General features: G+C 54.1%; 3 protein-coding genes across 6 annotated transcripts in view; all 3 read right to left on the bottom strand.

The window, feature by feature from the left end:
• Nucleotides 1-3,136, bottom strand: part of HAUS3 (HAUS augmin like complex subunit 3) — an 11,632-nt gene extending 8,496 nt beyond the window's left edge. Inside the window, exons 1-2 of the mRNA XM_049789724.1 lie at nucleotides 2,234-3,136; nucleotides 465-904 (exon numbers count right to left, since the gene is read on the bottom strand). Of these exons, the coding sequence (XP_049645681.1) occupies nucleotides 465-904; nucleotides 2,234-3,136 (1,343 nt within the window). The remainder of the gene's footprint in view (nucleotides 1-464; nucleotides 905-2,233) is intronic.
• Nucleotides 3,137-11,661: 8,525 nt separating this feature from the next.
• Nucleotides 11,662-19,145, bottom strand: MXD4 (MAX dimerization protein 4). The gene is made up of 6 exons (XM_049789745.1): nucleotides 18,961-19,145; nucleotides 18,760-18,859; nucleotides 16,806-16,835; nucleotides 12,826-12,940; nucleotides 12,398-12,557; nucleotides 11,662-11,976 (listed from the first exon to the last, which is right to left on the bottom strand). The coding sequence occupies exons 1-6, from the start codon at nucleotides 19,022-19,024 to the stop codon at nucleotides 11,837-11,839; spliced, it is 609 nt and encodes a 202-aa protein (XP_049645702.1). The 5' UTR covers nucleotides 19,025-19,145; the 3' UTR covers nucleotides 11,662-11,836.
• A 3,396-nt stretch (nucleotides 19,146-22,541) lies between these two features.
• Nucleotides 22,542-53,614, bottom strand: ZFYVE28 (zinc finger FYVE-type containing 28). Of its 4 annotated transcripts, XM_049789706.1 has the most exons (12): nucleotides 53,279-53,614; nucleotides 51,734-51,871; nucleotides 50,626-50,828; nucleotides 50,050-50,139; nucleotides 49,354-49,443; nucleotides 47,869-47,970; nucleotides 45,387-46,604; nucleotides 39,409-39,524; nucleotides 39,039-39,155; nucleotides 23,576-23,680; nucleotides 22,810-22,913; nucleotides 22,542-22,683 (listed from the first exon to the last, which is right to left on the bottom strand). In XM_049789706.1, the coding sequence occupies exons 2-12, from the start codon at nucleotides 51,839-51,841 to the stop codon at nucleotides 22,552-22,554; spliced, it is 2,385 nt and encodes a 794-aa protein (XP_049645663.1). In that variant the 5' UTR covers nucleotides 51,842-51,871; nucleotides 53,279-53,614; the 3' UTR covers nucleotides 22,542-22,551. The 4 variants fall into 4 exon arrangements, with proteins under 4 accessions (XP_049645663.1, XP_049645665.1, XP_049645664.1 ...); XM_049789707.1 differs by lacking the exons at nucleotides 22,542-22,683; nucleotides 22,810-22,913; nucleotides 23,576-23,680 and adding an exon at nucleotides 35,003-35,050; XM_049789708.1 differs by lacking the exons at nucleotides 50,626-50,828; nucleotides 51,734-51,871; nucleotides 53,279-53,614 and having other exon boundaries at nucleotides 47,869-48,055; nucleotides 50,050-50,145.
• Nucleotides 53,615-66,655: the final 13,041 nt, after the last annotated feature.

Genomic DNA, 66,655 nt, shown 5'->3' on the forward strand with positions numbered 1-66,655 from the left:
CTCTCTCCCTCCTCTCTCTCCTTTTGGGTCACACCCGGCAGCGCTCAGGGGTTACTCCTGGCTCTACGCTCAGAAATTGCCATCTCTTAAACACCACTGTGGAAGAGAATAAAAAGGTCCAAATTAGATGGCAATGAATGTTTTTAATTTCCACATTTTCGCTCAAACCCAAGTATCTAAGTAAAAAGAAAAAACTGGCAAAGTATTACAATAGGGGCCACAGCAATAAGGCATCTAACTTGCACACGGCCAACCTGGGACAGACCCTTGTTCAATCCTGGTATCCTATATGGTCCCCCAAGCCTGCCCCAGTGATTTCTGAGCGCAGAGCCAGGAGTGACCTCTAAGTACAGCTGGGTGTGGCCCAACTCCCCAAAGAAAACCACAGGATTAAAACATACCTACGCCCCCAGGGGGGTGGGGGGTAAAACAAAAACAAAACAAAACAAAACAAAAAAACATACCTATGGGTAGAATAATCCTTGGTATCAATGGTATTCCTTGGAGACATCTGCTGAGATACTGATGGGTCTGTTAGCATTTCTAATCGCTGGTGGAGCATCACATTACTTTTAGTAAATTCTTGAACTAAAATTTCAAGTTGATGATATATATCCTGATGCTTTCTCAATTCAAGTTCATAAGACAACTGTAGAAGCTCAAATGATGCCTTCTGCTTTATCAACTGATTTAGAACTAAGTTTTGTCTAGTTGTATAATGATCCTGTTTAGCAATCTGCAGATCAAAATCTCCTTTGACGATTGGGATATTCAAAAACTGAACATTCTCTCTTATAAGAGGAGGTAAACGTTTGTCTTTGATATGAGTGATTTCTTCTTCAAGTTTCAGAACCTCACTGTTCAGACTAGAAATTTTAGCATCCAAATGATCTTTGCCAACAGCCTACAAGGAAAACAATTTAAAAAAACATATCAAACTGCACAAGACATATCAAGACATAAACATCAAAACATATCAAACTGCAAATTTTAAGCTGCAAACTGTAAAATTTTCACTTCCCGTTTTAAGTGATCGGATAGCATGCTCAGAAAGTAAGAATTTTATATTAGCACAAGTTAAAATTACAACATACGGGCCCGGAGAGATAGCACAGCGGCGTTTGCCTTGCAAGCAGCTCATCCAGGACCCAAGGTGGTTGGTTCGAATCCCGGTGTCCCATATGGTCCCCCGAGCCTGCCAGGAGTGATTTCTGAGTGCAGAGCCAGAAGTAACCCCTGAGCACCACCAGGTGTGGCCCAAAAATCAAAAAAAAAAAAAAATAAATAAATAAAAAATTAAAACATAGGGGAGAAAAGGTACATATTGAGTTGAAATTAAGGCAAGCATGAACCTAAATTTTATTTATATATAGATATATGTATGTATATACACACACAGCAGTGGCAACCAAAATAAAACGTTCTTGAAATTATATTAAAAGCTATCTCTCAGACTTACAGCGATTTTAGAACTTCTACCGAAAAACTGGTCTTCTCTTATTATTCTAAAATGTAAGGGCTGGAATTATACAAAGAGTAAGGCGTTTTTGCCTTGCACATGACCAACCAGGTTCAATCCCCTGCATCTCATATGGTCTCTCGCACATCATCAGTATAATTCCTTGCCTCTGAGTGCAGAGGCAAGAGTAAATGCTAAGAATCACTTGGTGTGGTCCCAAAACAATAATGTACAAAAAAAAAAAAAAAATCCTTTATTCTGGGGAAGAGGGGTTGTGGGAGAAGGTAGCTTTGTTCAGAGTGTTCAGAGATCATTCCTGGTGCAGCTCAAGAGACCACATGGGGTGGCTGTCAAGGACTGAACCAAGGACAGTTGCAGCAAGGCAAGTGCCCTACAGACTGTACTATTGCTCAGGCCCGTAAAATTACTGTTTACAACCAGCTAGATGTGACTGGAATTTTAATCGCCATTTCTGCTCTCCAACAATAGAACAATCTATCTGTGTACATGAAACTCTGGCACATCTTTTTTTGGGGGGGGTGCTCAGGGGTCACTCCTGGCTGTCTGCTCAGAAACAGCTCCTGGCAGGCACCATATGGGGGACCCTATGGGACACCGGGATTCGAACCAACCACCTTGGGTCCTGGATCGGCTGCTTGCAAGGCAAACGCCGCTGTGCTAGCTCTCCGGGCTCGGCCCCAAATACTTCAATACCGACATATCAGTGTCGATCCCATTACCCATCAACAGCATACGTGTAGCCGTCAGGTTCACCTTGTCGGTGAGGCCGTGCAGGTTGTCTGCCAGCCATGTGATTCTGGCTCTGAGGCCCCGATGGCTCGTCTGCCAGGAGAGCAACTGATGCTGCGCCGCGACGTGCGCCAGCTGCAGCCTGGACATCTCCAGCCGCTCGTCCTCGTCCTCGGGATCGTCCGGGCTGTTGCAATGAAGTGGACTCTGCAAGTCTAGACGTTGAAACTGTCCACTCGCTCTTTCGATTTCCTCGCGTGCGCCCGGGGCCAGGTGCGCTTTGGCGAAGGCCGCCAGCGCCGCCGTGCTGCGCTCCTCGCGGCCCAGGTACGTGTCCACGGGGCAGCGCGAGAGCCACAGCGGCGTCGGGGCTTCCGAGCTTCCGAGCAGCGCCGTCACGTCCGCCACCACGCGGGCCAGCGCGTCCAGCTCGAGCCGGACCGTCGTCTGGGCGGCGCTCGCGACGCCCTGACTGTGCCTGAGCGCCCGGGCGGCCCGGTCCTCCTCGTCGCGCAGCCTCCGCGCCCGGCGCCCGGCGCCCGCCGTCAGCAGCCGCAGCGCGTCGCGCCGCCCGAGCTTGAGCGCCCGCTCCGCGCGCAGCGCCCGCACCTCGCGCTCCAGCGCCTCCAGGGCGTCGCCGTCGTCGCGGCGGTCGTCCGCGCGGGCCGGCCGCGGCCGCGCGCCCAGGGCCTCGCGCAGGGCGGCGCCGCCCAGCACGGGCCGGCCGCGCTCCCTCAGCGCCTCGAAGGCGCGCAGCTCCGCCTCGCCCAGCGCCAGCCGCGGCCCGGCCGCGCCGCAGAACCAGCGCACGAACGGCGCCTCCTCCGCGCCCTCCAGCAGCCAGTCCAGGTCCGCGCCGCTCAGCGCGCCCGCGCGCGGGTAGCCCACGCGCCGCAGCGCCGCCACCAGCTCCGCCCCGCCGCTCATGGCGCCGCTCGGCCCGCCACACGCGCGGCCGCCCGCCCGCCCGCCCGCCCGCACTCGACTCGCCCGACCGAAGCGCCCCGGCGCCCGCCTCGCCGCCCGCCCACGAGCCCCCCGGACAGCGCACGCGCAGAGCCGCGCGGGCGGCGCGGGAGGCCTTCTGCGCAGGCGCCGCCCGAACGAACGCGCTTCCGCCCGAGTGGGACGGCGGCCGGCACGGAGCGCGCTGATTGGCTGCTCGGCGAGAGGCGGGGCCCAGCGCCCAGGGAGCGGTCGGGGAGTTTGGCCACTTTGGGGCTGAAGCGACACTTGCACGGCCGGGCCGGGCGGAGAGGGAGAGGGTCCCAGCAAGGCCGAGAACGCCAGCCAGCCCTTTGGGTTCCGAGCGGCCGGTGCTCGGGTCGGGGGGTGTCCTTTCTAATGAACCTGATTTTACACAGACGTTCTCTTATTCCCGTGCCTTACGACCCCCTGCATTGACACTTTTCATTTTTAATGTTTTAAAACTGATAGTAAAAATGCTGGAGTCAGGGGCCTAGACAGACAAATACAGCTGAGTCCAGTTTGGTCCATGAGTCCCCGCCACTGTGGCCCCGTTTATTCCCTGCAAATGCAGGAGGGAGGCTGCAAAGTTGGGTGCAAGTCTGGCTGATAATTCCCTTGCCAAGAAACTAGGCCTTTGAGGTTATTGATTTTGTATTGGACACGACTTGGGTCTCTGAAGGACAAAATCCTCTAGACTTGTTTTTATTGATCAACACTTAAACGTGCCAGGTTAGAACTCTGATCATCAGTGCACACAGTCCAATCTCCCCCATCCCCTCAGCGTCAGCCCATGTTGCCCTTATTTGGAGTCTCACTTGTTTATTTGTAGTTTTTGCTTGTTTGTTTTTCGGCCACACCCGGCCCTGCTCAGGGGTTACTCATGGCTATGCGCTCAGAAATCCTTCCTGGCTTGGGGGACCGTATGGAACACCGAGGGATCCAACCGCGATCTGTCCTAGGCTAACGAGTGCAAGGCAGACGCCCTACTGCCGTGCCACCGCTCCAGCCCCACTTGTTAAATGGGGGTCACCTTTATCATTTTTATGATACATGATTCAATAGGCAAGTCTTTTGTAGGTGTTCCCATTTCATATACATACACTCAGGATCATGTGAAAATTTCTCATTCAACGAGCAATTGTAGATGGAATTTTTTCTTTTCTTTTTTCTAATAATGTTTATTGTCACCAATGTGAATTACAAGTCTTTGACAGTTATATTTAAGGTACATAGTGACAGTGGAAAATGCAACTTTTTCATTAAGAAACTCCTTTATCCACATTTGTGCGACCCCGTGATTCCACTTCTTATACCCCAAGTACACAGAACACGCTTTTCCGTTCCTTCCATTTCTCTCCCTCCCCCCATTTTATTATTATTTTTTTCCTTTGCCATTTGGACCACACCTGCAGGTGCTCAGAGTTTACAGCTGCTTGCAAGACTAGAGCCTTGGAGCTGGAGTAATAGCACAGGGATGGGTGTTAGCCTTGAACTCAACTAAGCCCGGATGGATCCCAGTTCGATTCCCAGCATCCCATATGGTCCCCCGAGCCCGCCAGGAGTGATTTCTGAGTGCAGAGCCAGAAGTAACCCTTGAGCACCACCGGGTGTGACCCAAAAACCAAAAAAAATAAATGACTAGAAGCATTGCCTACTAAGTCACTCCAGCCCCCCTTCCTAGTTGTTTCTTTTGGGGTGCACACACAGTGGTATGTAGAAGTTACTCATGGCAGGCACAGGGGACCATATGGGATGGTAGGGATTGAACCTGTGTTGGTCGTGTGCAAGGCAAACACCCTGCCCTTGTCCAAGTTTGTTTTTGTTTTTGCTTTTGTTTGCTTTTTGGACCACACCTTGGGATGCTCAGGGGTTATTCCTACCTATGTGCTCAGATCGATCTGAGCTCCTAGCTCAGGGGGCCATATGGGATGCCGGGGACCAAACCAAGGTCCGTCCTGGATAGGCCACATGCAAAGCAAATGCCCTACCGCTGTTCTATCACTCCTGCCACCCTCTTCCTAGTTTTAAGGACAAATAAGAAAGATAATGGGTATATGTTCCTCTTTTTTCTTTGCCCCCTTCCCTTCCCTGTTCAAACAATGAGAGGGCAGGTCACACACACTTAGTTGTGGGGCTCATTAAGGTAACGCATCAGGGGACTGGAGAGATAGCACGGAGGTAAGGCGTTTACCTTTCATGCAGAAGGTCATCGGTTCGAATCCCGGCGTCCCATATGGTCCCCCGTGCCTGCCAGGGGCAATTTCTGAGCATGGAGCCAGGAAAAACCCCTGAGCATTGCCGGGTGTAACCCAAAAACCACCAAAAAAAAAAAAAAAAAGGTAACGCATCAGTTGTGATTCTCTGCACATCTGGTCATGGTGCTTACTATAGTTGCACGGGCCTCAGGAATTGCACACCTTCACTGCAGACAGCTTTGGTGCTGCACACACTTGGCCACAGTGCTCCAAGATGGCATAGTCTGGTGCTGAACTCAGAACCCAGACAGCAAAGTCACATGTAGGCTGTGCTGGAAAGCCAGCCCACTGCCTCATGGGTGTATGGCAGGTACCACTGATCCACCCCCAGGCCTATGAATTATGCTTCAGTTGGATATACTTCCTTCCCATTTATCATTTGTCTCCAGTTTTATTCTCTTCTGTTTTTTAAATTTTATCCTTCTTTTCTACAAGACTGTGCCCAAAATGATCTGAAACACAAACATGACAGAAAAAACAAAACAAAAAAAAAAAAAACACCGCACAGCACCCAGCCCAGCCCTGGAGTGGAGGACCCAGATCACTTTGCCAAAGGAGGGCAGTTGGACTCAGCAGTTCTAACAGAAGTGGGGGCTGTGTCTGGCCCTAATGAGGAGGCAGAGATGTGGGATAGGGAAAAGGGCAGTGATCCTAGGCAAGGGGGTGGGAATGTGGGCCCAGGGGAGAGAAGGGAGGAGCTCTGCTGGATTCATCTCTCCTCCTCTCCTCGCCTCCCCTCCCTTTCCCCCTTCTCCTCCCCTCCCTCTCCTCTCTTCCCCACCCCTCCCCTCTCCTCTCCTTCCTTTCCCCCTTCCTCCTCCCCACCCTCCTCCTCCCCTCTCCTCTTTTTTTCCCCCCCTTGGCAGCCCTCAGGGGTTACTCCTGGCTCTCTGGTCAGAAATCACTCCTGGGGGGCTCGGGACCATATGGGATGCTGGGGATGAAACCCAGGTCAGCCAAGTGCAAGGCAAACACGCTCTGTGCTGTGCTATTGCTCCATCTTTCTTTTGTTGTGTTTTTTTGTTTGTTTAGTTTTGTTTTTGGGTCACACCTGGCGGCGCTCAGGGGTTACTCCTGGCTCCATGCTCAGAAATTGCTCCTGGCAGGCTCGGGGGACCATATGGGATGCCGGGATTCAAACCAATGACCTTCTGCATGAAAGGCAAACACCTTACTTCCATGTTATCTCTCTGGTCCCCTGCTCCATCTTTTTTTTTTTTTTTGGGGGGGGGGCCACACCCAGTGATGCTCAGGAGTTACTCCTGGCTGTCTGCTCAGAAATAGCTCCTGGCAGGCACGGGGGACCCTATGGGACACCGGGATTCGAACCAACCACCTTTGGTCCTGGATTGGCTGTGCTATCTCTCCGGGCCCTCATCTTTCTTAAGATGAGAGAGAGCCGGGCCCGGAGAGATAGCACAGCGGCGTTTGCCTTGCAAGCAGCCGATCCAGAACCAAAGGTGGTTGGTTCGAATCCCGGTGTCCCATACGGTCCCCCGTGCCTGCCAGGAGCTATTCTGAGCAGACAGCCAGGAATAACCCCTGAGCAACGTCAGGTGTGGCCCAAAAAAAAAAAAAAAAAAAAGATGAGAGAGAGCCTAAGTGATAACACAGTGGGGAGGGCATTTGCCTTACACACAGCCAACCCATGGTCCATCCCTGGCACCACACATATGGCTCCTAAACACCTCCAGGAGTGAGCCCTGAGAGTAGTGACAGGAGCAAGCCCTAAGCATTGCTGATTGTGGCCCAAAAAAAGCAAACAGAAAAAGAAAAAGAGAAATTTGGGGGTATTTATAGAAGCAAGGAGGAACTCAGCAATGAAGATGCCAAAGAGAAAGAGATGGCTTTGCATAAGTGGGGACAGAGGGCAGACCCAGGTACATGACCATTCTCCTACACACTTTATCAGGTAGCTCCTGGGTGGTTGGCCAAATCATTCACTTTCCATGTGATTGTGGACTGCTACTGTTACTGTTTTGTTTGTAAATGTTTATGCGGCAAAATAAGCCATGAAGATATAAAGTAAGAATGTTGAGAGTTGGGGCTGGAAAGATAGTAGTATAATGGTTAGAGGGCTTGTCTTGCAGGTGGCCAACCCAGGCTCCATCCCCAGCACATATATGGAACTTGAAGCACTGCCAGGAGTAATTCCTGAGTGCTGAGCATTGCTGAGTGTGGCTCCCAAATCAAGAAAATATCCACCACCGCCGGAGAGATAGCATGGAGGTAGGGTGTTTGCCTTACATGCAGAAGGACGGTGGTTCGAATCCAAGCATCCCATATGGTCCCCCGAGCCTGCCAGGAGCGATTTCTGAGCGTAGAGCCAGGAGGAACCTCTGAGCACTGCTGGGTGACCCAAAAACCGAAAGAAAAAAAAAAAAAGAAAATATCCACCAATGCTGGGGCTCCAGCATGATAGTACAGTGGTTAGAAAATTTGACTTGCATGTATCCAGGTTTCCATTCCTGGCTTCTCAATTGGTCTCCCAACTACTGCCAGGAGTCATTCCTGAGTGCAGAGCCTAGAATAACCCCTGAGCATCAGTAGATGTGACCCAAAAATCAAGAAAGGAAAAAATAGTGGTGAGGACCTAATCATTCACCAGTGGTGCTCAAAAATGTCTCAGCACTTAAGATTACCTCAGGCTTTTAAGAGAGCAGAGGCCATAGTGATAGCACAGCAGGTAGGGCGCTTGTCTGGCATGCTGTGGTTGACCTGGATTCGATCCCCAGCATCCCATATGGTCTCCCAAGTCTGCCAGGAGTAATTTCTGAGAGCGGAGCAAAGAATACCTGCTGAGTACTGCTGGGTATGGCCACCAAACCAAAAATAAAATAAAAAGAAAGCAGAGAACAGGTTGGAGGGAGCCCAAAGGGCTTCGCATACAGGAGGTACAGGCTCAGTCCCTGGCACTAGCCTGGTCTAGTCTCTGGGACCAACCAAGATCACCCCATAGGGCCCCCAAATAAAAGCAAGCAGAAAAGAAGCAAGCAAGATGTTTTCTATTCTCCAACCAAAGTCCCTAGTTTTCTCATGAGCCACGTGATCATGCTTTCAGGTCAATGGGGGAGGGACACCCTGTCTGGAAAAGGGTCAGGGCTGCCTGGAGGCCAGAGAGAGACTTGGGCTGAGATACTACAGCACTGCTTCCTGTGATGCCTTCACCTAGGGGAGCCCCGCCGTTTGGGGGTTGGCGCAGGAGCAGGGAGGGGGTGTCTTCCAGCTGCTGCCACTTGCACAACAGCAAAGCTCGAGGCAGGAGGCTGGAGTCTTAGGTGGCCCTGTAGGATGGGCTATGGGGGTGTAAGGTCCAGAAGGCTGCGGTAGAAGGATAGGCAGGACCTCATTAAGGGATGCAGAAACAGAGGAACAGAAAGTGATAAGGAGCAGGGCCCAAGAACCACTTCCAAGAAGCAGGACAGCTACAGCCCCACTTTACTAAAAAATCCAGTGAGACTGGCAGGGGGTTCGGCATGGAGGAGAAGAAGCCTTGGGAGGTAATGAAGGGCAGGGGACAGGGGTCCCCCCTCAGAGGCGCCAGAAGCAGCTGCAGCACTTGGGAGAGGATGTCTGGACTAGGAGTAAAAAGGAGGTGCCACCGAGTCCCAGCTGGGAGTTTAGAGGCTCATTCTGGCCTGAAACAAGGTGGGGAAACAGCACAAAGGAGCTTCTCAGGGGACAGGGCAGGTTGACACAAACCCTCCTGCAAATTGCTTCGTGCCTCAGTTTCCTATCCATGACACATTCCAGCCTGAAGCCAGCAAGCTCCAGAGCTCACACACACTCAAAGTGGAGACAAGAAGTGACAGGATGGAGGAGGAATTCAAGTGGGTGTGAATCCTCCCTTGTTTTCCCAGGAGGAATAATGGTATCAGTTTGTGGAGGGTGAGCACAGACTGTGTCCAGGTTGGTAGGCCTGACCCACACATGTGACAGGTGCTCTGCCACTTGAGAATCATTTTGGCCCTGGTAAGATTTCCTAGGGTGTCCCTGGGACACAGTGGTGCTTTCTGCTTGGGTTGGGAGTACCCTGTGAGCGCTACCCCGTCACAGCGGCCCACCCCCATGCCACGGAGCCACCCAGCTCTCTGTGCTCTTCTCGAGTACCCTCTGCCCAGCCCCAGGTGCCCAAAATCGGGGTCCTAAGAACCTGATTGGGCCTCTTGTTGGTGGCAAGGGGGTAACTGGGGCAGTGGTGGCCAGCCTGTGATCTGTCCTGCCACTGCATGTGGACACTCTACACCTGCCATATGGCAGTGGATGGCAGTGAGAAGGCACCAGCAGCAGGGGCAGGAAAGCAGGTGGAGGCCACGGGCATCAGGGGGCAGTATGGGGGCCCCATGAGTCCAGCGAAGGTGCGAGCTCCAGGAGCTCCGGGAGGGGCAGCCAGGGAGGCAGTTGGGGTTTCAGGGGTTGGGGGATTCCAGAAAGCAGGGGGAAGCACAGCTTAAACTGTCAGTGAAATTCCCAGGGCAGGGATGAGCAGTGCACGAGAGCAGAGAGAACCAAGCAAAGCCTGAGAAAGGTCCAAGGGCAGGACGCTGACCCTGCACATGACTGACCCAGTTTCAATCTCCAGCACCCCATAGGATCTCATACGCCTCTCTGGGAGTGATCCCTGAGCACAGAGCCAGGAGTAATCCCTGAGCACCACTGGGTGTGACCCCAAGACACACAGATGAAAATCATAAAAAAAAAATCATGAAGCCACAGGGGTGAGGTATAAAATCTGTATTTATGTTACAAAGACAGAAAATACAGCACAGATACCCCTGGGGACAGGAGGCGTGACCCCTGTAACATGCCCGGGTGGCCAGCACCAGACCTACTGGGGCCCCAGTCTCCAGCATGGAAACTGGCCTGTGCCTGGCAGAAGGGATTGTCCAGGTTAGCAGGCCCAGAGAACAACAGGGCTGCGATACAGCAGCCCAGGGACCAAGTAGCTAGGCCTGTGTGGGGCAGAGAGGAGAGGGGAGGGCACGGCCTCGCCTCAGGAAGGCTGCTTGCCCACTCCAGACCCCTGCAGCAGCAGGGAAGCGATTTCCTGACAAGCCTCCACAGACCCTGGGTAACCAGGGTGCCACCTGCAGCCAGACCAGATGGCAGGGGCTTCAACTTGGCACTGCTAGTGGGAGTACAGGATTGAGGGAGCCCAAAAGGGCACCACAGGGTGAAAGTCTCAGCTGCCATAGGCCACAACAGAGTCTGGAGCTTCCTCTGTGGATAGATAAGAAATGATAGACACACTTGCACTGAATAGACACCAGCACATGGGCTGGTGAAGGGAGGTTGGGTGGACGCAGCCAGCAGGGCCAGATGCTCTCCAACAGCCCCGGCGATGTTCCTACAGATGCCCCAGTTCCTGTTTCCTGTCGCCATAACTTTGGGGCCACACCTGTTTCCAGGCACCCGTTTGTCTGAGGACCTAGCCATCGAATGCTGCTTTCACACATTGGGGACATGCTGTACAGGAAGACCCATTGTGGGGAAAGCCCCTTCCCATATCTCCCAAGAGTACAAGTGAGTGGTCTCAGGAACAGGCCCCCAAGTGCCAGCCACATCCCCAGGGCCAAAGCCTTCCTCTGTGTGGTCCCAAACTCAGAGAAGTCAAGCATAGGCAGGCCTATGGGCTGCTTCCATGGCCCCTGCCGGTCTGTCCATCTCCCAGCCCCAGGCCTCCCAGAGGGCAGTATGGAGGTCCTGTCAGGTGAGGGGAGATGCTGGTGGTGGGCTAGGGGCACAGGCACACGGATGAGTCCCTGAGACACACAAGGACGCAACACAGCTAGGAAAATAGAGTACAAAAGTTGGCCCCTGCGCCAGAGCCCGTCTGCTCTGTGTATAATACAAAACAGCTGCTCTGGTGTTTTGGGAAAAGCACCTCTCCCAAACGGGCCTAAGCAGTGCAGCAATTTTTTTTTTCTGCAGGAGAGGAGAAAGCCCTGAGGAGCCTGGCAGGCACAGAGGAGATGGCAGGAGGCCCAGGCCAGTGGGGCGCCAAGGGGCCTCGCACAGCAAAAGGGCCAGCCTATGGGTAGCTCATAAGCCCCCACCCACCTGCCCACCTGCCTAGTAGAACCAATTCCACCTTGGTAGTTCCCAGAGTCCATGCCTGGCACCCAGCACACAGTACCCGGCTTTCTTCCTCAGTCCATACCTCCTCCAGGGGTCCAGGCTGGGGTCTGAGCTCCCCACAGTGCTCATTAAGCCCCAACACGGCGCCCACCGGGTGCAGCAATGACTTTTAATACTTCCAAAATGCTTAAGAATCTGGGGCAGGCCTCAGGGGGTTCCGCCAGCTGAGGGGTCCCTGGGACAGGGGTGCAGGTGGCACAGTGGTCCTAGAATAGCCCAGCAGTGAGCCCAGGGCTGTTGGCAGGCGACAGGGTTGGTGCCAGGCCTATGACAGATGCCGGCTGGGTGGCCCGTAATTGCTGCTGCAGCCTCCGCCCTGTAGGCTGTCCTGGTCGTCGGCATCGCTGCTGCTGCCAGCACTGTCCAGCTCACCGGGACCGAACTCCATGCCCTCCACATCCACCTCTGCAAGCACGAGGCCGCCGTCAGGCAACCGAGGGCAGCACAGCCCAGAGGTCATGGTCATACTCTCCCTTCCCAGGGGCAAATCCATAGGGGGAATTTTGAGGGGTTCGGGAAGAGTTCCAAAGGGAGGGTCAGGAGACACATCCACTAGGAGGAACATCAGCCCAGAGATGCACCTTGCCCTGCCAGGAGACCTCCACCCTACTCAAAGACCCCACCCATGCTTGAAGCCCTCTCACCCATCCAGAACCCCTGTCCCTACCCAAATCCCCCACTGCGAGCCCTCGGGGTTCAGAGTCTGCCCATTTGGAGGCCCCCTCATCCCCTCAAAGCCTACTCGAGCCATTCACCTACGTACCCAGAGCTCCCATTGGTCTCAGGAGCCCCCACCCAATGACTCCTCCACCCAGACCCTGCCCACCTTGCTCAGAGTCGGTGGATAAGGCGGAGCCGGTGCTATCAGTGCGGATGCGCTCCAGGCTGCCCAGCGACAGCTGCTCCAGGCGTCGTTTCAGGAAACGATGCTCTCGCCGAAGCTGCTCTTTCATGCTCAGCGCCCAGCGGTCCTGCTCCTCCAGTTTCTGGGGCGCAGAGGTCGGAGCAGTGAGCTCAGGGGTGGGGGTGGGCAGCACCCCCCTTTCCTCCGGGAAGTGTGGCCCCTCTTCTAGGTAGGGTTCCTGGGTTGCGACAACAGGCATCCTACCGTAGCCTACAGCCCAGACCACCTCCATTCCCCGGCTTCCACAGGCACCAACACCTCCTGGCCCTCCAGGTGCCCTCCTTCGGGCACTGCCCTTCACAGCCTGGCCCAAAGGAGGTCACCCACCACCACGTAGGGCACCCGCTCACCTTGATGTGGGTCTTGGCGCGTTTCAGGAGGCTCAGTGTGGTGTGGCGGGTGCTGTCCGGCCCGAGTGGCACCAGCTGCTTCAGCTGCTCCAGATAGAGCCTAAGCTTGGCCCGTCTGAAAGAGCCAGAGATGGGTCAGCCGGGCTGTACAAAGTATAGGCGCCAGGTGGGGCAGGGCCACCCTCAACCAACACCCCCACAAGATGGCTGGAGGCGCCCTCAACACCCCTGCAAGAGGGGGCCCTTGGCTTGAGCTTGACAGCCACCTGGGCCCGAACCCCTGGGTGATCCACAGAGCCCAAAGGGACTGTCCTCAGCTCAGGCTTCAGAGGCACCCAGGCACGGTGGCACACTAGACTCATGGTTGGGCTGTGTCCACACATCGGACAGAGCTTGGGGAGGGCGGTGTCGAGTGGAAAGGCCAGCCATAATGCTGGGCTTATCGGCTTATCTCACACCCCAGAGCAGGACCCTAGGCCAGGTCTCAGGAGAGCAGCAGGCGCATTCCTAACACTGTCCCACCCCAGGCACTCCAGGTCCTGGGGGGGGGGGGGGCAGAGCCTGGGCTCCACATCTGCGCAACACACTCCCCCCACCACACCAACACTTCCCATCTCCTCTCTGAGAAAGCCACAGCTGGACCCTGGAAAGAACTGGGCAGAGGGGCCCAGACTGGGCCACAAGGCTGTGGGAGGTGGAGGCATCTTCAAGTGAACCCCTAGCCTCCCACACACACAGGTGGCCCCTGTTCTCAAGTCAGTACTTGGCACCCCAGGCCTGGGGTCTGTCTCCCTCATCCAGCTTGTCACACCCCCAGAGTCACAGACCTCCTAGGCCACCTGCCCCATGCCCCACAGGACCCTGATATCTGCTGTGGATGGCACAAGCGGGAGCTGGTGGTGGACACGGGCGGACATAGACCAACAGGAAGAGAGAAGAAGCAAGAGGCGCCCGCCCCACCCCGAGCTCACTCTCACTCCGGCAGGAGCGGACAGAGCCATAGGCGAGGGCGCGGTCTGTGAAAGGACACAGCAGACGCACACACAGACTGGACGGGTAACAGTGGATGCGGCTCCGGCGGCTGGGCAGCGTTTATCTCGTGGGCTCTGTGCTTTGGGGGACACTGTCCAGGTTTTCTATACTAGAAGAAACCACATATTACAGTCAGGAAAAGACATGTCTGCCCAAGAGAGAGAGACAAATCACAGACCAGAGTATTGGCAAGACACGTGGAAACATGAATGACAGAGGCAGGGGTTAAGGGCTCCCGGATGGAGACAGAGAACACAGAGTCATAGCTAACATGCAAACACACAGATGCGCGCACACACGCAACACATGCACACATACACACACACAGAGCTCAGCTCAGCTCACAGACCCCCCAAGGGAGCTCCCAGAGCACTTGAAATGGGCCATATGCATCACCCCGAGCTCGGGGGTGCTAAGGCCAGTTACCCTGTGACCAACATCTCTACTCCTCAGTGCCAGCAGAGGAAACTATGTACGTCCCAAAGCAAAGACAGCATCTACCCGCAGTGATCCTGGTGCCCAGTGAGATGAGACACATGACTGGGCTCAAGGGTTGCAGGTGAGGCTAGGAGGGCACTCTAGGAGTGGGCTCAGGCACCACATCTCTGCTGCGGGGGATGACACAAACACAGGCCTTGCACCTATGCCCCAGGAGACACCAGGGAGCACCACAGTGCTCAGCCTGGCCATCGGGGCTAGGAGCCAGCCTCGGTGAGCCTGGGGTGACCAGGGCAGCTCCCCTTTTGGCGCAGAAGACAGCCTAGCCTTAGGAACATCTGGAGTTTTTTAATTTTTAGCTATACCCAGTGATGCTTAGGACTTACTCCTAACTGCACTCAGGGATCACTCCTGGTAGTGCCTGGAGACCATTTGGATGCTGGGATTGAACCCAGTTAGGCCACATGCAAGGCAAGCACTCTCTCCCATGGACTCCAGCCTTTCTTTTTCCGGATTGCGGTCAACCCTGGTCGAGCTCAGGAAACACTCCCAGTGGGCTTCAGGGGACCATATAGGGTGCCAAGGATCAAATCTGGTCACCGTGTGAAGGCCAGGGCTAGTCTGTCTCACTGGGTCCTACCCTGGATTTCTGTTTTTTTTTTTTTTTTTTTTTTTGGTTTTTGGGCCACACTGGGTGACACTCAGGGGTCACTCCTGGCTTGGGGGGACCATATGGGACGCCGGGGGATCGAACCACGGTCTGTACAAGGCTAGCGCAGGCAAGGCAGGCACCTTACCTCTAGCGCCACCGCCCGGGCCCCCCCAACCCTGGATTTCTAAGTCCTCATGGGAAAAAGCTTCAGAGCCCCAGTCAGCAGGCATCCATGAGTGTCCCCAGAATTCCTGGCTTTAAACCCACCCCTTCTTGAGAGGCTCTGAATTGTGGGTTTGGGGGACAGAGCTATCTGTGGCCACTGCTGCATCCACTGGGGTGTCTACAGCCCGACCCTACACACGAGCCTCCCCAGTGCTCCCGGAGAAGCTGTTCTCAGGCCTCATCCCCAGCACCAAGATGTGGGGCACGAGTGGACCCCCAAGTGTGGTCCTAGTACCAAAATACAGAGCCTGCATGAACTCCCCAGGTCTGGGTGTCAGGACGAGGTTCTAGGGGCCCAGGGAAGCCACCTGACTAACTTTCCTGAGCCCCTCACTTTTCAGGTCTTCACTTCCCAGGCCAGGGCACACTCAAGACCAAGCCCCACACCCCCAAAGGGTTTTCTAGACCTGCCTGAGAAGAGCCCTACCCCACGCCCAGTCCCGCCTGCCACCACAGCGGGGACCCAAGGCCAGGCATGTGGAGGCACAGGTTGTCAAGCCCAGGCCTTAGTGACCTACTGCGTGTTCTCCTGGGAGGATAGGCCTGCCAGGCAAGCAGCTCAGGACAGGGGGCCCCAGCACCTCCAAGTCCTCCCTCTCCTCCTCTCTTTGCAGGCCTCCCTTACTACTTCCACCTCCTCGTTCCTGGAACTCCCTATCTGCCTCCCTCCACTTTCTCCCCCCTCCTCTTCCTTCCTTCCTTCCTCCCTCTCCTCTCCATCCTCCCTCCACTTAGCACTTCCTGTGACCGTTTCCAGGAGTCCCTGCCCCTGAGCAACTCCCATGTGCCTAGACCCCACAGCCATCCATGATGGCCAGAAGCAGAGATGCTTGTGGGTGGTCTGACTGACCCTGCTGTCCCCGAGCTTTGAGAAGGTAGCTAAGGTCTAGTCATCCCACAGCCCTTCAGGCTGGACCCTGGCTGCCATCTTCAGCCACTTTCGCCCTCCTGGAATCAGGCAGCAGCCTCCCCAGATAACACACCCTCCCCTCCACCCCACCCCCGTTATGGCCCCACAGTAAGCACAGCTCCTCCGGGAGTACTCCAGGATGAGCTGCTGCAGGGCAGAACCCACTGGGCTGACCCAGGGAGGGCTCAGAGCTGCTCACTAGACAGCTGAATGCAGAGATGAGGATGCCAGGGGGGGTGGGGGTGGGGGGGTGGGGGAGGTGGCCTGCAGGGCTGAGTCCGGAGTCTTGGGCCCACCTATAGCCGGGGTGCCAAAAAGTTAGTCCCACAGTCTCATGTCAGGCAGAGGCCTCCTCAGCTCCCCATTAGCCTTCCTGCCTTTCAAAAGTCCAGTGCAGGCCTGATTCACAACTGGTAGCAGGTACTAGGGGACACACAGGCCAGAGTATCCCGCTGGAACATGCTGCCCACAGCCCTGGGCACCACATAGTGGAAATGGCTTGAAAGCATATGCCTGATGCAGGGACCAGGGGCCAGCCCAAGGAGAAATCCTGCCTGGCCGCAGGCACCGTCCAGTAGTAGGGGCACTCAGACATTCTCCCAAACACACAGTGTCCCCCACCAACCCCATGGGGCCACCGGCTCCAAACACAGAAACATGGGGTGGGGGCAGGGCAGTGGCCTCCACAGGACAGGAGAGGCCTGGCCCAGGGCAGTCACTCACCTGTGCTTCTCCAGCTCGTTGTGCGAAGACCTGTGTGGACAGACAGACACAGAGTCCATGCCGGCCCCAGGAACTTAGGGCGCGCGGCAAAGACAGGACAGCCAGAGAACCAGGACAGAGCAGAGTGGAGGGGGCACTCTGCAGGGCCACACAGAGACAGGGCTGGGTCTCGGTGCCACCCACCCTGGACCCACACAATAACACCCAAGGAGATAATGGAGCAGGCCTAGGTCCAGAGACACCATGGAGCAGCCCATGGAGAAGAATGGGGCGCTGTGAAAGAGCTGAGCCTGGCTAGGATGATGGCACCGCTGACAGCTCCCCTGGGGTCCGCTCAGACGGGCATCAGGCAGCTTAGGACACCCTCATGCTCCTGCACGGAGCCCAGCTCCAGAGGGCTGCCCCGTAAACACCAGGGTAGCTCCTGGAGGTCAGGCAGGATGGACCACTGATTCCACCTGGTGACCCAGGTTCAATTCCTCCTCATGGGAGCGACAGGGAAGCACCGCCACCCTCACTGCTCATGTGCTGCTCCCACTCAGGTTGACCGCCCACTTCTCATCTGGGTTGGGAGGTGGCACCTGCCCCCTGCTCAGGCACATCAGCCTGGGGACCAGAGGGTCATGTGGAACCAGGACTCCCACCCGAAGATCAACCAGGAGAAGAACAGAGATATGGGAACTCCCCACCCTTCAGTGGCCGGATGTGTCCCACTGGCCAGGGAACTAACTGGCACTGCCTCAAGGCCAGAGGCCTCTCCTTTGGCCTGCATATGCTGCCAGCTCCTGCTCCATTCCTAGGCTGTGCCTGGCCTAGCAGGACACAGAAGCGTGTGGGAAACCCCAAACGCATGAGGTCTGCCCAGGCCGGTGAATATCACGCTGGGTTAGTGGGCAGAGAGGGCAGTGGCCACGAGGCAATCTTCAGGAGCCCAGAGGAGCAGCAGGGGAAGCTGGAAACCCTCTGTCCATCTCCCAGAGTTCCCAGAGACAGAAAAAGGAGCATCAGAGGTTGCCCTCTTGGCGCGTCAGTCTCATAATCTGAAGAAAAGGAGCACCAGAGACTCCGGTTTCAAAATGAGAAATCTGGGGCTGGAGAGATAGCATGGAGGTAAGGCGTTTGCCTTGTATGCAGAAGGCCGGTGGTTCGAATCCCGGCATCCCATAGGGTCCCCGAACCAGCCAGGAGCGATTTCTGAGCGTAGAGCCAGGAGTAGCGCCTGAGTGCTGTCAGGTGTGACCAAAACAAACAAACAAGCAAACAAAAATACCGAGACATCTACCTGTCTGTTTCCCGGTGGAAAAAGGGGAGCTAAGACAGCAGCTCCTTGGAGGGGCCAGTGAGGCTCACTTGAGCCGTGGCGCCCTGACCCCAAGCTGCCCCCAGCACCTGGGCAGGTGGTGCCTTTGCCAATTCCCTGCCAGCCAGCCGGTGAGCAGTGCATCCTCCTGGCTGCTTCAGCTCTGACCCCTCGAGGGCTCTGCAGCTGGCTCCCTCCGGAGCGTCCTCGGCTCTGTCCACCTGCCCCAACCCTAAGGCCAGGAGCCAAAGTGGCCCACGGCTCATCACTGGACTCCTCGAGTCAGGCTGAACAGGCGGTGGGGCTCTAGGGGGCCGGGCTGGAGTGGTCCTGAGCTGCAAGGTTCGCTAGGGGTTCCCCGACCTTGGAGACGTCGGACACGGCCCAGCCCTGCTCCCCGCAGCCCCGGGCGGGGGCGCGGGCTGTACTCGTGGCACTGTTTACGCGACAGGCCCGGGAGGCGCGGCCGCGGAAAATGGCGACGGCGGGCGGGGCCGGGCGGGGCCGGCCGGGGCGCGCTGCCTCTTCCACGCCGACCGCCTGGGCTGCGAGGGAGGGAGGCGTCGGGGCCAGGCGCGGGCCCGGGCGTGCGGGGCGGCCGGGCCGGGGCTTTGGGAGGGGCCTGCGGGTCGGGCCGGGCGCAGGGGCCGGTACCTGTTGTTCGGGGCCTTGCGCACCAGGCCGGCCGCCTTTGTTTTCTTCCGGGCGTAGTCGCCGTCCAAGGGCAGCACCGAGGCGTAGCCGTGCTCGGCCTCTGCGGAGGACACGGGGCGGCGCGGTCGGTCACTGGGGCCCCGGGCCGGCCCTCGCCCGCCCGCCCGGCGCACAAAGGCGCTCAGCCGCGCGGGGCGCTACCTCGGTCCCTGCGCTCCAGGTACTCGGCGGCCTCCAGCAGCAGCAGCAGCGAGTTCAGCTCCATCGTCCCCGCGCGCCGGGACGGCGGCGGCCGCTGCCTGGCCCGCTCCGGCCGGCTTCGCTCGCCGCACGCCCCGCACGCCCGGCGCCACCGCTGCCCTGCCCGGCCCGGCGGAGTCGCGGCCTCGGGCTGAGTTGACACCTCCGGGCCACACGGGCCGCCAGCCAATGGGGAGCGCGGACCCGGCCTGGAGGCGGGTGCTGCGCGCGGCGCCAGCCAATGAGCGGCGAGCCAGCGCCTCGCGGGCGGGGCCCGAATGTTGACAGCGGCCGAGCGGGTCGCCATTGGCTGGCAGCGCGAGGGGCAAGTCAGTGGCACGAGCTTAGCAACAGCACGTGGCGGCCCGGCCCCCGCGCTCGCTGATTGAAGCATTCCCTGCATGCTAAGTAGGCGCCGCGCGCCCATTGGCTATGTAAAGTAGGGGGTGCTGCCTGGCGGCGCGCAGCCAATGAGCGCGCGACGGCCCGACGGCCGCGCGGAGGGAGGAAGTTCGGGGCGAGCCGGCGGGGCGAGCGCTGGGAATCCAGGCCTGTCCCTGCGCGTCCAGTGCGACCCGGGCGGGACCTGGGAGGTGCGGGGAACCTGCGGCCCCCGAACTACCGTGTGTCTAGGTGTGTCTTCCGAGCGGGGCTGTGGCACGCGTCCCGGGAAGGCGAACCCGCTAAGAGGCTGTTGCGTGGGAGAAAGGAGGCTGAGAGTGGGGCCGGGGCGGTACAGGAGGAGCCCCAACTCTGCTGGGGTGGCCAGTGGGCTCCCAGGGGCGCACTAGACGGGGGTCCTGCGACCCAGACCAGGGTCAGGTGGGCGGGGGAGGGGACCACCGCAAGCACCCCCGGCTTGTGAACCCCAGGCTGCAGCCACGCGGGAACCAGCACTTCCTGGCGCTGCTGGCCCTGTGGTCAGAGCTGGGACAGCCGTTTCCCCACCTCCACGCCCTGAGTGGCCCAGACCCAGGGAGGACACGAAGACACCCCCTTCCTGGCCTGCACCCCAGCCGGAAGGAACTCTTATTACTTTTATTTACTTATTTATTTTTTGGTTTTTGGGCCACCCCCGGCGTTGCTCAGGGGTCACTCCTGGCTGTCTGCTCAGAAACAGCTCCTGGCAGGCACCATATGGGGGACCCTATGGGACACCGGGATTGGAACCAACCACCTTGGGTCCTGGATTGGCTGCTTGCAAGGCAAACGCCGCTGTGCTATCCCTCCGGGCCCCTCTTATTACTTTTAAAATTATTTTTGTTGTTGTTTTTGGGCCACACCGGCAGCGCTTAGGGGTTGGTTACTCCCGGCTCTGTGCTCAGAAATCATTCCTGGCAAGCTCGGGACTACATGCAATGCTGAGAATCAAACCCTGATTGGCCAGTTGCGAGGCAAACGCCCTACCCACTGTACCATCGCTCTGGCACCCCAGAATGGACTCTTTCCTTGCCTCCTGGGTTTACAGCAACCTCACTACAGGCAGGGCCCTGTATCCTGCTGGGAGGAGGCTGCCACCCTCACCTGCTCCTGGCTTTGTGGTGGTGTGAAAGTTGTCCCCTTTGCCAGGAGAGAGGAGAGGCGGGAGTGGCTATCCCCACACACCATGGATGGCTCCAGGACTGGTGGGCCAGGGTGGGTGGTAACTGGAGATGTCCTGAGGAAGGGTACCCCTGAGGCACAGGTACTGAGTGTTCCCTGGTTGTGCTGGGCCTGTGCTGGCAGGTGGGGGCCAGCAGTGCCACCTGCCAAATTATAGGGTGACATCTGATGGCACATCCCAGAACCTTCTGAGAAACTCCTTGCCTGCCTGCACCCCTACTGCATTCCTTTGTCTTTCCTGGCCAATCCCTAGTCCAGGCAGTGTCTGAGCCAAGTACCCACCCCCAGTCATCATGAAGTCATACAAGGGGCCCGGGCCCCGACTTGCCCCAGTTTTCCCCTAGGTCTGTCCCCGTTGAGTCTCCAGCAGAGTTTGTTTTGGGTGGAACTCAGGGTGTGCAGGTGCCTCTGGACAGTCTGGCCTTTCCTTTGCAGCTCTTTGCTCCAGCTAGAAATAGGATGAGAACTGGGATGGGGGGTGGGCACAGCACGGGAGGGTCCGGGTCAGTTTGCTCCCCTCCCCAGGGCCCATGAGGGCATTCCAGGGCCTAAGGACACCCAAATAAGGGAAACATCTAGAAATTTCCCAGTCTTCCTGCCCCAGCCCACAGGCCCCTCAGCCTGCTGGGAAGCTTGTGTCTTAAGTCTAACACTGCCCTCTCCCTTCTCCCTCTCCCTCCCCCTTCCTCTCCTTCCTCCCTTCTCTACCTCCATCCTCCTTCTTTCCCCTTCCCTCCTCTCTCCCCCCTCTCCCTTCATAATCCCTTTCCCCTTCTCCACTTGCCTTTCCCCTCTCAATCCTGTCTTCCCTACTTCGCCTCATTCTTTTCTCTTCCTCCTGCCCTTTTCTGCAGTCTTTCTCACATTGGGCGTGGGGCTGAGTGCAGCCCTCGGTCCAGGCAGAGAGCTAAAGGGACTCCATTGGTTGCTGTCGGTCTTGTTGGGCCCTGGCCTGGGTCATCATTCAGCACTGGAGGGATGCTGCTTAGCCCTGACACAAGGCCCAGTGCCCTCCACTCCCTCATGGGGCTCCCGAAGCTGCCCTGATTCTAGTCTGTGAAACCCTTGTTGGGTCACTTAACCTCACTGAGCCTCACTTTCCCTACCTGGTAGCAGAGGAGGGCATCGGAGCCAGGTGGGCACCATGAAGGACCCACTGTGTGGGAGAATGAGGTGCCCACACACTCCTGTGGGCTTGAGCAGGTCTCTCAGAGCCCCTGGAGGGACGGCTGCTGGCTGGGTCCCCTCCTCAGAGGGCAGCGGGAAGGCATTGGACAGAAAGGCCTCCATGCGGCCCCCCACTCAGCGCAGCCAGGGCAACTTTGGGGGGCATTTGGACTGGGTGCCTTAACAACCTGTTTCCATTTGGGGTCCACAGGATCATCCCTGGCCATGTTCGAGACACCCTATGTGGCGCTGGGGAGAGCACCCAGGTGGGTGTGTTTGAGGCCTCCCCGCAGTACCGCTGCGCCCCGCCTCTGCCTCGAGGTCTGAGCTCAGGAGTCCCCGCAGCCCACCTGAGCTGTGCAGCATGCGGGGTGGGGCTGCTGCCGCGAGGAAGGCCACGGGGTCCCTCTGCTGTAGCTCGGGTGGCCCCAGCCAGCACCGGGACGCCCTGCCCTGAGCGGGTCTGGCTTGTGCTGCGGGCGCTCAGGGCCGGAGATCCGCAGGTGCCGGTGCCCTGTCCCGCAGCGTCTGTCCGGGTCACCGGTCACCTTCCCACCCGCGCCCTCCGGGGTCCCCACCGCGAGATGCCGGCGCCCCCGGCTCTCCAGGAAGCCCCGGCGCAGCCCTGAGCCCGGACCCCACCGTGCGTGGGGCGGCGGCGTGGAGGCGACAGAGGCGGCAGAGGGTCCGAAACAGGTTTATGCCCGGCCCGGCCCGGCCCCGACGAAGCCGCGACCCGGTCGCGCGCGAAGCCCGAGACGGGAGCCCGGTGCCGGTCCCGGGTCAGAGCGCCGCCTTGTCGCGGTAGAAGGGCGTCACGTGGAACACGTAGCAGTGCGTGCAGACCCGCACCGGGCGCACCTGCCCGTAGCGCGGCAGCGGCGCCGAGTGCGACGAGCAGCGCGAGCAGAAGATCTGCGGAGCGGACACAGGGAGGGCAGGGCGAGGGCTCAGGGCGGGCGGGCAGCGCGCCCCGGGCCGCCACCCCACCCCTGGGCCTGCCCCGCCACACCCGTGCCCGCCGCCGCGTCCCCGGCCCACCTTCCCGCAGCTGCGGCAGTGGTGCTTCCTGCGGATGACCGTGAACGGCGCCTTGCAGGCCGTGCAGACGCCGCAGACTTCATCGGGGACCCACTCGGGCGGATCTGTGGCCAGAGCAAGGGACCTGTCACGGGGCGCCAGCAGGGTGGGACGCAGGCTGCGCTCTCCAGCGGGCGGCGTTGGTTGGGGTTCCCGGTGACCCCCAACCAGGGTCCCCCCATCACTATCCAGACACACTGGGCAGGCCAGGACAGCCTGCAGCCCTACCCAGGTCAGCGTGCCTGTGTGCTGCCAGGCAGGGCCCGGGTTCTCCCCTACATCCAGCTCTGCCCCAAACCCACTCCCAGGAATTGGTTCCCTCGCAGGCTGGCGTATCTGTGGGCACCCCTACGGCCGGGCACGTGGCTTCACCCCAAGTCATATCCCAGGATCCAGGACCAGCCTGGGTCATGCCCTTCCTGGGCAAGTGGCACGGTTCTGGGGTACAGTGCTGCAAGCCCCCGTAGAGGGACAGATTATAGTCCCAATCTTGGCGTCTGGAAAGGCACATCTGTAACCACACCCAGACCAGCCCTGGGAGAGGCGACTTAAAGAGTGGCTGGAGTTGAGAGTTGAATCCTACTGGCCCCTGTTCCCCAGGGTCAGGGCTCCTAAAGGCTTTCAGCTGGTTTCTCCAAGCTGACACAATGGCCCAATGCCGCTTCCCGACCAAACCCAGTGCAACCCGCAGCCTGTGTAGGCAGGCTCCAGGCCTGGCTCCACGCACCTTCCAGGGCCCCATCTTGGGTCTTGGCTGCCAGCTCGGACGACGGCGGGCTCTCCTGGCACAGGGCACAGTCCTCCAGCGCTGCACTGCGCAGGCTCTGCGTGACTGGACAGAGGGTGGGCTAGGACGTGTGCCTGATCCCATACCCTGGGTACTACTCACCAAGCCAACCCTCAGTCCCACCCATGGGCCCGCAGTGGGCTGGGCACTGCCAGCTAGAGGTTGTCTGGGCCTGAGGGGTACAGATCCTGCTGAAGAGGTGTTATCACTTCCATTTCTGTCGAGGTCATGGGCAGCACCTACCCTTTCCCCTGGCAGCGGCCAGCAGCTGGATGCAGCACTGGGGGCAGGAGAAATGGCACACCAGCATAGCCTTCTATTGTCCATGCACAGGCCATGGAGTGTGGGCCCAGACATGGTGAGGAGGGGCAGGAGAGCAGGAGTCTGCATGAGACGTTGTGTCCACTCCTGTGGGTACACGTGGTAAATGTGTCTTTTGTGCACACCTACTCCATGTGTACCTGCATTTTCATGTGTGGATGGCTGTCTTCATGTATGTTCGTGTGCATGTGTGCCCTGGGTTCATTCTCCATGTACTCACATGTGCATATATGTGCATGCCGAAGGGCCTCATCTGGACCTGTGTGACTGGGCTGAATCTCTCTTCATGGTTACAGGTCCCAGTTTTTTAAGCTAATCACCTTAGTCCACACCTTACTCTCCTCTAGTAAGAATAGACCTTTCCCACCTACGAAAAGCTGAGTTACTCTTCCAAAGTGGCTGGTGGAGGCTTCTTGGTGAGTTCTCTACTCACCTGAGATCCAACCTCACCAGTGATTTCTACATCCAGCGATTCTGACTTCACCAGTGACATCTTGAGATCTGACCTTACCCACTTCATTTATACCTGGCATCTGGAACAGGGAATCTGTCTATGACTGGTGAGATGTTCTCTGGGGTAGTAGTCCCATGTTCCCAAGTGAATTTTTCCGCCTTGGATTTTTTTTGGGGGGAGGGGGAGCCCACAACCGGTGACACTCGGAGGTTACTTTTGGCTATGTGCTCAGAAATCACTCCTGGCTTGGGGGACCATCTGGGATGCTGGGGCTCGAACCATGGTCCGTCCTAGGCTAGCGCTGGCAGGGCAGATGCCTTTCCTCTCCTGAAGTGCCACCACTCCAGTCCCCGTCTTGGATTTTTAAGTTAGCTTCTATTTGGTTTAAAGTTGTGACAATAGTTTGGTGTTGAGTTGAGGAACCATAGCCTCTTTTCACGCTTTTGCTACCTTCTTTGTTCCAACTGTCAAGTTAAAACAAACTGACATCCCAGAGAGATAGCACAGTGGCGTTCGCCTTGCAAGCAGCCCATCCAGGACCAAAGGTGGTTGGTTCAAATCCAGGTGTCCCATATGGTCCCCCGTGCCTGCCAGGAGCTATTTCTGAGCAGACAGCCAGGAGTAACCCCTGAGCAACGCCGGGTGTGGCCCCCCCAAAAAAAAACCCTGACATTATAATTTATATGCTAGTTACTCTGGTAGTGTTCCTTCTCATTATTATAATTTGTATTGTGAAATACAAAAAATTAGAGCCAAACTTTCAAAAATGTTTCCAACTGCTCCTGAAACTTTCAACTGTTTCTAAAACAGTTTCAACTCTTTCTAAAATGCATCCAACTCTGAAAAACAAAAGCTCATTTCCAGTAATTACACGAGGTCAAGCCAAAAGCCCTGATGCTGGTAATGCAACCACTTTGAACTGGCTTTAGGCCAGAGGAGATGCCAGCCACTTCACCAGTAGATATTGACTTATTTTTTGGTTTTGGGGTTACTCCTGGCGGCACTCAGGGGTTATTCGTGGCTCTTCACTCAGAAATTGCTCCTGGAAGGCTTGGGGGACCATATGGGATGCTGGGAATCGAACTGGGGTCCGTCAACGATTATTGTGTACAAGGCCCTACCACTGTGCTATCGCTCCAGCCTGATAGTAACTTATTAAGTGAAATTAATGCAAAAAAAAAAAAAGTGAGGTAGTGACAGCTCAATTGGATGCTGAATCAGAAAGCAGAACTGTAAGGTTGCCACTCACCCCACTCCCACTGCAGATGCCAATTTTCAGAGAAATTGGACTAACAGGCCTGATACTAACCTCTTCCAATCATAAAAATAGTAAAACTTAAACCCATGTGGGTTTAAATATGGAATATCTCTGTCAATTTAAAAAAAGCATGCTTAGGGAAGAAGGAGGAGGAAAAAAATAAAAATAAAAAAGCATGCTTGGAGAATGGTCCACTTTCTCCATTGTGTTGAATTCCTTGGTACCTGGAGATGTGGTTTTATGAAGGAGCTAAGACTAAGCTTAATAGCCTAGATCACTCTAGTTAGTTACAAGAGTTCCATTGCTCCTGATAGGAGAAGAGGAGTTCTCAGAAATAAATAAGGCAAAATTATCCCATGTGTTTTGGAACTCATCAAAAAGCTCTCATTGAAGCCTTGGGGAAAAATTGATGATGCTGAATGTAAGAGTAGCTCTACAAAGATTTTCCCAGAAGCTCCTAATCCTTATGCGGTATTTGGGGGGGGGTGTCACAGCTGGCAGCGCTCAGGGCTTACTCCTGGCTCTATGCTCAGAAATCGCTCCTGGAAGGCTCAGGGGACCATATGGGATGCCGGGATTTGAACCACCGACCTTCTACATGTAAGGCAAATGCCTTACCTCCATGCTATCTATCTCTCCAGCTCCTTATGCAGAATTTCTAGGGAAACTGACAGAAGCTATCTGGAGGCAAATTAAAGACATGGTAACACAACAGGTCCTAATGAAAAGGATAGCCGGGCCCAGAGAGATAGCACAGCAGTGTTTGCCTTGCAAGCAGCTGATCCAGAACCAAAGGTGGTTGGTTCGAATCCCAGTGTCCCATATGGTCCCTCGTGCCTGTCAGGAGCTATTTCTGAGCAGACAGCCAGGAGTAACCCCTGAGCACTGCCGGGTGTGGCCCCCCCCCCAAAAAAAAGAAAACGATAGCCTCTGGCAATGCCAATGAAAATATCAGGCTATATTATGTCCCATTAGGGAAAGAGAAGATATCATGGGATTTCTATATACTTGTAGGAATGTGGAATATACAGTTCTCCCTCTCCACCTGCCACTGCCCCTTTATCAACCTATCCTATTCTGGTGAACCAGAATAGATACACTTATCCAGTTAGTGGACATAGTGAAAGCAGCCCAAGGAGACCACCTGGACTTTGCCGGAGGTGCAGCAAAGGATTCATTCGGGATAGAGATTGTTTTTCATCTTCTAATCGTTTATCCAGCAACCAGAGGAGTCCAAACACTAGCCCTGAGAATTCAGGTCAGATGTTTTAACTGTGGCAAAATGGGACATTTCTGTAAAGACTGCAGGATGCCACCCTTTTCTGCTCCTTGCCTCCATTCAGGCCAAGACTTAATTATCCTGTTTCAGGAAACTGGTCCAGGGGCCAATTCCATGCCCCCCATTTATCATCAATAATTCATCTTCCCAGCCCAACCAAAGAGAACTCTACAGCATAAGCTCACTAAAGCCTGCCACCTCAGGAAGCTATGTTCTCAATATACCCTGTCCTGAATTAACTAACCATAATACCAGCTCAGTGCCCTTACAAGGTAAGATCATCAGAAAAGAGCCAATTCCTTCCGGAGTTGTGGGACTGATAATGGGGAGAAGCAGTCTGACTCTTAAAGGTATTTCTGCTCATCTAGGAATTATAACTTTTGAACACATTGGAGAAATAATAGTTCTTGTTTCCATGCCCACAATTTGGGCTTTTAAAAAAGGCGAAAACATAGCTCAAATTTTATTACTTTCTTATACCTGGAAAATAATAATACATTTTGGAAGTAAAAACCCTGATGTTTCAGCTAATCCATTAGCTTTTGCTGCTAAGCTTAATGGAGAATATCCAGTGTTGAAGCTTAAAATTCAGGGCTGAGAGTTTGAAGGAATGTTTTACTTTAGCACTAAAGTTTCTGTGATTGCTTTAAAACACTGACCCCACAATTGAACATTGCAGAATATAATTTATAGCCTGGAAGGAATAGGTGGTGTTTGCCCCCAGCATCTCTTCACCAAATCACTAGGTTTTTGAAGTGCTTAGGACCAGAAAATCAACAAGCTGTATTTCTACCATTCATAGATCCAGTTTCCATGAACATCTGGGGGTGTGATTTGCATAGCAATGGAGAATGGAATATCACATCCCTTGCCCAACACCCTCTCATTTCGCCAGCTCAGTTGTTTTGCCTTATTGCCCAGCCCCCTTTCAGCCCAGAAGCTCAGAAGTTTCGCCTTTATAATTGGGGCCACTGGGTTAAAGTGACACTCATTTCAATTAAATGGAAACCGAATGTTCCAATCTGGATTCCCCAATGACTCATAAACAGCACAAAACTAGAGGCTCTGAGAAACTTAGTTGATGAGTAGCTAAGACTGGGACACATTGAAACCTTTTCTTTTTATGACTGAAACCCAACTACAAACATGTTTGTAATCATGTTGCTAAAATAAACATATTATTAAAAAAAGAAATATCCTTTCCTGAATAGAATTACCCTATATTTGTTATACAAAAGAAATCAGGTAGCTGAGACTTTTTTATTTTTTGTTTTTTGTTTTTGAGTCACACCCGGCAGTGCTCAGGGGTTACTCCTGGCTCTATGCTCAGAAATCGCTCCTGACGAGCTTGGGGGACCATATGTAATGCCGGGATTCAAACCACCATTCTTCTGCATGCAAGGCAAATGCCCTACCTCCATGCTATCTCTCTGGCTCAATTTTATCTTATTTAATAACTGTCAATGCATCCATGGTTCCTATGCAGAAACTACAGAAAGGCTTACTGTCACCAATAGCCATTCCAGAAAACTGGCCTTTGATAGTAACTGGTGAAGGTGTGGCTTTTACATTTTGCAATCCTTAATTCCCTATGGTTGCTACTGCTCAGCTGTCAGGGCCTCTAAAATAGGTTTACTTACACAGCAATCAACCTCGAACATTTGTGCCCTATTTGGATTTGATTGCTGCTCTTATCATCAAAGCAAAACTCAGAATGATTTCTGTTATGTTTTGATCCTGAAATAATCAGACAATTCCAAAAAAGAAAGTACAATGCATATTACCGCTCAGTGAGTCCCTTCAACAAGCCCTAGCAATTTTTCAGGAGAAGTTTCCTTTCCTGGAAGGGCCTGGGTTTCTTCAAAAGGACACATTTTGTAATTTCCTCTATTATCCATCCCTACCCCAATGTCCCTGTGTTTTACATTGATGGGTTGTCATCAGGAAAAGGCGGTATCACTGGCCCTTCACTGATCACAACAGTACCTACAAATGACAAGTATTCTCAACAAGTAGAACATGCTACTTTAAATTACTTCTAGCATATATTTCAGAGCCATGTAATATAGTTAGAAATTCAGCTTACATTTTAGAATTGTTCCCAGGCATAATTGCCTCTTTAAATGCTCATAACCAGGTTGTTCAAAAATTTGCTGCAGCAATTACGAGCCCTTCTGCAAAAACTTTAGAGCCATGTTTGCCAGCATGGGAAATGGTGGGCCACTGCCATGCTAAAGGCCTTTTTAACCAGGCCAGGGAAGGGTGCGGGGCTTGGGTCACCCCAGCACCTTTCCACCTCCTTCCTCTGGAGCTCCAGGGCTAACCCTGGGCCACATGCTCAGGGGGACAGCGAGGTGGGACCTGCTGAGGAGTTTAAAGGGTATCCCAGACTCTCCCCATTCTCCACCCAGCTCCGGAGGGAGGGTTTGGGTAGGGGTAGTGACCTTCCAGGCTTCCAACTCTTGAAGGATCTATTTCCTTCCTGGGAGCTGGGAGTGTTTGCCACCATGGGAAATGGCAGCACAAGAGGTATTGGCTTCAAGCAACTTTCCTTCCTGCCCCCTGTCCACCCCTGCGTGGAATGTATAGACAATTTTGGGGGTATCATTGGGTCTACTCTGTCATATACAGAATGTCTATGTTGTATAATTTCCTTCCTGCCTTGGCTCACCACCCAAAGCTCATTTTTAGTCCTTTACTCCCTCCCTCCCTCCCACAGCCGATTATCTCACATTGAACCATTTTCCCTCAGTTCTTGGCTACCCATGAAACCATTATTATCCCCACCCAAGCCAGCTGCCAACCAGCTACCAAAGTGAAAAAAATAGAGTCTCAGGCTGCAAAAAAACGATTACTCTGTTCCTACCTATCTACTCTCAGCAGCCTCCTGTCCTCCACCTTCCTTCACTGAGTAACTGTGGCTGCTACCATACTTGGTTTCTGATTAGTTCCCACTCAAAGGCATTTTCTGATATGGAAATTCTAGGAGTCATTTTGCAGACTCCAGCAGGCCAAATCACAGACCAAAGTGGCATCCAGGATTCAGCACTCTCCTCGGACTATTTTTTTTTTTTGGGTCACACCCAGCAGTGCTCAGGGGTTACTCCTGGCTGTCTGCTCAGAAATAGCTCCTGGCAGGCACGGGGGACCATATGGGACACCGGGATTCAAACCAACCACCTTTGGTCCTGGATCGGCTGCTTGCCAGGCAAACACCGCTGTGCTACCTCTCTGGACCCTCCTCTGACTATTTTTAATGACATAAAAGAGACATGCATGTATATAAATATCCTAAATGTATTCCCTTAACCGCTATAACTCTTATCGAATATCCCCTTATACAATTGTGCCCACTGTTTTCTGTTTGCTTGTTTGTTAGTTTTCCTTTCTTTCTTTCTTTGTATTTAACACAAAGAAATCTGTTTAACAAGGAATTATGGTAGAAGTGTCTTTTGCTTTAGAATTCATGTTAGAACCAAGTTGAGGGGATTTTTGGACTTGTTCCTTCTGCTCCCAGAGGCACCAATAATACATTGGGGCATGGTTCCTCTTTTGCATAGGTGCATTAAAATGGGAAAATACTACATATGCAAGCAAGTTATTATCTAACAGAGACAGGAACACAAATTTTGGAATGCAGTTAGGCCTTATACCCTGAAAACTGGCATAATGACTTGGCTCAGGCCTTCAAAGAATGGGCATTACCCATACACCCCTGAAGCACTGACCATCTATGGAAACAACCGCAATTTTCTACAACATCACCAGGAGGCAAATCCCAACCAGGGGAGACCCTACCGCTACCCTGGCATTGCCTTTACTCCAAGGAGTGTTCCCTTGACACTCAGCAACAGCAGCAACTTGCTTGCAGGGCAGGATGCTCAACATCTGATGGTGATGTAAAACTGGAGGATGCCCCACATCCTGACTTTGATGAGACACAGAAACCGGACAACAACAGCTAATGCGCGAAAAAACTTTCACCACAGAAAATGACTGAGGGGTTGGACAACCTAGTATGCCTGGAGCCAAGTCGGTCTTATGCCAGAGAACTTCAGAGATAAGGTTTCTTTGTATTTAGGACAAGGCTTATTTACCCATAATTTGCAGGGCCTATGCAAAAAAATAAAACAACACTTGCCACTCTTACACCATTATTGCTGTATTTTTTTTAACTCTTATCCTAAAGGAGAACTTACTAAACTTGCTGCTGGTACTTCACTGAATTCAATGTGTGTGAGTCAACAGTTTTCAAAAATACTCTCTTTTCTCTTCCATTTCTTTAGTTTTTCTTTTAACTTTCTTTTTTTTTTTTAAAGAAAAACATGTTGCTTTTGGTCTTCCTAAAATGTATTATTATAAGTTTTGTCAACTATGTAATGCATATTCTTTAAATTTAAAAAATAAAAAAAATTTCTGAGCTGATTTTCATCACTCATTTAAGAGCCCACTCTTATAAAATCCCACACAAGAGACCCCCAGGATTGATGGCTCTAGAGAATGAAACTGTGAATCATTTGGCCATGCCAATATTTAAGTCACCTACAGAAGCTACATACAAATGCCTCTGTCTGCATTTGAACTATCATATTCCATGGAAGCAAGCCAGTGAGGTTGTCAATAAGTACACCATTTGCACACTTTTGAATAAAAGAATACATGTAGCTCGGGCAACCCCCAAGGTTTACAGACAAATGAATTATGGAAAATGAATATTACAGATGTTGACTTCTTTCCAAAGAAAGCCTATCTCCATGTGGTCATCAATACATATCCACATTTTATCTGGGGAACACAAGTAACTTATAAAAGAGCCAATGCTATTTGTACCTTCATGCTACAATGTTTTTCTGTCAATGGGCATCCCCCTAATCCATAAAAATGGCCCTGCCTACACCAGTACAATTTTCCAATCACTTTGCAAAGAATGGCAAATCAAACCTATCACTGGGATCCCCTATAATTCACAGGGACAAACTACAGTTGAAAGAACTCACAGAACCCTTAAAACTCAATTATTAAAATATAGGAAAAGGAGGGCCAGAGCGGTAAGGCATTTGCCTTGCATGTGCTAACCTAGGATGGACCATGGTTAGATCCCCCAGCGTCCTAAGCTGGGAGTGATTTCTGAGCTCAAAGCCAGGAGTAACCGCTGAGCATCATCGGGTATGGCTCAAAAGATATGCATATATTTTATATATTTTTATATATAATATATGTATTGTATATATACATATATATATGAAAAGGGGCATCCAACTGACAGCATTTTATCTTTACTTAACATTATTTTCACTAAACTTCCTGAATTTACCTCAAGGAGAGCCTACGCAGCTGCAAAGACATGCTGCAGATGCTCAGGTGCAAAAAACAATTTCCCTATTTGAGTAAAAAATGATAATGTATTGCTAGTTATCTCCTCATTTGAGAAAATAGATATGCTATGTTTCCACAGATGCAACCCTGCCAAGAAACTCTTGAGTTCCACTGCACTTAGAAGGATTCTCACAAGTAAAAAAACTCAGAAACCGGGGCCCGGAGAGATAGCACAGTGGTGTTTGCCTTGCAAGCAGCCGATCCAGGACCAAAGGTGGTTGGTTCAAGTCCCGGTGTCCCATAGGGTCCCCCGTGCCTGCCAGGAGCTATTTCTGAGCAGACAGCCAGGAGTAACCCCTGAGCACCGCCGGGTGTGGCCCAAAAACCAAAAAAAAAAAAAAACTCAGAAACCAGTACATGATAAGACCGTATGCCACCCATCAGACCCAACACAGACTACTCAAAAGGATCAGAACAGAAAACAAACTGTGACTTCAACAGATAACTTGGACAATAAGCTGGCACCACACACTGAGGCAGAGACTATTGGGAGTGGAGATGACCAGTTCCAGGACCTTGGTTCTATAGATAAGGAAACTGGTCCTGCTCTCACTGGATTTCGTAGTTTATGAAACACTTGTTACATTAACTCAATATTACCACATCTGTAGAATGTCCCAAGGTTGATGGATTACTTTTACCAGAACCATTACAAGGAGGACATTAACAGGTCAAATCCGTTGGGACATAAAGGCAAAGTGGTAGACAAGTTCAGTATAATCATCAAAGCAGTGGGCAGGACAAAACAGCTATATCAACCCAAAAGACTTTATGATGACCATTTCAATGATGATCAGTTTGCAGGGATCAACAAGATCCACACAAATTACTTCTGTTCTTTATCGATGGTCTTCATCAGGACTTGAACAAAAGTGTAGGCAGAAAAGACATAAAGAGGAGAATAGGGCTGAAGAGATAACATGATAGTAGGGTGTTTGCCTTGCATGCAGGACAGTGGATCTACCGAGCCTGCCAGAGGGATTTCTGAGCATAGAGCCAGGAGTAACCTGAGCGCTGCTGGGTTAACCCAAAAACAAAAATAACTAAAGAGGAGGAGAATAGTGATCATCTTGTTGACTCAAAAGTCACAAAACAAACTTGGCAGAAACACAAGCAGTTTAATTAGTCTATTATTGCTACATATTTCCAAAGCCACAGTTCAAATCCACAGTTAATGTCTCATCTGTCTCATCTCAGACATTGAGATCTTTACTCATTTATCCTTCTCGTTGACATCTACAGATAAATGCATGTTGCAAAATTGCCTCGTTATTTTTCAAAGAAGATAAACTGAGAAACAATAAGAGAGTTTATTGCAGCTACTGCAACACACAGCAGGATTCTCTAAAAAGGAAAGAAATTTGAAAATTACCACCTGTACTTTTTTTTTGGGAGGGGACACACCTGGTGACGCTCAGGGGTTACTACTCCTGCCTGTGTGTTCAAAAAATCGCTCTGGGTTTGGGGGGCCATATGGGATACCAGGGAATCGAACCGTGGTCTGTCCTAGGTCAACTGTGCACAAGGCAAATGCCTTACCATTGCACAACCGCTCCGGCCCCTCCACCTGTATTCTTTTTTTTTTTTGGTTTTTGGGCCACACCCGGCGGTGCTCAGGGGTTACTCCTGGCTGTCTGCTCAGAAATAGCTGCTGGCAGGCACGGGGGACCATATGGGACACCGGGATTCGAACCAACCACGTTTGGTCCTGGATCGGCTGCTTGCAAGGCAAACGCCGCTGTGCTATCTGTGCTATCTCTCTGGGCCCTCCACCTGTATTCTTATTTTTGTTTTGTTTTGGTTTTGGTTTTTGGGCCACGCCTGGCAGTGCTCAAGGGTTACTACTGGCTCTGTGCTCATAAATCGCTCCTGGCAGGCACATATGGGATGCCAGGATTCAAACCACCATCCATCTTGGGTCGGCCTCTTGCAAGGCAGACCTACCTCTGTGCTATCTCTCCAGCCTATGACCTCCACCTGTAGTCTTAAAACATCTGAAATGCTTTTTCTACAATGGCAAGATGATAAACTATAGATCTATGTGGATTTTCCTTTAGAAAATCTTGACTTGTCCCTGTACACTATGTATTCTAAGGATAACCCTGAAAAATACAACTTATTCTGTTTTGCATCACTATGGAGAAATGGAAAACAGCTGTTGCACAGTCTATTGTAAAAACAAGCAAGACAATGTGAGTTTAAATTTGATGATCAAGAAATTTCAGGGGGGGGCCGGGCGGTGGCGCTGGAGGTAAGGTGCCTGCCTTACCTGCGCTAGCCTAGGAGACGGACCGCGGTTCGATCCCCCGGCGTCCCATATGGTCCCCCAAGCCAGGAGCGACTTCTGAGCGCATAGCCAGGAGTAACCCCTGAGCGTTACCGGGTGTGGCCCAAAAACAAAAAAAAAAAAAAAAAAAAATAAGTCGTTAAAAAAAAAAAAAAAAAAAAAAAAAAAAGAAATTTCAGGGGGCCGGGCAGTGGCGCTGGAGGTAAGGTGCCTGCCTTGCCTGCGCTAGCCTAGGACGGACCTCGGTTCAATCCCCCGGCGCCCCATATGGTCCCCCAAGAAGCCAGGAGCAACTTCTGAGCGCATAGCCAGGAGTAACCCCTGAGCGTCACAGGGTGTGGCCCAAAAACCAAAAAAAAAAAAAAAAAAGAAATTTCAGAAATCTCCACCTTGTCTGAAATTGTCAGCAGCTTATATTCTTTTTTATACTTCAAAAAGACCTGCAGGAATAGATACAGTGTTTTGATTAATCATATATCCTTGGATAAGACATCTGAATGTCATGGTCTCTTGTTACAGAGCTCAGTCATTGATAGTGTTTTTGAAATTTATTTTTTTAATTTATGCTAGTTTTCTGCTATATCATGCCTTTGTTCTCAGTTTGCCTTCAGAAAAGAAGCCTGGATGTTAGAGCCATGTGTTATTATACTTCAAGATGTAAACACTTTTTACAGTGCTCATCACCATATTACTTAGTATTCTAGCCTTGAATATTATGATTGTTCTAATAATGTTCTATGCATGTTCTAAATTGTGAAGCCTTTTTCAGCAAAGTTCTCCATCAAACTTAATTACTCCAAAGAATTGAAGAAGTTTTCAAACTGACATGAGCTTTATATTTTAAAGTGCTTTGACCCATTGCACCTGAGTCATCTTTCCAAGTACAACCTATGAATCATTCTTCTTTATCTGTCTATGTGTGTGTGTGTGTGAGTTTAAGTGTGTGGTGGCCACCTCTATGTCTGTTTAATGTCCATCAATATTGTATATAATGTCTGTATTGCATGTAGACCTTCCTTCTGTTGTATATAGCTCTTTCTTTCTCCCCTTCCCAATTATCACTTTACAAATCCTTTTCTATTGTTTTCTTTCACTCTCACACCTGGTTTATTATTTCTCCCTAATTACCTCTTTTTTTGGGGGGGGGGGTCACACCCGGCAATGCTCAGTGGTTACTCCTGGCTCCACGCTCAGAAATCACTCCTGGCAGGCTCGGGGGACCATATGGGACACCGGGATTCGAACCGATGACCTTCTGCATGAAAGGCAAACGCCTTACCTCCATGCTATCTCTCCGGCCCCTAGTTAACTCTTTATACCTTCAATTCTTTTTTTTTTTCTTTTTTTCTTTTTCGTTTTTTTGGTTTTTGGGTCACACCCGGCAGCGCTCAGGGGTTACTCCTGGCTCTATGCTCAGAAGACCATATGGGATTCTGGGATTCAAACCATCAACCGTCTGCATGCAAGGCAAATGCCTTACCTCCATGCTATCTCTCTGGCCCCTATACCTTCAATTCTTTTTTTTTTTTTTTTTTGTGGTTTTTGGGTCACACCCGGCAGTGCTAAGGGGTAACTCTTGGCTCCATGCTCAGAAATTGCTCCTGGCAGGCACGGGGGACCATATGGGACGCCAGGATTCGAACTGATGACCTTCTGCATGAAAGGCAAACGCCTTACCTCCATGCTATCTCTCTGGCCCTATACCTTCAATTCTTAACTCTTCAGGCACCCCCACCTACAGCCCAACTCCTGGGAAGATGCTCCAGTCACTGCTGTTGATGTTCTCAGCAGCATTCTTTTCTCCCATTTTCATTCACCATGGACTATTGCACACAATTGTTTTTGGCTTTCGAAAGACACTTGACTCAGGGACATTTCCTGATCTGTGACTTCTGTGAGTCATTTTTTTTGACTCCACAAGACCAAGTTGCTGGCTGAAATTGTGAGCCGGAATTTATTCTCCCCTCAGACTATTTCAAAAAACGTAAAGAAGATATGTATACCTCCTTTGTATATTTCTTAGATGTATCTATGCATACATTATAAAATATGTATAATTTTATTGCATATTTTATTATATAGATATCGTTTTCCCCTTCTCTTTGAATTTGCTAGTAGGAATTCATAGTACATAGTATAGATAGTATCCTTTGAGTTTTGTGTTTTTGATAGAACTAGGTTATAGAGATTGGTAGTCTGTTTTAGTATACTATGGCACTGTTCTTTCTACATGGCACATTAAAATGTGGAAATTAGGGGCTGGTGAGGTGGCGCTAGAGGTAAGGTGTCTGCCTTGCGAGCACTAGCCAAGGAAAGATCGTGACCGTGGTTCGATCCCCCGGCGTCCCGTATGGTCCCCCCAAGCCAGGGGCAATTTCTGAGCGCTTAGCCAGGAGTAACCCCTGAGCATCAAACAGGCCCGAAAACCCCCCCCAAAAATGTGGAAATTTTAGATATAGAGAGGAATTACTATCCATTAGGGATAAGAACTCCAAAATTTTTTGTTACCAGGGGCCTTCTACCCGGAACATTTGCCATAGTGACTTGACTTAGACTTCAGTTGTTCAGACATTGGCCAAATCAGCCCAAAACCTTGAGTCCCAGATTTGGATCCGGCATGGTTTTCTGCACCTACACCAGGAACTGACCTTCTGCCAGGACAGGCTCTAGATCTGCCTTGACAACTATTTGGCACATATGCCACCCTGATGGTGCCTTGGAAACCAGCAATCCTTGCTTTCAAGGCAGATGATTTCTCTGCCTCACCACCTAACAGTAACATAACAGAAGATGCTTCAAGACACCCTGACTTCCACAAAGGATCTCTGCAAACACCAAGATCTCTACTGAAGCCTGACTGCAACAACCGTGATGAGAACCTTTCCTGGGACCATGAAGAAAGACTTTGGAGTTAGACATATTAGTATGTCTGTAGCCTGTAGTTGGTCTTATGATAGGCTGCTTCATGGGGAGGGACATCCTGTTTTTAAGCAAAAAGTTTTTTTATTTTTCCCAACTTTTGCTGTGCCAATACAAAAACTGCCACCCCTTTTATCTTTTAAATAAAGACATCTGCCTTTTTCTTAGAACCTTGTAGCAAGAATTACTTTGTTTTACCTCATATTTCTGCATGTTTCTATATAGTTAAAATGGGGATATTTAATTGATCACCTTAAGCATACATCCTGGTTTTTTTTTTGGTTTTTTTTTTTTTTTTTTTTTTTTTTTTTTGGTTTTTTTGGGCCACACCCGGTGGTGCTCAGGGGTTACTCCTGGCTGTCTGCTCAGAAATAGCTCCTGGCAGGCACAGGGGACCACATGGGACACCGGGATTCGAACCAACCACCTTTGGTCCTGGATCGGCTGCTTGCAAGGCAAACACCGCTGTGCTATCTCTCCGGGCCCTACATCCTGTTTTAACATCCAGAACACACACCTGCTTTCTCTAATCCTTTTACCCTGTCTTCCTTAAACACAAAAGCACACAGCCTGGTTTTTTGTTGTTGTTGTTGCTGTTGTTGTTTTTGTTTTTTTGGGCCACACCCAGCAGTGCTCAGGGGTTACTCCTAGCTGTCTGCTCAGAAATAGCTCCTGGCAGGCACGGGGGACCATATGGGACACCAGGATTCGAACCAACCGCCTTTGGTCCTGGATCGGCTGCTTGCAAGGCAAATGCCGCTGTGCTATCTCTCCGGGCCCACACAGCCTGTTTTAATCCCCTCTCACATCCTACCCAATTGGCTGGTACAAAGTCTACACCTTACCCTCCCCTAATATAAAAATCTATTTGCCACCTACAATAAACTTGAGTTACCCTCCTGAAGTGGCTGGTGGGTGCTTCTTTGTGAGGGCTCTACTTGCCTGAGATCCAACCTCACCAGTGACTCTGACCTCACTGATGACTTCTACATCTTTTTTTTTTTTTTTTTTTTTTTTTTTTTTTTTTTTGGTTTTTGGGCCACACCCGTTTGACGCTCAGGGGTTACTCCTGGCTATGTGCTCAGAAATCGCCCCTGGCTTGGGGGGACCATATGGGACGCCGGGGGATCGAACCGCGGTCCGTTCCTTGGTAGAGCTTACAAGGCAGACACCTTATCTCTAGCGCCACCTTCCCGGCCCCTCTACATCTTGAGATCTGACCTTATCAGCCTCAGTTACAACAGTCCGTCACAGGTGAGTCCCTCCGCACCCTGAGGTAAGCTGTGTCCTCCAGCCAACCTGGAGCACAGAATTGGGAGGTGAGTCCTCCCAAGGAAGGAATGATTGTCTGCTGGCTGCTAGGGTGTGTGGAGTGGGGATATGGGCCCTTCTGTGTAGGCTACAAACCTGCCCAGTCATCTCCCTCAGGTGAGCAGGGGGAAGCCTGGGTACCTGGACACACTTCCAGCCAAGATGGAGAGTGGATGGGATAGTCAGCGCAGGCCTCACCTTTCTTTAGTTTCTCCTTGTCGTCAGCCTCCTGCTTGGTGGCCATGACCTCAAAGAGGGTCTTGAGGATGCTCCTCAGGTCACTGGCATAGTTGGTCTGCAGCTGATCAGCCACACCTGGGGAGGGGAGACAGTGGAACTGCTGGGCCTAGCCAGAGCTCAGGGACAGATCCAGCCCCCAGAAACCAATCCTTTGGCAGAAATTAAGTTAGAGAGTTGAGGGGACAGGGGGGGAGACGGAGTGGGGCGGGGGGAGGCAGGGGGTAGTCTTTGAGAGGCCAGAAGGGGGCGGTGGCGCTTATCAAACATCTGAGGGTCATCCCACCTGCCCCCTGAGCAAACCCTGGCCTGCCTGCGATGCGGGCACCACCTGAGATGCAGACAAACAGGCGATGGATGAGGTCGTGGCTGCCATGGAAGCGGGACCGGATCTTTTCTCTAGAGGCCACGGGAGCCACTTTGGGGCTCGTCTTATCCACAGAGTCACTGCAGAGGAGAGAAAAGCAGGGGTATGCTGGGGCACTGGGGGTATAGACCAACACTTGCCCTCTCCCAGCTTTTGACTCTGCATCCACCCTCCTAAGGGCACCCTCCCCAGAGGGGTCAAGCCAAAGACAGGCCATGCATAAGCCTGATGTGGCTAGCAGGCAGGATCCAATGGCCAACAGGGCACAGAAAGGACACACAGACAGGGAGTGTGGTGACTGTGGTTAGGGGTGCCTGGAGTCCCAGTAGCAGGCAGGCCAGATCCCAAGCCTCTTTTAGGTGTAGCCCCACAGCGCAGACAGGAAGAGGAACACAAGTCACTGCTTTAAGCATCCTCTATGTTCCCTGAACCCCAGGCCTGGGTCCACCCAGCCCCACCGGGTGGGAATGGAGTGAGGCTCAGGCTACCAGCCACAGCCCAGAGTTTCCACTCACACCCATTCCTCCCCTGGACTCCATCTCCCTCTGCGCAGCCTACATTCTAAAACTTTTCCCGTCTGCTTTCTTCCATCCTCCCCTTGGTCTTCTATTTCTTTGCCTTGTTGGGGGTCGGATAGGGGCACACATGGCGATGCTCAGGAATTATTCCTGGCTCTGTGCTCAGGGATAATTTCTGGGGGATACTTGGCACCCTATGGCATGCCAGGGATTGAGCCCTCCTTGCTGTACTGTCACTCCACCCCCATTAGTGCTTAATTGCTGCCTTTGGTTCTTACTTCCATGCCCTCTCTAGACTGATGCAGATTTGTGTGCAGGTGGTTTAAAGTAGCCCACAAGACCTGCTTTCCCTTGGGGGATGGAGCTGGTCCCCGACTCTGTTTCACACCCACTCGCTTCACAGTTGGGGCTCTTCACAGCAAGGGTGTTCCCTAACATTCCACCCCAAGATGGAAGCCAGGTCCCCATGGGCGGGCAGGAGCATTGGCCACACCTGGGGCCAGGAATCACTCTCCTGTGGAGGATGGATGCTGCTTTTTCCTAGGGGCGCCTGCAGAAAGACCCCCAAGTGAAAAGATGGCCACTCTGCAGTCAGGACTGTGGTCAGTTCCAGGGAACGAGGACCCCAGAACATCAGAAACTAAATCTTGTTTTAATGTACTGATCCCAGCCCAGGTGTACGACCAGTGGGCACAGTGAGAGATCCCCACACGCCCACTGCTGAGACCCTTGATGAAGGGAAGGCCTCTGAGGTGGACTCCAAGAGGAAGCCATGCACCAGGGTATCTAGGACCTGGCGTCTGGGAAGGTAGGGCAGTCCCTCACCCAAAGCACCTCATAAACAGTGAGCAGAATGCTGAGAGGGGGCATCAGGGTATGGCACTTGCCTCACATGTCCAACCCTGGAGGGATCCCCAGTGCCAAGTGGTCCCCTGAGCACTGCCAGCAGCGAGCCCCAAGCATCTACTGGGTGTAGCCTGACCCCCATCTCCTCCCTCTGTCAAAAAGGAGAAAAGAAACATGACCTGAGGGTGTAGGCGGCCCAGGAGATCAGGAAGGAGCCTCAGAGACCACAGCCACAAGCTATGATCCCAGGGAGTTGAACAATCCAGTCTGACCTGCCCACCCTTCCCCAGACTGGCCCGTTGGAGGGAGGATGGAGCCACAGGTATTGGGCGCAGCTGTGCGGTGCAAGGAAGGGCATGGTCACCGCGTCTGGGCAGAGCACTTTGCTCTTTCTCAGTTGGGTTTGGGGGACACACCCTGCAGTGCTGGGCAGGGAGTCCGATCTGGACTCACGACCCTAAGAACCATGTCTCTGGTCTGAATCCTGTGTTCTCACTAAAGGTCACTCACTGGGGAAAGAAGAAGATTGGAAGTCTCAGAGAGGGCACAGATGGCACAGTGCCTGCTGCGTGTAATCTTGAGAGCCCAACTCTCCAGTCCTGCGGCCAAGCACTCCTGGGAGTGGCCCTGGGAGCTTCCATGCATCGCTTGGATGGGTCCCCCCAAAGAGTTTGAAGAGCCTTGAAGAAAGGAGCTCCCTAGGGGGGCAAAGTGCACTGAGCCTGCTGTTGCCCTGGGCCACTCTCTGGGTCTTGTCCTGGTCACAGCCAGGCACTGTGCCAGCACACTTGTCCCCCAGCATGTGGGGATGGAGAGGACTAAGTAACCAAATAATAGGTCTGGGGCCCCCAGTGGAAAAGGCACGTTCCTGTGGCTCCTAGCCAAGCCAAGACACCTGCCTACAAGTAGGGAGACTAAGTGTGTCTTCAGCACCAAGATGTGAGATGACTGGTGACACGCTGGAAGGTGACCCCAGGAAGAAGCCTATGGCCATGAGTGTGGAAAACTCCACCAAGCACGCCATGGGAAACACTGTCAGCTGGAACTGTTGGCAGCCATCAGGGAGATGCACCAGGGAGAAATACTGCCTTGCCAGACAGTGAAGGCCACCTTGGGAAACCAGCCCTGGGCATGGTGAGGCTATGCAAGGAAGCCACAGTTGCCTGTGCCATGCCTGAGTGGGCAGTACCAGCTGTTGTTCTAGCCTCGATTCTGTCTCCTCACACCTTTGTGGGCACAAAGGGAAAGGTGGGAAGAAGGGAGCTATGGGAGGAGAGGTGAGAGCTGCGGGAAAAAGCTGATCTAGGAGAAGCTGGGAACACTGGTGAAGGGGAAAGGTCCTTAAAACTTTCTGAGAACTCTACAGAGAAGTCATCTGAATTTTTTTTTTTTTTTTGGTTTTTGGGCCACACCCGGTAACGCTCAGGGGTTACTCCTGGCTATGTGCTCAGAAGTGGCTCCTGGCTTGGGGGACCATATGGGACACCGGGGGATCGAACCGCGGTCGGTCCGTCCAAGGCTAGCGCAGGCAAGGCAGGCACCTTACCTTTAGCGCCACCGCCCGGCCCAGTCATCTGAATTTAACACTCAAAATATTGCTCAGATTATTTGTGCTTATATTTATTCCTTTTTTTTTTTTTTTTTTTTTTTTTTGGTTTTGGGTCACACCCGGCAGTGCTCAGGGGTTATTCCTGGCTTCACGCTCAGAAATTGCTCCTGGCAGGCACGGGGACCATATGGGACGCTGGGATTTGAACTGATGACCGCCTGCATGAAAGGCAAACACCCTACCTCCATGCTATCTCTCCGGCCCCGTTTATTCCTTTCTTAAGCCCCTTGCAGGGTCTTCAAGTCCACAGCCATCAGGACCACCCTGGCAAAGAGGAAGCACTAAGGACACTGGGCTAGACAGGCCCACAGGCCTGTCCTTGAGGACCAGCTGGAGAAAAGAGGCTCTTTTTCAGGGCCCTGAGCAACAGCACCGCGAGAAGGACGTTTGCCTTACATGCAGCCAACCTGAGTTTAATCCTCGGCATTCCTTATAGTCCTCTGAGCCTGCCAGAAGTAATTTCTGAGCTCAGAGTCATGAGTAACTGCTGAGTGCTGTCGGCTGTGGCCCAACAACCAAAAGGGGGGGAGCTTATTTTCCCTCAGGAAAGGCTCCCTAAGCTGGAGTAAAAAGGAAGGAGGCAGAAGACCTGAGGTTTCAAACCACTCTGCCAACAACTGCCGAGACATCCTGGATGGATGCAGCTGACGAAGGCAGGGCTTGGGGCACATGCGGGGTTCCAGTCCAAGGTACTTTACTCCTGCCCAGATCTCAACTGTGGGTGCCACTGAGGCATCGGCATTCTCCATAGGCCACAGGCAGGGGGCAATGGTGCCAGGCATCAGAATGCTGGCAGCTGGCCTGTTTCTCTGGGCGCCAGGATACGGCACCTGCCTCCCAACGAAACTGTCACTTGCAGCCAGGACCTCCCACAGAAACCGCAGGGTGGCTCCCCTGACGCCCAGAAATGCTGTGTCTGACCCATCCTTGGGCGACTGGCCTACTGAGTTCTGTTCTGGGAACCCTGCTGTTCCCAATGTTCAAGGAAGGGGGTGTGCCTGGTGCTCAAGAGAGCAGTCCAGGGGACTAGTACTGGCCTGAACTTGAGGTCCTGCTAACAGCCCCATGCCTGCCTCAAAGCAGAACCCAGCCTCAAGCCGCAGCAGCCTCTGGAAGCCTGCAGGGATGCATGCCAAGTATAGACATCAGGTGCACAGTGGGAAAAAGTGGAGGGGCAGGGACACAGGCTGAGTCATGGACACTGTTGAGAAAACAGCAGCCTTGCTGGCAAATGGGTCCATCCTCTCAGCACAGAGGAGGAAAGGCGTGGACATGGCCTATCCCACTGGTCACCGATGCAGCCGGGCTGCTCAGTAACCCTCCTGTGATTCTCGCTCTCACTCCACCTGTGACGACCAAGGATGGGGACTGACCCCGGACAGACAAATCTGGGGTCACACATGAGGCAAAGCTAAGAGCAAGTGTGTGCACGTATGATGTTATATATGGCACCTGTACCAGGTTTGCCTCATGTAGTCATGTGCATCCATGTGCATGTTGTTCCCATTGTATCATATGTCCACAATAATTTTATGACTGTATGGCATGTTATGTATGTGCCACGTATGTATCCATGAGTATCATGCATGAGGTTATAACTGCTGTGTACCTTGTGGTGTCCTGTGAAAATGCATTCTGTGTGCATGCATATCATGTTACTGCATATTTCTCCATACAGGGTGTTTCTACATGTGTCATGGATGTGCCTGTATGCCATTTATCATTGTCATCCATGAACTTGCATGTGGTATAATGTGCCTGCATGCCATGCCCGTGCTGTGCATGTATCCAGGTTGTGGAACCATGTTATGTGTGCTGTGTCTCTCATGTGTTGGCATGCCATGTATGTATTCATGTAGCTTATCGTGCGTGTGAGGTTGTGTCCTACTCCCAAGAATGAAATGTGCAAAATGAAACAGCCCCCTCTAGTGGAGGAGCAGAGGAAGGCAGGCTGGAATGCGTCTCCTCTCAGAGCTTTGAAGGATGAGTGGATGCCCCCATGTGGCCTGAGGAGAAACTGAGGAACAGGCTCCTGGGGGAGGACTGGCCAGAGTGGGCACGGCCAGTTCCTTGCTCTGAGGCTGCCTTCAGCATAAAGGAGCCTGTGGGAAGCTGGAGTGTTGGGGGCCGGAAGCGTCACTGCCCTCAGCACGCACAACAGCTACTTGGAGAGGCAGCAGAGCCTAGAGTCCCACTTGGGAGTAGGTGCAGCCGGCTTGAGGTGCTTGCAGATGCAGGAGCTGTGGGAGACGGAAAACGGGGCCCCAGTACACAGTAGGGTACTCTCTGCCAGAAACAGCGCAGGGGCCCGTCAGGAGTCTGGGGATACGGAAGTGCATGTGCCAGACACAGGGCACGGGACAGGCTGGTCCCAGAGAGTGGAAGAGTGTGAAGTTCTGGGGTTAATCCCAAAAGCACCTGAACTCAGACCCCGGGAGGCCCCACAGCAGAGACCCCGCAAGGACTTAGGGGGACTGTGCAACTTCTGGCCTGAGCCCTCCCTGCCCTCCCAGCAGACCTCTGCAGGGGCCCGGGAGGTGACTTAAGTGCCTTCAGTATGGAAGAGCAGGACAGAGGGCCAGGGCCAGCCACTGCTTTCCGTCACGTGCCTCTGGGGTTGCGCCAAGAGGTGCCAGAGAACCTGCCCTAAGCAAGATCATCCTTTTTCTTCCCTCTGTGCCCTGGGGCCTGGGGAAAGGGTTATTGGGCTGGGTCCCAAGCAGACAGCAGGCACAGGTAAGGCACAACCACTACCCACTGTTGCTGGAGAAACCACCACCACCACCACCACACACACACACACACACACACACACACACACACACACACACACACACACACACACAAACACACTTCATACCTCATCCCCCTCTCCCATACACACAGCATATATGCACCCACACACAGAGGCCAGCAGAGCTGAGGTGCCCAGTATGGGGAGAAGCCCCCCCCCCCCCAGCCCCTCTTACCTGGGGCCCGGCCCTCGCTGCAGCTGTTCCCCAGGCCCCTCTCCCAGCTGTGCTGCTTCCTGAGCCTGTGTCTGCAGCCCCTGGCCCTGGGATCCAGCCGCAGCCTCAGGTTCCCCGAGCACCGGGGCACTGCCCCGGCAGCTGCACTGCTCATCCTCCATGCCTGGCACAGGGCCTGGGCTGGGGATGTCCGGAGCATTCTCTGAGGGCCCTGTGGCCCTGGACAGAGGATCCTGCAGTCCAGCAGCTGGGCCCTTGGCAGTGCCCACGGACAAGGCACTGCCACCACCGCCGTGTCCAGGGCCATCAGCATCCCGCAGGCTCTCGGCAGTGTCCTCGCACCCGCCACAGCCCCCGCAGCATACGCATGACTGGAGTAGGCAGTGGGTGGCTGCAGCAGTGCTGAACGGATGGGCACCTCCCACAGAGTCCCCCACCAGCCCCCCAGAGGCATAGATGCCCAACCCTTCAGCTTCTGGGTTGGGGAGGGCAGAGTCCAGGGCCGTGGGTGACTTGGGGTTAAAGATGACAGTGGCTGAGAGCTTCATGCCCCCTGTCCGGTGGGCGATCCTCTCGGCCATGCCAGTATCACCTGTGCCCGCATCGCCTGTGCCTATCCCCCAGCCCTCGGGGGCCACAGGTATGTCCAGGCAGCTACAGGAAACACTGCCCAGCAGACCTGCTGCTCGCAGCTTGTCTTCCTGGATGTTGTTGTTGTCACTCACGTCCCCTTCTTGGACCTCGGGGCCCATGGGATTGTCCCCCCGTCTGCCCAGCCCTGTGTCCTGGTGGTGGGTACTGTCGGCCGTCCCATCCACATCGTCCATGAAAAATACCCGCCCCTCCTCATCATCGCTGCTCCCTGTGGGTGGCTGAGCAGGACTTGGGGTGGCCTGGCCATGGGGGCTGCCTTGGGAACCTGGCCGATATGCGGGAGATTGGCTGGCACTGGGCGGGGATAGCAGGGAGGACATCTCGTCCCCGGCCCGGCAAACCATGCGGCTGAGCTGCTCCAGCTCCTGGTCGTCATACTGCATGGAGCAGGCCAGCTCTGCCTCGACATCCGGGGCCTGTGCTGAGAGCAGCTCCTCGGGTGGCAGTGGGGCAGGGAAGGCGGGAGCAAGGGCTGGGGCCACGGGGTCTTCAACATCCTGGGAAATGCAGAGGCTTCGCTCCAGGGTCCGGAGCTCCTCTTCTGTCAGCGTCTGCAGCAGGTCTCTGTAGGGCACACAGCACAGTGGCAGCAGAGTGAACATGGGGTGAGCGGGAGGTAGGGTGGGGTGGTGGTGAACACTCAGTGAGTCCAGGGTGAAAACGGGATCAGCACATGGTGACCATGTGGTGAGGGGTGAGCATGTGCTGAACATGCAGTGAGAATATGATGAACACATGAGCAGGACACACCCTCACGTGTCCCTCCATGCAGCCACAGCAAGGCCACTGCAGTACCTCCACACTGCTGGACTCCACACTAGTTTGAAGTGAGAGATTTGGGGCCAGCATTGGGGTTGTGAGACAGTGCAGTAGTAGCAGCAGCAGGTCAAAAGTACTTCTAAATGTTTCTATTAAAACTAACTTGTTTGGGGCCGGAGAGATAGCATGGAGGTAAGGCGTTTGCCTTTCATGCAGGAGGTCATCGGTTCGAATCCCGGCGTCCCATATGGTCCCCCGTGCCTGCCAGGAGCAATTTCTGAGCACGGAGCCAGGAATAACCCCTGAGCACTGCCGGGTGTGACCCAAAAACCACAAAAAAAAAAAAAAAAACAAAAAAAAACAAAAAAAAAAAAACTAACTTGTTTCGGGAGGATTCGTTGGCAGATGGATTCAAAGTACTAAACTTAAAAAAGAAAACTAACTTGTTTCCAAAAATAATAAAAGTCCCTAAAGGCAGAGCATCATTCACTACAAACAGTACAGAAGCAGCAGAGCAGCCACATCCATGGCATGAGCCACACCCACAATGACACCAGGCCCAAGACATCAGCCCCCTCAAAGGAGCCATAGCCATGACCATGCCAGCCATGCCCACCGGATGAGGCACACGCACAAACATCAGCCATGCCCACTGAAGTGGCATGCCACTGCTGGAGCCACACCCACATCCCTGCTCCCCTCAGACCAGTGGGCCCCTTGTGCTTGGGATAACACAGAAGGCAGGGATTTTGATGTGCCAGACACTGTATTCCACCCATTCAAGGAACTGTTCAAGAACTGGTATAAGCCCAGGGCAGCGTACTGGCGAACCTGGAGGAGAGCTGGGGCTGGCCCACCTCTGCCTGGAGGCCTTTGTGGCCTGTTGAATCTCCCCCACCACACACACTGGCTCTGCAGGACACTCCTCCGCATAAAGCTGAGAACAGCCCTGCCAGTGGGACCTCCTTCGGGGCATGTGAAGGGACGTGATGGCCTCATGGGAACTTTGTAACACTCCAACTGCTGAGACCAGAGTAAGGCTGGAAGTGGGGCCACCTTCCATGCCTACCTTATTTTCTGGAGCAGAGTGTGGAAGGGACGGAACAGCTCAGACATGTCCTCTGCTTTGCGGTCGAGGTTCAAGGGCCCGTCTGCATAGACCACAAGGCCGCTGCATTCAAGACACAAAAGGGGGTGGTGGGTTTCAGACTGTCCGGCCCACTGCCAGGTATGCCCCCTCTGCTCAGATCTTAGACCTGTTCAGAGAAAAGGGGGAGAAATCATCACCAGGTTTACTGGTCTTAGGGGGAATTCGAGGATAATCAGAAACATCTGGACACACCCCAATCGAAGGTGGAGCACCAGCATCCACCTCCAGCAGCAGAGGCAGTGCAGAGGCCCTGGGGTGCATGTGGGAGCAGCTGAGTTCCCAGGGGACTCGGCAATGCTGAGAAGTGGGCCTGACAGGAGCTGCTCCAGATGGAAATGAGGTGAGCTGTGTCCCACAGGGGAGGGACTTGAAGTGCCTGCCTGCACACCACCTCAGCATTTGGGGACAGTTTGCAGAAACAGGCTCTCAGGTCACTCCCAGAGGGACCCAGAGCTCTGACACTGCTTCCAGCCTGGGGGCCTCAGAACCCAGTGAGACAGATGCAAGGGTTCTGGGGATGCACGGCTGGTGGGGCATAGGGACATAGGGGCAGGGTATGGGGTGCCAGGGAGTAAGAGTTTGTATGTGGGGAGGTAAGGAATGGGATTGTAGGGGTGGGGCGAGGGTAGGATTGTAGGAGTGCAGGGGTAGGGTGAAGGGGCATCTTCAAATCTAGGGATCCTCTGGGAGCGGCTCTGAGCAAGCCCCCACCCAGGTGAGCACATCCACTGGGTCCAGTACCAATGTTTGGAGGCCTTCAGGCCCCTCAGCCCAGCACCCTGCCCAGCTCTCAGGCCTCAGTTAATCAGGAGAACCAGAGCCCAGAACAGGTACCTGGGCAGGCTCTGGCAGTGCCTGAGGGCTCTCGAACCCAACTTTGCTGGGACATGACGGCCAGGATGTGGTGGAGGGATGTGGAGGGGAGGTGGTGGAGATGTGGTGCAGCTGTGGTGGGGAAGAGGCAGGAATGTAGCTGGGAAGTAGTTGGGCAGTCTCCAGTGGAGATGCGATACTCAGGATGAGTGGCGGCCCACACAGCCACTGTCCCACCTAGTGGAACAGGAATGAGGGCCCTGCCTTGCACTTGGCCAACCTGTGGGGGATACTGAGGCAGGAGAAGCTGTGGGAGCATCAAATGGAGCACCGTGGGGGCTCTAGCTAGGCTCCCAGGAGATCTGGGAGCAGCCCCCGGGGCTCTCCTTGCTGGACAGAGCCTGGGGCCACTGTGGGCAGCACGAGCACTGTCTCTCCGCAGGGACCCTCTGGAACTGGGCCAAGGATATCCCAAGTGACCCAGAGGTCAGGTCAACTGCTCGCCTGCTGTTCATCGCCATCAGGAGTGATTTCTGAGTACAGAGCCAGGAGTCACCCCAGAACCACACAAGGGCCCTGGAGGCCACTCACCACACGATGGCCAGTCGAGGGATGGTGAACATGAGGGCAGGCTCGTAGTCATCAATCATGTCCTGGGTGAGGTAGCCGCAGTGCAGAGCCCTGGCAGGGAGAGAAGCAGACTGGCACCTGAGTCCACACAGGACACCCTCATGAGAAGGGTGCTAAAGGCTGCCCCGATGACACTGTGGTGTCCAGGGAAAAGAAAGAGGTGCACTGTGCCAGCTCACAGTAAAGGAAGCTCCTGGCCTCTCTGCCAGGACCAGGAGAAAACGATGCTTCTGCCCTTCCAAAGGTGTCCCGGGACAAACATGCCCACCAGCGGGCAAGTACAGGCCGAGTCCTGTCCCGGTATCACCCAAGGCCCAAGGCCAGCATACTGCACTCTCCATCCCTTACCCCTCATCTCCCCAACCCCCATCCTTTACCTCCCCACTCCTCACCCCTCTATCCCTCATACCTCCACCATCCCCCTGCAAGCTTCACTTTTCACCGCTCCACCCCTGTACCCATCACCTTCCCTACCCTCATCCCTGCACCCCTCAGCTCTCTCACCCTTCACCTCTCCAAGCCTCCACTCCTCACCCTGCACCCTTCACCTCCCCAACCCTTACCTCTTACTCCTCCACTCACCTCCCCACCTCTCACCCCTCCATCCCTCACCTCCCCACATCTCGCCCCTCCACCCCTCACCCTTCTACCCCTCACCTTTCCACCGTCTCGCAGAAGAGCACAATGACCTCCTGCTGCACGTAATACTCGCGTGGGGACTTGACAGGGACCATGGCTGAGACGTAGCTGCACAGACAGCACATGTGGGCCCGACACCCCCAGCCAGACCCCCGTTCCTGACTGCAGCCGCTCCCGACCTGGGAACCCAGTGTGGTCCCTGTCTTGAAAATCAAAGCCCCCCATGCCTGCGGCTGCCCTTCCTAAAAGTAAAAAGGTGAGGGGCATCAGGGGACCTAAGATACCCACTGAGGGGACACAGGACAGCTGGCCCTGTCCCTCGGATGCCCGAGTTTGGCTCTTAGGAGAAAGGAGAGCGAGAAGACACTTGAACCACCAATTGCTCTGGCTATGGCAGGACACAGCCCCGAGCACCAATGAATGCTTCCTACGTCACCATCATGGGGCTGGGGACAGGAAGGAGAGTCACCACGATGTGTGTGTCCCTAGCTGACTCCCCACAACCACACAAGAACAGCTGGGGTTCAGCCAGTCAAGCAGATAAGGGGTTGGTGGTGGGGCGTCCCCAGAGAGGCTCTGCCCCACGAGGGTCACCTGAGCTCGAACTCAGCAAAGAGCATGTCAAAGTGGCGCAGGGCCTCCCGCATCTTCTCGGTGTAGGTGCTCAGGTCCCGCAGCGCCTGGTCCCGTAAGGTGCCCCGTACTGCCTCCAGGCTGCGTGTCAGCTCCTTAGCCAGGGGCCGCATGGCCATGCTCTCCAGCTCCCGGTTCATGATGATGGAGCCAGCGGCCAGGCACTACAGGAGCATTGGGCCCTGTCACCAACATGTGCCCCAACCCAGGTCCCATATGGACTCCTGCTATCGGAGACACTGCAGGATGGGCACGGCGGGCATCCCCCTCACAGGCTCCCATGGATGGGGCAGTGGAGGAGAGGATGCAGTCCCTGCTTTTCATACAGCCAGAGTGGGGGCACAGGGTTTCCCCACATGCTTCAAATGTATTGGGGGCTGACCCAGCTGGGGCCTTCTAGCCTAGTCTGTGGTGCCAGCTGCCCAGGAACTGGCTCTTTTTTCTGCCTGAGGATCCCTCTGTACCCTCAACCCATCTCCCTGCTCTGAGCTACACAGGCATCATAAGGTGCATGGACATGCCCCCCCAGAGCTATTGCCCCAACCCCATTCCAGAGGAGATAGGATGGACAATTGTCCCCAGCAACTGGGCAACTCAGAAGTAAGCAAGAATGGGGGAATGGGTAGGCAGACACCAGAGTGTGTGGAAGGACAATAAATGGGGTGCTGGGGCCGAAGCCATAACATAGCAGGAAGGGCATTTTTCTTGCATACGGCTGACCCAGGTTCGATCCCCAGCATCCCATAAAGTCAATAGAACCTGCCAGGAGTTCTGAATGGAGAGTCAAGAGTTAACCCTGAGCGCTGCCAGGTGTGCCCTCCCCATAAAACAAAATGAATAAATGAGGAGTTTCTGGGATTTGTTCAGAGATGGAGGCAGGATGGGGAACTCCAGACGCCAACACCCTGATGATGTTACAAGTGTGGATGGAAACCACTGACAAACACTGTCTTCTCATGCCTCAGTTTCCCTGCTGGATGGGAAAGTTTGGAGTCTGAGTGTTGGGAACCTACCTGGGGGCCCCAAGCAAGTGGTTACAGGGGCGGGTAGAGCAATGGGTGCCACTTACCTCAGCCCCAAACCACAGCTGGCCAGCCAGGTTGTCGTGGCGAACCTCCTCTGGGAATTTTACACAGAAGTCCCTGGGAGCCCGCTCCTGAGGGATGCAAGTGTCCATAATCTGGTTGATGATGGTCAGCACGTTGTCCTGTAGGGAACAAGGGGGTGCTGAGAACTGGGACCACAGCCCTACACATGCACTACAGGATATGCACTATAGCCAACATAGGAGGGCAGATAAAGTGCCTACAAACTGCTAAAATTCTTTTCTGAGGTTTCCATCCACTGGTTTGTCCAGCTGGATGGATGAACACACTGAATGCTGACCTACAGCTCAGAGCTAGCTAACCCAGCAGCCCTGGTTCATTCTGTGAGCATCAAGTGGCCTGGCCTTTGGGGTGACCTAGCTGATACCACACAGGAAACAGAGCCTCAGGAATGCTCTGTAGGCACCTCGGCCTGGCTCCAGCCTCAGTGGACGCTGAGATCCTGGGCCACACTCCCCTACAGCTTTCGAGGTTCAGGCTGCTGGGCTGAGGGTGCTGAGGTGGGTAGGTGTGGAAGGAGGATGTGGACGGGCCACACAGACCTTCAGTCCCTGATGATGGAGAAGATAGGGGTAGGACCTGCTCCTGTGGCTGTCAACTGATGCCCCCATCCTGCCCTTCTGGACCCCATGAATCCCCCTCACTTCGCAGTTCTGCTGTGTGGGGCACCCCAGGCCACCATCCCTTCCCACCAGACCCCTCTTCCTTTTGAGCCTCCAGCTGCTGCCCCCACCTCATGGCCGCTGTTCCCATGTGAGGGACAGTGACCTCCCCTCACAAAGGTGAGCTGTGGGCCCGGAGAGATAGCACAGCGGCGTTTGCCTTGCAAGCAGCCGATCCAGGACCAAAGGTGGTTGGTTCGAATCCCGGTGTCCCATATGGTCCCCCGTGCCTGCCAGGAGCTATTTCTGAGCAGACAGCCAGGAGTAACTCCTGAGCACCGCCGGGTGGGGCCCAAAAACAAACAAACAAAAAAAACAAAGGTGAGCTGTACCGAACAAAGGTTCAGGCAGGTAGGGCTGTGGCATTTGGTTACCAGGCTTCAGCACAGACAAAGGTGCTGGGTATCAGGCAGGGGGTGCCCAAGTCTCACGTCCAGGAGAGGAGGAGATGCAGGGGCTGAGCAGGGAGGGTGCAGAGGTAAGGTGGAAGGAGCTGGCTGTGGGTGGGAGCTGGAATGCCAGGATTTTGTTTGTTTGTTTGTTTGGGAGCCAACCTGGTGGTGCTCAAGGGTTACTTCTGGCAGGCCAGGGATTGAACCCAGGTTGGCCACGTGAAAGGCAAAACCCTCTCTATTGTGCTACTGCTCCAACTCTGGAACACCAGGACTTTCTGAGGTGAAATTCTAGATGCAACAGGTGAGGGGCAACCTGAAGTTTGCCCTAAACCCTGGAGCTGCCACATTCAGAAGGAGCAGGCTGGACACAGGGTGGCAGCTGGAGAGTACACTGGGGCCCCAGCGTCCATCCCAGTGTACAGCTTCCCTGTCCCCATGAGCTGGCCTGAACCTGGCAGGAGCGGAACTGGCTGACGAGCAGGGTGCAGCGCTGCGGGTCCTTCCGCCCATCCAGGCTGTCCAGCTCCGCGGCCACCTGCGTCAGCTCTTCATCAGCATAGTAGAACTGGGCAAGCAGCTGTGGATCAGACCTCTGTGGGAGAAGATGGCAGTCAGCACGGGGCCTGGCACTCGTTCTACCCCAGGGGATAGTGGTCAGTGCTGGAGCCCAGCAGATGTCCCTCCTATGGGATGGCAGTCAGTACGATGCCCAGCAAAAAGGGTGAGCAAATCCGGGCTCCAGATGTTGACTGGCTCTTAGGAAGGAAATGGAAAGCTCAAGGACACGAATGAGATGCCCCCTCTGCTCTAGAACATTCTCAATCCATCCCCCAGCTTTGAGCAGCACACCTTTCCTTAGAGGCAAATCCCCAGAACACAGGACTTCTGATCCAAGAGCATCCCCCTGATCCTCCTTTGAAGTTCGAGATGCTGCCCCCTCTTTACACCTGCTAGCACTGGTGTTCACACAGGCAGGTTCACCCTTATCTCAGGGTCTTTGCACAGCCGCTCAAATTGCAGTTGGTGCATCCTCTGTTGGGAGTTACCAGGGTGAGGAGAATCCCACAGACAACACCCCTGAGGGTGAAGGTACCCCACAGGGATCACCCCTGAGTGTGAGGGGACCACCACAGGGAAACCCCAAAGCTTCTTCATAGCCACACAAACGATACGGAAGAGACCTCAGCACACCAGTCAGTCACACAATCATTCATTCCCACCCCCACTCCCATTCACATTCATTCCCACTCTCAACCCTATTCCCACTCCTTCCCTCATTAGACTATTGGATCCCTAGACTGTGTCTGCCCCCTGGCCCTGGGAGCACAGCTGTGCCCACTCTTTCAGAAATGCTCTGTAGGGGGCCAAGCCCCATCACCATGACTCTCCACTCAGGGCTCCATCCAGTCACCACAGTCCCCTCAGTCCTCAAAAGCCACCATCAGAGGGAGGAAAAGGAGGAATAAAGGGAATTCAAGGTTCCTGAAGGCTCAGTTGATGTTTCTCTGCAGAGCCAGGGAGCGGTAGGGAGAGAGGCTTTGGGATACTGAGCGCAGAAAGCTGATCTGTGGCTCTGGGACTCCCCACCCAGCCCTGCAGCTGACCACATGATTCAGGAAAGACCTTCCAGTCCAACCTGAACTGGGCTGTCCTAGCAGGAAGAGCAGAACCGCCAGTGCCACAGCACCACTCACAGCAGGATTTGAGAAAACGTGAGACAACGGGAGGGCGCCTGTCTAGAATGTGCCCCCAAAGCCCCAGCCACATCAACCTGCACCCAGACCCAAGAGGCCACTTCCTGTCCTCACTGCAGTGGGAACACATTCCCTGCTGCCCAGCTGCTGCCATTCCCCGAGCGTCTGCCAAAGTGGGATCCAGGGGAAATGAGGTACCCCACCCCTGCCTAGCCCTGGGGAGCCCTGCTCAGATCCACTGACCCCTGGAAGGCAGTTGAAGTGGTGGCAGCTACAAAGGGTCCCATTTTGTGCCCTCAGAATGGGATCTGTCCACATGGCCCGGGCAGCAGGCCAGCCCAGGGATATCCTCGAGGGCCCACAGCCCCAGTGACTGAAGCAACACTAGATTCCATGCCAAAGAGAGCTGTGCCCAGCAAAGGGATAGAGGTGAGGAGCACCTGATGCCCCATAGCAGCAGCAGGGCAGGAGTAGACAGGAACCCCAGTGGACCTTTGCTCCCGGAGCTGAGACTCAAGACTTGGACCTCACTTCCGAACAGGATTTCAATATGCTTCAAAATGCATTTGATTTCAAATGCCAGTGCACAGGTTCTAAACTTGCTTGGGGGTGGAACATAGCAGGGAGGGCATTTGCCTTACACGAGGCTGACTTAGGTTCAATCCTCAGCACCAGAGCCTGCCAGGAGTAATTTCTGAGCGCAGAGACGGGAGTAACCCCTGAGCATCACCAGGTGTTCCCCCAAAATAAATAAACTCGTTCAGTCTTCTTCAGGACATTCCTGGGAGATGAGACCATGGGACCCCCATGGGTCCTCTGCCTTAGCACTGCCCGCAGCAGCAGCATCAGGTTATCCTCATCTGATGGCCTAACGGGACCTAGAGCCTTACCTGGACTGTCCATCTTGTACCGAGCACCGCAACCTGAGAGCAGATACTCACCCTCCACACACACTGGCCTCCCTGCAAAGCTGCTACCCATGACCCTGTGTGTGGACATGTGTGGGAAACCCAGGTCTGTGCTGGACAGTGGGCAGCTGCAAGAGACACCATGTGTGTCCCTCAGAACCATCTTTGTCAGAAGTCACTGTCAGGAGCTCTTGAGAACAATAGAGCTATGTAGGCGCCATGCCCCACTGTGGGGAACCCAGCGTGATGGGGTGACTCCAGCCCACACCCCATACTCCCTGTGGACAGGAGGAAACCAGGACGTACCACTCAGAAGAGGGGCCCAGGATCTGGATGAAGGGGCCCAGAAATGTTATCAAGAGCAGCAGACTCAGGCTCCCGCACGCCTGATACTGAGTGTACCTGTCCTCATGTGGCCAGGGACAGTGAAAACAGTGAACACAGTCAGCCCTGGACATCGGAGTCAGCACAGCCATTTGGGCCCCTGGGGCAGGAGAGGGGCTGAGTCAGCCCATAGGCAGAGGGAGAAAAGCACTAGGAGGAGCCAGCCCAGGGCCTATCTTAGGTGTGCTGCAGGAGCCTCGGACCGCCCTTCTGGACCACTGGACCACAGAACTTTCTGAAATGTTCTAGAAGCTCAGCTCCAGCACACCCTGAAGGCTGTGCACTGGGGGTAATGGTGTTAGTGCCCTCACAGGGCTGCTGCAGCAGAGCACATGGCTCAGGGCAGAGTCAGGCTGTGACAGACGCACACAGCCTTTTTATAGCCGGAAAACAACCAAAAATACCTTCCAGGGCCCACGTGGCAGCCGCTGAGCTGTGAGGGGCAGATGACTCAGGATCCAGGGCAGGTAGCTGGCACGAAGGCACCCGAGGGGTGCAGAGCGGGCATGCTCAGTGGGCCTGTGAGGTCCGCACCTGATTGTCCACTCCTTCCAGAGAATTCTCTGCCAGGAGAGTGAACTCAGAGCCAGACCACGTGGCCTGCAGCAGGCAGGGATGCAGTGAAGCAGGAGCAGGCCTATGCTTTCAGGGGGCTTCCTACCGGGGGCTCCACAAACCCATCTTGGGAGCAACTGTGTCAGTCCACATTCCTGGAGAGCTAAGAGGGTCTCTTGGGACATTCATGTCAGAGTTGCCACGCCCCAGCCCCTCAATACCCTAATATATCCCACAGTGTAATGGGGTCTCCCACAGTGGAGTGGGGTCTCCTGCGTTCTGCAGTCTGACAAGGGCAGAGGAAGGAGGGTCCGAAAAGAGTGAGACCACCAGGAAGGGTAGAAGGAGAGAGGGGAGCACTATGCACCTGTCTCTGAGTTTCTGGGTCACAGGAGGGCTAGCACAGCTGGACAGACACATGGATAGATGCACTGAACAGCATCCTTTTATGAGTGCTGCAAGGGCTGCGGTCTCACTGCTTCCATATCACCCTGTCCAGCTCTGTGATGTGAGCCCAAGGCTATCTGCGGAACCCCCACCTCAGGCCTACTGTCCGGAATTCATTTCTGAGTCACCCAGATCAGGTGTAAGACCCGCCTGGCCCTCAGGAGCCTGTCTCCCCACAGTCCCCTGTCCTTCTCAGGGGCCTAAGAGGCATCTTTAGTTTATGTTGGTTGATTTGGGGGACATACCTGACAGTTCTCAGGAGACTATGTGGGTGCCAGGCATCAAGCCCACATTGGCTATGTCAAAGCAAGCACCTTCCCTACTGCACTGGCACTCTGGCCTAGCAGAGACTTTTATTTTGGGGTCAACTTAACAAGCAGTTCTCAGGGGTTCCTCCTGGCTCTGGACTCAGGAATCACTCCTGGCAGTCTCAGGGGACCAAAGGGGACGCTGGGGATGGAACCCTCATTGGCCATGCGCAAGGCAAATGCCTATTTGTCCTATTGCTCTGGCAGAGATGAAATTTTTGAAGGGCAGTTTGGTGGCATTTATTCTGGCCACTGCACAACCCCCACCTCTGTCCACATCCAGCAGATTTCCAGCCTGCAAGAGGAGATCTGGCCCCCAGTGCTGGCTGTGCACAAAGCTGCCCACTGCTCCCCCAAAGTGCCCCCCACGTGGTCACAGGATTTGTGATTGGGTTCAGCTTCCACACTAACTCATAATCAATTGAGGCTTGAAACAGAACTGTCTGGAGGGCACCTCAGGGATGACTCCTGTCCACACCTGCTGTGACTGAGCCGCAGGGGATCTGTTAGAGGCCGGAGAAAGACCAGAACAGATCCCACAGTCTTCCCACACATGAGCCTGAGCCCACCAGAGAGTGCATTCCATAGGGGGCTGCCTGGGCCTAGGACCATGGGACAAGAGGGTTTCACTGCCCAAACTATGCCCATACATGGACTGCCACATTCCAGGATGAGCCTAAAAGGTTTGTGAACCCAGGATACCACAAATACTGATGCCAGGACAGAGGGCACACAACTACAGACTGTCCCTAGACTATACCCCACACAGACTGACCCCCACACACTCCACAGAGCACCCAGACCTCAAACTGTACCCACAGACATCAGACTGTACCTACAAACCTCAGACTGTACCACACACCCTAGATTGTATCTATACCCAGAATACCCCACACATGTACTGTACCCACACCCTCACACTGTACTCACAGACTATACACACACACTACAAATTCTACCCACACACACACTCCAAACTGTACCTAAAACTCAGACTACTCACACACAGACTGTACGCACACAGACCCCAGACTGTATCCACAAATCTCCCAGACTATACCCACACTCCAAACTGTACCCATATGGGGCCAGAGAAATAGCATGGAGGTGTTTGCCTTGCATGCAGAAGGATGGTGGTTCGAATACCGGCATCCCGTATGGTCCCCTGAGCTTGCCAGGAGCGATTTCTGAGTGGAAAGCCAGGAGTGACTCCTGACTGCTGCCGGATGTGATCCAAAGACAAACAAACAAAACACTGTACCCATATACTCCAGGCTGTACCCACACACACCACTGTACCTCCATACCCTCAGACTACCCCATACTATACCCAAATACCCAAATATATACCTACACACACCCCAGACTACAACACATGCCCCAGATTATACCCACCTCTTGGCTGTTTGGACATCCCCCTCTGCCACAGGGGATTCAGAGAGTCTGAGCCAGCCAGCATGCACATCATATCAGGTGCCCCAAACCCTTTGTGCTGGCACGCATGCTCAAATGTTGGCACTAGGACTCTTGCCAGCTCAATGCTCAGCACTATCCCCGAGGGCCAGGAACCTAGCCCAGTGGTAAGTGCTTGCTTTGATTTCTAGCAAAACTGGGTATGGTCTCCGTCAAAAACAGTTTTTTTTTGGGGGGGGTCACACCTGACAGCGCTCAGGGATTACTCCTGACTCTATACTCAGAAATCACTCTTGGCAGGCTCAGGGGACCATATGGGATGCTGGGATTTGAACCACCGACCTTCTGCATGCAAGGCAAACACCTTATCTCCATGCTATCTCTCCAGTCCCAAAAACAAGATCTTGATGGGATATGGAGACAGTTCAAAGACCAGAGTGCATTCCTGGAGAGTGAAGCCTGGGTCTGGTCTCTGCTCTACAGCATTTACCCATCACTATTACCTGGGCTGCCACACACAAGAACAAATGTTGGGGGGCGGGGCTGTGTGTTGCTGTGTTCAAGAGTTAATCTTGGCTCTGCACTCAGGATTTATACTTAGAAGGTACTGGGTATCGAACCTGGGTCAGCTGCATGCAAGACAAATGCCCTCTGTACTATCCCATGGCCCCCAGAAAGGAATAAATACTCTTGAAGGGCAGGATTGTGGCTCCAGGTTTAGTGCACACACGAATGGCCCTGGGTTAGATCCCCAGTGACTAAACAAGAGCAACCTCCTCCCCTGTGGGCTCATGTAAATGTAAATGGACATAAGGGTGTAAAACTCTACATGGGGGGAAGGAGAGGAGGAGGGATGTACACCTGATGTTTCCCACGCCACCCTGCTCCCCCTAGTTCCAGAACCAAGGGGAGGAAGAGAACCCTGAGTGGCACTGCTAGGGGGGCAATGCAACCCACTAACCCTAGCGTTCACCTGAACCACAGGAAAACCAACCTTCAGACTTGAGACTCCAACACAGTGCTTCTCTCAGACCTAGGACTCAGCCCCCATCCTCCCATCAGACCTAGGATCTGGCACCCCACCTTCCTTAAACCCAAAGTGTCACGTCACTTGCCCTCGCCCTGCTCTGCCTGTCAGAGAAACTGACTGTGAAAGGCTCTGAAGGCAGCTGACATCAAGAGCGTTGCACACCCAAAGGCCTCCCTGTTGGCAGACATGGGTGTGAGTACTAGAATGTAGGCTACATGATGTGAGGTTGTGGGGTGCAAAATGTAGGGTAGGGCAAGTCGTAGTGGGTTCAGTTTATGGGGTCAGGGTGTGGGTGCAGATGAGGGGCCTGGGGTATGTATTTTGATTTGGGGTGCATGATATGGGTTGAGAATACCGAGAGCAAACTGTGAGTACACAATGTATATGTAGGATACAGGATGTGGGTTGTGGGGTGCAGGTGTGGAGTTTGGGTGCAGAATGTAATTGTGGGGGATAGTGTATATATGTGGGTGCAGGATGGAGGTATAGGGTTTAGGTTGTAGAATATAGATCATACACCATTCAAGCAGGGACCTACATTCAAACCCCAGTAAGTGAAGTTTCTTGTAAGCAGGGGCCCACCAGCACCCCCACCCCACAAGCAGTCCCTGAGCTCATGCCTGCCTGCTTCCATGCTCCCATAGCCTAGCCTGGGAAGGGAAACAGGGCAAGGCTCAGGCACAGGAGGGGCTGGAGGGACTCAGGGGCGGATGCCTTGCACTTGGCCGAATAGCGTTCAATCCCCAGCATCCCATAGGGTCCCCTGAGCCCAGGAGTAATTCCTGAGTGTAAACCCTTGAGTGCTGCTGAGAATGTCCCCAAAACAAAACAAACAAACAAAAAGATGCCTTCACTGAACATGGGGATATTTGTGGAGACACCGGGCCCATAGGACACTGTGTTCTTGGGGGGCTCCACACATCCCAGTCCAGGTCTACCAGCAGTAACTATGATCCCTGAGACTCTGGCAGGGTGTCCTTATCTACTGCCATGCAGGTGTCCCATCCCCAAAGTGGTAGAAGGGAAAACTGAGGCATGGGGGCTGATGAGAATTTCTATCCTGCTGCATCCCAAAGTTCACCAGAGACCAGGTCTGCAGCAAAGCAGGGAACCTAGGGCTGACAACAGACAACAACTGTCCAAGCCATGGTGGGGTGGACGAAGCAGCTGCAGAAGCAGGAAAGGTCCCTGACCAGCCTGGAGTCCAACATCCCTGGATCAATCAGGCCCCACTGGGACTCTCCCCTGCACGGAATCCGCCATCAGTTCCCATCAAAGCCCCAGCTGGCCACTAAAGCACTGGGGTTGACGTCAAGCTTGGCACGGACGCAGCAGCACAGCCTCTCGCCTGCCTGCCAGATTGTGGCCGGGAGGTGGCTGAGCTGAGTCACTCCCTGCAGAGCTGCGGGGGTAGGAGGGTAAGAGTGACCTGGAGGCAGTGAGGGGCCTCTGTTCTGTGCCAGCCCCCCAAGAGCCAGCATCTCTGAAGCCTGCAGCACACCCAAGATTATTGGCATTTCCATTCCATGATGTCTCAGATATCAGTCCCCCTCACACACTCCTGTACCACTCTCTGTGCCTGAGGTCTACACTGATAGTACTCTGGGGTTTCCCTCCATCTCTGAGTGGCAGGACACCAACAGACCACCCCATCATGGAGGCAACATGACAGGCTCTGGCACCACTCTGGCATTCATCCCATGAGGAAGTTTTATATTGGGTATTGCCAAGACACCCAGACACTCCCAGGGCTGTGCAGGCAAGGCCTGATACTGGGCTCGCTCTGACGTTCGCTGGTTTTCGGGTTCTATTCTCTTGCTTTGGTGGGGACCAAAGCCAGACAAGCACTATGCACATCTCCAGCCTGGCCCTGGTTCTTATAAGCACAGACCCATCGAGCAGCTCTGGGGAAGCACAAACATCCCAGCTGAACCTGGCATGTTCACGGAAAACATCCGCAAAGCCATCACTCGGCAAGGCACTGCACTTGCAAGGAATGTGTGCCTGACACAGAAGGGTGGAAGGGTGGTCTGGGAGTCCAGTCAAAAGAGAGCTTCTCGATTGGGTGGTGCCCAGCTGAGCATGGTAATCATCCATCACAGTCAAGCACCCCATCTCTGTGGACAGCATCACTCGGCATATGGTGATAGTCTTCCATAGAAAGCAAAAGCTAATTGTGAGTCCCATTTATAAGCTCCATGAAAAACGCCTGAGAGATCTTGCAGGTCCCTTCCTCAGGCAGAGCTTCATGGGGCCAACTTCACAGTCCAGCAAGAGACACTGTATTTCCATCCCTCAACAGCACCAACCACCTCCATAAACCACAGCTTCTGTCCGGGCCCACTCTAAAGAAAAGGGTGGGTCCCTGAGCCAAAGCAAGAACAACAGATCCTGAGCAGCGGATGCATAAGAGACCTGAAAGATGGCCTTCTAGAGAAATGAAAAATCCAAGAATCTCAAATGTCATTTTAATGTTTAGCTATTGTATTTGTTGCAAGTCAGCCCTAGACGGGGTTGACTGATGGAGGGATGGAGGATGAGGTCTTTCCCCTCCAGCTTGGAGCACGCGTCTGCCACCCCGTTCAGCCGCCGGTTCTGAGGTGAAGCGGCGGGTCAACAGCTCGCAGACAGTCAGGCTAGTGAAAATATTAGCTTTATTCGGAAGCCAAAAGCCTCAGCATCAGTTCCAGCCAAAAGCCCCCTGCCTTCCACAGACCCTTGTTTTTATCCCCCAGAATCAGGTACCACCCAATGGTGGGAGCAGAATCAGGTACCATCCTAGGGTGGGGGCAGAATGCCAGGTCACACCCTAGGGTAGGGCACAATCACAGATCAGGGTAGGGTCAGTAAAATAATAATCCCATTAAAATGTTTACATACACAACAGCATTATGCATTACGTATATTTTCATTCCACTTAGGCAGTTATTAAAGATTCAGACATCACATTTTAAGTGCTGTATAAGAGTATTTGAAAGCATTTTCCAAACTTTTTTTTAAGGACCACAGGAACAATAAATAGCATTTCTGGTTGCAGACCATTTCCCAGCCCATTGTCAGGAACAAGAAGCTCAATGTTGTTTGGAAGCAAGCTATGCATGGAGCAAGAATGCGTTAGAGGGGCCGGAGAGATAGCATTTGCAGAAGGACGGTGGTTCGAAACCCAGCATCCCATATGGTCCTCTGAGCCTGCCAGGAGCAATTTCTGAGCATAGAGCCAGGAGGAACCCCTGAGTGCTGCCGGGTGTGACCCCAAGACCAAAAAAGAATGCCATTAGAGTGGCGGATGTGAACACAACAGTACACCGGAGCATGAGACTCCCCAGGTGCATCTCAGACCAGCACTCATTGCTTCAGGCCAGATGCCTCTGGGCTCTGCCTTCTGAGCCCTCCAGGGCCCGTCCCTGGGAGAGTGCGCCTGAGACCCAACTCAGACTCCGAGACAGGGCGAAATCAGGACAAGAACAAGCATCAAACAGCGTGGCCAGCTCCTTCCTAAACCATCCCTGAGACCAAAGAGCAGCAGCGGGATGGGATAGGACCCAGCGGGGGCCTGGACCGCGTTCCCATCTTGCAGCAGGGAAAGCCCTCTCGGTCGGTCACCCGCACGTCCGCCTGCCTGCCCCAGAGACCCAACAAAGCGTCTCTCACACACAGGGCCACTTGACCTCGGACCCGGACCCGGACCTCGTCACGGGGCAAGAACTTGACAGCCGCCCCCGCGGCGACCTTCAGGCCAGGCGCCTCGGGATAGTCAGGCGCGCGCGGTGCAGCCGTGCGCCGCAGTGGGGGCCGGCGAGGCCGCGGGCAGCCGGGCTCGGGCCACACCCAGAAGGCCGCCAACAAGTAGCCGGCTGCGGGATGCCCCGCGCCCGGACCTCCGTCCCCGCGCCCTCGAGGCGCCCCGAGCGCCCACGGCCGGAGGAGGAGGAGGAGGACGCGGAGCCCGAAGACGCGCAGCGGTGGAGGCGGCGGGCGCGAGGGGGGCGCCGGGCAGGGCAGGACCCGAAGCCCGGCAGTCGCCTCAGCGCGCCCGCTGCCCGCCCACGGGGGGCCCGGAGGCCGTCCGTGTGCCCGGGCCCGCAGTGCGGCGCCGGGCGCAGCCGCCAGAGCCCCGCACCCGGCGCCCGGGAGGTGCCTCGGGCACGCAGAAGCCGGGTGCGGGGCCGGCGCTCACCTTGGGCCGGTACAGCCACTTTCGGAACCTGTGCATCATCCGGCCGGCCGCCCGAGCCTCCCTATGGCGCCGCGCCCGCTGCGGCGGCACGGCCGGTCCGGGGCCCCGCGCGCTCTCCGGGCCGCGGCAGGTGCGCGGGGCAGGTGCGCGGCGCGGCCTCGAGGCACTCGGGGCGCCGCCGACGGGGTGCGCGACTCCCCGCCCGCCCGCCGCTCGCGGACACCCCGCGCCGCCGTCCCGCACATGCGCCGAGGCGCCCGCAGCCCCCGGCCCGCCGGGCGGAGGCGGCCCAATCCCCGCGCCCGCGCCGCGCCGCGCCGCGCCGCGCCGCGCCCCGCCCGAGCGCGCTCACGCCCACGGCACGCCCAGAACTACCAGTCCCGACGGGCATAGCGGCGAGCGCGACGTTGATCGCGCGCTCGGCCGCGCCGCGGTGCGTGCTGGGGGCTGTAGTCCGGGCGGCGACGCCCGAGCCGGCGGCGGGTTGCTAGGTGACAGAGTCCCAAAGCCGAGCGGGCGACCCACCCCAGCTCCGCGGGCCCCAGCACCGTGAGCGTCCGAGGACGAGGAGCTCGCAGGCAGGTAGAGCCGGCTTTTGGGGGGCTTCTCTCCAGCACGGTCCACGACGGCTGTTGGGCTGCGCGGTGGGAGCGATGAGCAGGACGGAAGAGCGCGTTCCTGCGGCTCGAACCCGACACCTTCCACACAGATAAACATTCAAAAGGGAGATGGCACCGCGGGTTGGGCGTTTACGTGATGCGCGGCCGTTCTGGGTTTGATCCCCGGCACCCCATAGCGTCCCCGAGCCTGCCCGGAGTGATGTCCCACTGATCCAAACACCAGAACCAAAACGACAACAAAACATGGTGTTAGAAATCTTTCTGAGACGCAAGGGAGTGTTGTGAGCTCTATGTTGGATCCTGATCGCTGTGATGAGGTTCGTCTTCATGCCGAATAAAAAGTATCTAAGGGGGCCGGAGAGATGGCACCCGGCAGGGCGTTCGATTCCTGGCATCCCCTGTGCTCCTCCAGCCTGCCAGGAGCGATTTCTGAGCGCAGAGCCAGGTGGGTCTGAGCGCCACCGCGTGTGCTCCAAAAACAGACAAACAAAAGTATTCTAAGGGGGCCTAAGCGGTAACACAGCGGGGAGGGCGAGTTTGTTTGCCTTGTTCAGGGATCTGTCTACCCTAGGCATATGGTTTCCCCTAAGCATCACCAAGAGCCTAGAGCCCAGTGTGAGTCCTGAGCACCGCCGGATGTGGCCCAAAGAAGGAAAAGCAAAGGAAAAAACGTGAGAGGTATACAGACACATAGCCTCTGCAACTGGGAAATGAATTTTCCAGAAGACTGGAAATGAAGCTAGGAACTCACACATGGGCAGCCTACCTTGGACCATGAAACCACATCCCTGCCCATAATTGGTACTTTCCAAGCAAATGATCTTCCCCACCCCCCTGCAACCCTCTAGTGCCCTCCTTCTCTTTTGGAGCCGTGAAAAGATGCTGGACTTGGACCATGTGCAAAGCTGGAATAAAAGCACATGAGCTCTCCTGAAATCCCCCATGACCACTGAGAAATTAGGGCAGAAATCAACCCCTGCTGTGCGTGAAGAGGCCATGTCCACTGACTCCAACAGCCTGGCACTGCCACATCCCCACAAAGTCTGGCTCTCTGAGCCCTGGGACATGCGGACCTGGGCCTTCCCCACAAGATGCCCTGTGGTGCCTGGTTCTGTTCAAGCCACTGTGAGCATCTGAGATAACTGGTTTGCTGGCCATGCCCTGCCCTTTCCCTCTGGCTGTGGGGTCTCTGGTCCCCTGAAGAGTTAGCCCCTCCAGAGAGGCCAGAGAGTAAACCCTGAGCACTGCCAAGAGTGGCTCCCCACCCCACCCTTGCACAAAAATAGCCCAAAACATTATTTTCTCCTGACTGCCGGCCTGAACCTCTTCCCCTGTTTTTTGTTTTTGTTTATTTATTTTTGGGCCACACCTGGTGGTGCTCAGGGGTTACTGTTGGCTCTGCATTTAGAAATCACTTCCTAGGGTGCCCCAGTAGCACAGTGGGTAGGACATTTGCCTTGTATACAGCTGACCTGGGTTCAGTCCTCAGCACATTTCATATAGCATATATTCTATGTGGTCTCCTGAACCCTCCACAAGTGACTCCTGAGCCGGAAATAACCCCCAAGCATTGTGTTTTTGTGGCCTAAAAGCAAAACAAAAAGAAAATTACTCCTGGCAGTCTCTGGAACCATATGGGATGCAAGCGGGTTAGCCACATGCAATACAAATACCCTACCTATGCTGTGCTATTGTTCCAGCCCCTTCATCCTGTCTTCCCTTAAAGCCCTCTGTTCAAAACCCAACTTTCAGGCCCAGAGAGATAGCACAGCGGCGTTTGCCTTGCAAGCAGCCGATCCAGGACCAAAGGTGGTTGGTTCGAATCCCGGTGTCTCATATGGTCCCTCGTGCCTGCCAGGAGCTATTTCTGAGCAGACAGCCAGGAGTAACCCCTGAGCACCACCGGGTGTGGCCCAAAAACCAAAAACCAAAACAAAACAAAACAAAAAAAAAAAAAAAAACCAACTTTCAGTTTCAACCCCCTCCACTCCCTGCCGATGCCCAGCCACTGTTTGAGAATGTGGAGCAGGCAATTGATAGATTTATTTTTTCCATGTGCACACCCTGGGTTCTTCACTCCAGGGCCTAATGCCAAGGGGAGGGTCAGCTGAGAAGTCTTCTCGCCTTTCTTTGAAACTGTGATCTGGTGGAGGCTGGACATTGGGGTACAAAGTGCCTGAGGACTGTGATCTGGTGGAGGCTGGACATTGGGGTACAAAGTGCCTGAGGACTGTGATCTGGTGGAGGCTGGACATTGGGGTACAAAGTGCCTGAGGAATGGTGCAGCTGCAT

This window comes from Suncus etruscus, chromosome 16 (genome assembly GCF_024139225.1).
Source record: "Suncus etruscus isolate mSunEtr1 chromosome 16, mSunEtr1.pri.cur, whole genome shotgun sequence".
In the NCBI taxonomy this organism is placed as follows: domain Eukaryota; kingdom Metazoa; phylum Chordata; class Mammalia; order Eulipotyphla; family Soricidae; genus Suncus; species Suncus etruscus.

What these genes read in the sequence shown, in the direction of transcription:
- ZFYVE28 (XM_049789706.1), bottom strand. Translation starts at nt 51,841, where the DNA reads ATGGACACTTGCATCCCTCAGGAGCGGGCTCCCAGGGACTTCTGTGTA. An exon ending in TTTGCTGAGTTCGAGCTCAG is followed by an intron (nt 50,140 to 50,625) that starts GTGACCCTCGTG and finishes CTGTCTGTGCAG; the next exon opens with CTACGTCTCAGCCATGGTCC. An exon ending in CAGCGAGGGCCGGGCCCCAG is followed by an intron (nt 39,525 to 45,386) that starts GTAAGAGGGGCT and finishes TCTCCTCTGCAG; the next exon opens with TGACTCTGTGGATAAGACGA.
- MXD4 (XM_049789745.1), bottom strand. Translation starts at nt 19,024, where the DNA reads ATGGAGCTGAACTCGCTGCTGCTGCTGCTGGAGGCCGCCGAGTACCTG. An exon ending in CGCAAGGCCCCGAACAACAG is followed by an intron (nt 16,836 to 18,759) that starts GTACCGGCCCCT and finishes CTGTCCACACAG; the next exon opens with GTCTTCGCACAACGAGCTGG. An exon ending in ATCCACCGACTCTGAGCAAG is followed by an intron (nt 11,977 to 12,397) that starts GTGGGCAGGGTC and finishes TCGTGCTTGCAG; the next exon opens with AGGTGGATGTGGAGGGCATG.